Below are 68,073 nucleotides of genomic sequence, written 5' to 3'. Positions count from 1 at the left end.
AATATATAACTACTATTACTTACAAAAATACACATATAATAATTTATTTATTTATCAAACCAGATTTATACCCCATAACAGTTTTTATAACTATACGTCATGCTTAAATAAATACGTCATTCGAGCGGAGAAAACAATGAGATAAACCTTTGTAGCAGAAGATTTTTATCATCGATAAAGACAACAAAACGAACAACAAATTAATAAACAAAATTCAAATGTGAAAAACGATTACATCGATAAAAATGGAAGACTCAAGAAATTGACAAATCTGACTAGAATTGCTAAATATTCATAAATCCATCTTTGTATATGAGGCTAATTACTCTCAGTTTGGAACTACTTCTGGTTCATTTTGTTACTTAAATAATGGATATGGCAAAATAGTATATGATTTCTTTAAAATAAAAGACTGAAGCACATCTAGTTATGTAAACTATTAAGAAATGAACCTAGAAGAAAATGAAGAAAAAAACTTACTTGTAATCTGCTCGGAAATCTTCTTCTCTTCTCTCATCCTCTCTTCTATTTTTTACTTATCAACTAAAAATATGAAATGGGTTTTGAGTAGATTTATTTATAGTGAAAATATATAATATTATTTGATAAAATAAATATTTTTAAATAATAATTTATTTATTTATTTATTGAATAAGATAAGCTTATATCAAATGAGACCAAAAGATGAAAAAAATATATATAAACTAAGATTTGTTATGTATATATGAAGTAGGATTATTTGGTTTTAATCAAATAATTCTATATATATATATATATATATAAATTAATTAAAATATTTTAACTTTATTTTTATAATATTTTAATATTAAAATCTAATTGGTATAATCATAATTTTTTTATATATTTTTTTTTATTAAAATTCAAATTTTTGAAAAAAAAAAAAATATATAGCCACTTACACTTGGTTGAATGAGAGTAAAAACTGAGAACAAAAAATAAATAAATAATTTGACTAATCAAAGATTAGCTGGCATGAGACAAGCAAATAAAACTGAATAATTAAATATTTAATCATAAGATAAAGATTAAGAACAAAAATAAACCAAAAAGAACTTTTAAAAGATTTTCTAAATATATCAAAATAATTTTAAAATGAATTCTAATTTTTGTTTTATAAATTTAAACAAATAGTGGTTGTTATTGTATGTATAAATTTGATTATCTAAATATTCAATGTCCACTTACCATATATATATATGTAAGTGATAGGTAGTCATTGAATATTTAGATAATCAAATTTAAGATTATACCATTAATGTGGTAAAGGTGAATTAGGCAATAAAAAATACCATTTCACAGATTCTCTAAATATATCATTATATAAAAAAAAAATTAAATGAATTCTAAATTTGTAAAAAAAATAATAGTGGTTCTTATCATATATATATATATATATCATATACATTTGGTTGATGGACATTCAATATTTAGATAATCAAATTAAAGATTACACAATAAATGTAATCTTCTCCTTATTTATCTATTAATTAAAGTATTTTGTGTTATAATATTTTAAATTATTAAATAAATAATATTTTAATTATTTAATTTAAATAATATTTTTTTTATCAATAATACTTTTCTTAAAAAAAATATTACTTTTTTAAAAAAAAACAACTTTTTTAAAAATATATATATTTAAATAAAATAATTACAATATTAATTATTTAATATTTTAAAATATTATAACACAAAAGTACTTTAATTAATTAATAGATAGATAAGTAGAAAATTACATTTATTGTGTAATCTTAAATTTGATTGTCTAAATATTGAATGTCAATATTACCTTTTTTTTTTAAATATTAATTTTTTAAAACACTACATCATCAAGCTTTTACTTTATATATTTTTATTTTTTTAAATGAGAATTAAAATTTTAACTTATTTTTTAAAAAAATTGCAGCAACCCAATTTATAATACAAGTTTTAAGTTTGTTTTAAAATTATTGGACTGATTTAGTTAGATGTTGTTTGCCTGACCCAAAATGGTTAAAATATAAACTTATATAGTTTTTTTTTTATTACTTATTTTTTTTTTAAGGAGATTAGTACTATATTCCGGGTAAGGCAACAATCAATGCAGTTGTATAGGGTCCCATTTTTATAATGACCCATTTTTTAATATTTAATATTATTAATATTATTTTTTCTTCTTTTTTCTCCTTTAATATTAAATATATTATAAAAATAATTTTTATCTCTTTTTTAGTCTCCGTATTATAATATATTAATAATTTATATTTTATTTTATATTATTAAAATTATAAAAAATAATTACTATTTTAGGGGCTCAAAATTTAAATTTGTTTAGGGTCTCAAATTCTCGTAGCCTTATACATTACAATTTAATATAATTTAATTAGTAAAATTAATTGAAAATAAGAAAACAAGGACTGAATGATAAATTAACTATATCAAAAGTGGCGGTCCGAAAGGTTGAAAAACATCGGCATCCTTTATTCAAATATTTTTTAAGCCTTTCTAGCATTTTTTTTTATATAAAACAATGGAGATGTATAATACATTAATATTCAAATTAAATAAAATTTGATTTAGCCAAGTTGGTTCATTGTTGTTTTATGGGATTAATGCATGATATAGATTAATTGGTTCAAATCTTATCAAAACTTTAGTTTATTTAATTATTTTTTAATTGGTTCTATTATCATGCATTTGCATCACCTTAAGGTGGTTACTGTATATGAATCTATTTACTTAAATACAACTTGTATAAAACATAACATTGTTAACTAAGATTAATAATAATAAAGTTATATAATGCCACAATTCACCCTTATTTTATTTGGTGAAATCTGATTGGGGAGAAATTGGTAAGCTTTCTTGATGTTTGAATAGAAAGGTAAGAGTACTGCATGGGGATACAAATGAGGTAGTCTAATATTTAAATTTAGTTTCATATTATCAAATTAATTATATTAATTTTATGAGCTGCTTCTTTATGATAAAAATATATATATATATATTCTAAATAAATTTTTGGATATTAATAATTATAAGTAAACTACATGACAAATAATACAAATGATGGTGTTAAAAAAAATCATACGATTCTACCAAATGTAACTGATTTGTAAAGTAAAAAATAATATCGGACTTAACCGAACCGATTAACCGGTAAACCGACCGGAAATCTTATGTTTAGAATTCATGACTAAAAAGGCACAATTGCAAATTAATTTTTTATGTAATAATATAATATATTTTAAAATTTTCTATCTTAAAACTAATAGCTATCAAATTATAAATTTAAATATTTTTAAAAAATTAATTCTATACAAATTATAATTTAAAATTTAAAAATATATAAGATGGGTCTCAAAATATTGAACGGATGATTATTTTAAAATAGTTGAATTGATCCAATTGAGTCAAACTCCTTCAAAATACAACTTATATATATTATACTAAAAATATATCACAATTCACTAAGATCTTATTTAGAAAATTATTATATATGTAGCTCAAATAAATGACAAAAGAGATTATAAGAGATAAAATTTGACATGTTCGATTCTTACTAAATTGGATTACTTGTTGTTATAAGTATTATTTGTCTCTTTGTCGTTTATAATTGTTCATCCTTCTTTGTATGCATTGAATCTTTTTGAACACATTATAGATTATGGAATAAACCAATTTTGGATATTTTTATCTTAACCACAAGTTTGTTTGCATAATAAAAGTCTTTTCACTGTCAAATTTTATCTTTGATAGGTGAAGTAATTTTTATTTTGAATTATGATTTATTATTCATAATATCAAGAGTTATTTGGAAATAATCTCAAATAACCAACATTATTAGACAAGATCTTGAATTGGCTCTTGGCTATTGGGTATCTTGATATTCATTTTCACGCAGATAATGTGTTATCAGATGATTATTATTGATTTTTATTTTTATTTTGAGAAAATGAGTGAAAAAGATAATCACAACTATATAAATATTTTTTATTTAAAAATAGAATAAAATTTATAATTATAGTTTTCCGCTTTAATTGAAGGTTAAGAGTAATTGAAATTGAATTTATAATTTTTAGGTACAATTCTTACTTCACTAAGTTACTTTTTTATGTTTTTGACAATAATAATTAGTTGTTTTTAACTAAATTATTGATAATTTAATTATTTGAGTGAAAGTATATGTTTTTAAACAAGTTTAATTATCGTGATTTAACAATAAGATTATGATTAAATAAAAAATGAAACTAAAGTTAAATAAATTTTTTTAATTTATCAAACTAGCACAATCCTCGAATTTCAATTTAAAAACTTACCGATAAGAAAATAATCATATTATATTTACTTACTTTTTTTTTATTAAGAATACTAATTATTATCATTATGATTACAGATCTTTTTTTTCTGAAAACGATTCTTACTTATTTTTATTATTCTTTAATTTTATAAGATACTTTGATCAAAATTAATTTTTGAATCATCCTAAAAATCTAATGTAATGTGTTTTTAAATGACGAGGCAGAGTAAATTTTTTATTAAAATACTTAAGAAAATTACTATACATGGGTTAGTCTAATATTTAAATTAATATATAATTTTATTTTTAATTTAGGAAAAAATAATTATGAATTAGTTTAATATATTTAAGTTAATATATATATATTTTTTTAAAGATAACATATACTCATAATTTAGTGATAAAGTATAAAAATACATCATCAATTCAAGTTTTTACACCCATTTAATAACTCATTTCATATGTGAATTTTGATCTCTTAGATATTATTTTGTCACTTAAATTAATATATAATTTTATTTTATATAAAAATTCATTAAAAAAATTCCCTTAAACTACATATCTCAAAATTTCAAACTTAAAAAAAAAATCTGAGTTCACTAGATTATCCTTCATTATTCAAATTTCATGATATATAAAATATTAATTAATCTAAATATATTTATTTAATTTTTAAGATATTAATAATTGCAAGTAATTTCTAGGTAAAGCACAAATGTGGTATACATTTGATGAAGTGAATGATGAACAAAATTAGACTATAAACAAATGTACGTACAATAAAAAACATAATTAAAATAAAATGAACTCATTTCAAGACAATATTATGAACTTAATTTATATGTTAAACCAATGTTTTTGAGCATCCACAAAACTAGTATTGCAGACTCCATCAAATTTAGGTAACAAAATCATAGAACTGTCAAAAAAAAATTATTAAGGAAAAAAAGTTCTCAAAATTGTTTCCCCATTACAAATAAAAACAAAAACATTCAAATAACATAGTCCATAACATTTGATGCTCACAAAAAAAATCAAATCATTGTCTGCATTCCCTACTAAAACCATCCCACAAACAAACCTTCATGATTTCTCAATCGATCCTTGGCCAGTAATGATGTCCCCCATAGAAGAAAAATCAATATTGTCAAAAAAATCCAAGGAAAAACCTTCTTCTTCAAATAACGTCGAGTTCAAATAATCTTCAATTTCTTCAAACGGTGGTAATGTTAGCTCACCACCTCCAATGTGCCCGTTCATCTCCTCGGGCAGCCCCAGTGGAGGGTCGTTGTTTTCAAAAGGGTCCACAACATTTTGTTGTGAGATTTGTGGTATTATTGTTATGGGTAGTGGCTCAGCTTCAATGTGCTCGTTATTGTTGTTGTTGTTCTCCTCGGGCTGCCCCATGGGAGGGTCGTTGTTTTCAACAGGGTCCACAACATTTTGTTGTGAGATTGGTGGTATTATTGTTGTGGGTAGTGGCTCAGCTTGAATGTGCTCATTGTTGTTGTTCTCCTCGGGCTGCCCCAGGGGAAGGTTGTTGTTTTCAATAGGGTAAACAACATTTTGGTGTGAGTTTGGAATCATCAAATCATTTCCATTAATATCGCCTCCTATAGTATCATTATTATATACCTTCATGGCATCTTCATAATGATTACAAACGTTCATATGAAAATTTATATTCGGATTTGGCGCCATGAACATGTTGTTAGTAGTATCGATATCAGTGTTTTTGAACTCAAATAGGCGGTTACCTTTACTAACAATTCCACTCCAAGAGCGCACTATTGGCTTAAGCATTCCTGTAGGTTCTGTATATGAAATGCAATTCTAATAAATTTAGGATAATAATAACAACAATAATAACAATAAATAATATACGAAATTACATGTACCAGGAATTACACGAACCCCCCGACCCTGTAATAGCATATGCCTTCTTTGTTCATCAGTAACTTCTTTATAGAGGTTTTTGCTGCAACTCAGAGATTAATCTGAATTTAGTTATAAATACTTGTAATAATATAATGACTTGTATCTTTATCTAAAAAAATTAAATTGGTGTTTGAAATTAACTTACACAAGTGACACTTGATTCACTCCTTTTTGATTATTTGGCTGCACACAAAATTTAAAACTTCAGATATAAATTCAAAGTTTGTGACTGACATAACCTTTTTCTGTATATATTAAGGAACCAGCCATGAATATATCAACCCAAATAAATTCAGCAAAATAAAATGAATATAGCATGAAGTTCAATTATACTCTCATTTGAATTTTTGCTTCATCTATAACTTTAGTTCTTTAGTTTGTTTTAAATTTTGATCTAATCACTTAGAATTCCATTTATATATATACTTAAAAAAAATGTAAATGCATACCGGAGGCATGACGGCCATGGTTGCCGGACCAATTGACATTCTACCATCTGAAAAACACAAAGATGTTTGCGTCAAATGAATATGACAATGATAATATTTATTGAAAGATAAATATTAAGTGAAGTGTATTTTTTTTTTCCTAATACCTGTATTCATGTGGGGTGCAGTCTGGACATTACAAAGATTTGATGGCCTGCATTGAGATTTATTTGTTAAATTCAAATAAGGATCTCAAAATATGGCAATATATATATGTAATAAGAAGATGAAATGATTTACCTTGTTAATGCTTGGTATTTGGGTGGGTGACAATGAGGGTTGTTATAGTGGTTTTGGGATTGGTAGTTAGTATCAAGAAAAGGCCTTTTTTCGCTTGATCGCCTTATGTTCTCTATTGTCGTGTTTTGATGATTACTACAAGTAAGTAAATTTATGTTGTTAGTATAAGAATATGGAGAAAAAAAAATACTTCTTATAAGAGTTAATCATGCACCTATTGTACATAGAAGGATTGTCAAGAATGGGACCCGGCCTGTTTGACATGCCGTTAGAACTTCCACCATTCTCGATTTGTCTTGCGCTAGAGTTGCTTTTGTTGTTGTTGTTTTTGTTGTTGTTGTTGACGGCGTTCTGAATCTGGTGTGGGTTGAACCTTTCCCCAAATAGTTCTTGTACAGCATTGCTCCCATTCTGATGTAAGTCGATTCTTCCCCCGAATGGATAATTTAGTATATTATAGTTCCCAGTCTGTTGTGGGTTAACTCCTCCTCCCCCGTATAGATATTGTGCATCATTGTTCATAGTTTGTTGTGGGTTAGATCCTCCTTCCCCGTTTAGATATTGTGCATTATTGGTCCCAATCTGTTGAGGGTAATTGTCTCCTCCCCTGTTTTGTGCATCGTTGTTCATAATCTGTTGCGGGTAATTCGACCCTCCCATGTACTGTGCATCATTGTTCATAATCTGGTTCGGGTAATTGGCTCCTCCCATGTACTGTGCATCATTGGTCATAATCTGGTGTGGGTAATTGGCTCCTCCCCTGTTTTGTGCATCATTGGTCATAATCTGCTGTGGGTTATTGGCTCCTACCCTGTTTTGTGTATCATTGTTCATAATCTGTCGCGAGTAATTGGCTCCTCCCGTGTTCTGTGCATCATTGGTCATAATCTGCTGTGGGTAATTGGCTCCTCCCCTGTTTTGTGCATCATTGGTCATAATCTGCTGTGGGTTATTGGCTCCTACCCTGTTTTGTGTATCATTGTTCATAATCTGTCGCGAGTAATTGGCTCCTCCCGTGTTCTGTGCATCATTGGTCATAATCTGCTGTGGGTAATTGGCTCCTCCCATGTATTGTGCATCAATGTTCACAGTCTGTTGTGGGTTAGCTCCACCCCCGTATAGACATGGTACATCATTGTTCATAATCGGTTGTGAGTAACTGGCTTCGCCCCCGAATAGACATTGTACATCATTGTTCATAATCTGTTGTGGGTAATTGTCTTCGTCCCCGAATAGACATTGGTCATCATTGTTCATAATCTGCTGTGGGTAATTGGCTCCTCCCCCATATAGACATTGTACATCATTGTTGTTAACAGTCTGTTGTGGACCAGTTCCTTCTCCGAATAGACATTGTACATCATTGTTGTTCACAGTCTGTTGTAGATTGGTGGTTCCTTCTCCGAATAGACATTGTACATCATTGTTGTTCCCAGTCTGTTGTAGATTGGTGGTTCCTTCTCCGAATAGACATTGTACATCATTGTTGTTCACAGTCTGTTGTAGATTGGTGGTTCCTTCTCCGAATAGACATTGTACATCATTGTTGTTAACAGTCTGTTGTAGACTGGTTCTTTCTCCGAATAGACATTGTACATCATTGTTGTTCACAGTCTGTTGAAGATTGGTGGTTCCTTCTCCGAATAGATATTGTACATCATTGTTGTTCACAGTCTGTTGTAGATTGGTGGTTCCTTCTCCGAATAGACATTGTACATCATTGTTGTTCACAGTCTGTTGTAGATTGGTGGATCCTTCTCCGAATAGATATTGTACATCATTGTTGTTCACAGTCTGTTGAAGATTGGTGGTTCCTTCTCCAAATAGATATTGTACATCATTGTTCTCAATCTGTTGTTTGTTGACTCCTCCCACATATAGTGAATTCTTGGTTATGTTCGGTAAAATTGATGTGTGAAAAATCTCCAATTCTTCATCAGTTAAAGGGACTATAGGCAAACCATACTGAAATTGGGTTGGGCTGCCTACTAGAAACAATGAAGGTGATGCTTCATTCATGCCTTCAAAAGTAATATCATTTGAGTTATCAATCGGATACATCTCTAGTGTCCCTCTTGAAGCTTTGATAAGAGAAAAACCAAAATATGTATTTAGACAATTTTGAAAAGCAATCAGTTATTGTAATTTATTCATACAAATCCTAATCAAATGAAAAGAATAAAAAAAATGCAGGTTATTGGTATACCAATTAATCTTTCATGTTCCATATAAATGAAAACCGAATCTACTTGAAATGAGGCGACAATATACGACAAACAACACGACATAGAGAGTATGTATTGATATACCAGTTAATGTCATTTATGTTTAATGAGTACAAACCTGAAAACCGGATCTAATAAAAAGAATACGACAACATATTATACGACAAAAAAAACAAAAGCATATATAATCAAGCAAGTAGTAACCAAAATTAAGAACAAAAATGTAACAAATTGAGCATATATAAGTAACTAGCTAAATATTTATTCAACTAAACTCAAAATAGTACCTTCAATTCTACTTATTATAAATATATATATCTATAGGTCTTAATAGGTAATTTTTGTGACAACCTCCTAAGTTGTATTGTTTTAAAAATAGAGAATTATACAATTAGATGTTTGCCTGAGCCAAAATGGTTTAAAAGACAAGCTAGATAATATATGTAACATGCAAACATTACCAAATGAAGAAATAAATAAAGAAAATGAGGAGAAGAATTGTAACAATCAATCTAAAACCAATTGATTTGATTTGAATTACTCAAAATAAAAAAAGAGAAGAAATTTACAGATCTTGTATAAACTGATAATCAAATTGGTCAATCTTGTAAAGAAAATAATAATCAATATCTATAAATAAAAAGACATGAATAAAAAGAAAGACTCACTCTTAATCTGCCTGCTCTTGAAAATCTTCTTCTTTCTTTTGCTCTTCTCAGTTCTCACTCACTCTTCATTATTCAATCTTTTTTATTTGTCAACTATATAAAGTGAATTTTTAGGTAGATATAATATCATTTCATCAAATAAATATTTTTTTTATTTATTTAAGAGAAAAGGTGTTATACCAAACAAAATCAAAGCATCCAAAATATTAAACACTAATTAAGATGTGTTATATGTATTGATGTTTTTATTCATTATCAATCAAAATCATAATTCAAACAATTAATACATGTCATCTCACCTATAAAATCTTTAATAAAATATTCTTTTTCATTAAAATTAAAATATTTTAAAAAATATTTGTAAAAGAAGCTTTTAAACCAACCTATTAGATAGACTTTGAGTCAAAAGTGAAAAGAAGATTAACAAATAAATAAAAGTCAACAAATTAAGGCTTGTTTGATATGAGGTTGTAATTTTTATATTTCATTATTTCAATTATTATATAAAATACTAAATTTTATTTTTTATTTATTATAAAATATTTGAATAATTTAATCTAATTAAATAATTCATTTTCTCACCAAACAAAATTTTCTTACAACATATCCAATCAAATAAACTAGAAGAGAGATGGACTTCCATATTAATAAAAAATAATAATCAAATTATATATATATATATATATATATATATATATATATATATATATATATAAATTTAGGTTGTCTTATTTTATATACTTATTACATGTTTCATTGTCAAATAATTATCGATATAATTTTATTGATTTATGTTATTTGGTATTACACCAGTGTATTGTTTTGAATTTTCTTATTTTTATTTTTAAATATTAAAGTGAATAAACAAAAAAAAAATAACAAATAAGTTCTTTAAATCTTATAGTTAAATGTTTATACTTATATCAAACAAAGAATTGTAAAATATATAGAGGATTAAAAATACTTATTACTTATAATTAAATAGTATTTTGATTTAATTTCTTTTAATTTGCAATTATTTATGATATCTAAAAAAAAAATAGTTTTATTTTTAATTTATAAAATAATAAGCATTTTTCATTCCATTAAGTTACATGCACTTAATGTTATATATTAATTAGTATACATAAATAATTAAATATACTTTTTCAATTTTCAAAGATAAAGATGAATGAAAAAAAGTTCTTTTTATCATATATATATATAATATAAATATATATATTTAGTTGGTGGACATATTTAGAAAATCAAATTTAAGATTATACAGTAAGGTGGTGTTTGGTAGGATGTATTATACTATTAGGATAGTATACTTGTACTAACAGTGAAATTATAAAAGTGTTTGGTTTGATTAATTCTATATGTACATGAAAACCAATGGTATAACTTATACCTTGGATGAGGTATAAATTAGTAACACATTCTTTCTGTTACAAGACAATATTAAAATTTTAATTTCTTTTTATTATTATTTTTATCTATTTTTTTAATATTAAAATTTATTTAATCAATAAATAAAAATAATATTTTAATTTCAACATATATTACTTACTTTCTTTTATAAAATAAACTTATTTTATAAATTTTATTATTTAAAATTTTTAATAACTAAAAAGTTAATTTATTTTTAATAAAAAAATTAACGTTAATTTTAAAATTAGTAGTATAAAATAATAATAATATGAGTATTAATTATAATTATTTATTTTTATATAATATTACTAATTATTTATTTTTATATAATATTATTAATTTAATAATAACATAATTATATTATTATTTATTTATTTGATATAATATTTAAACTAATTAAAATAAAATATTAATATTTAAAATATCAATAAATTTAACTAGGAATAATATTAAAAAAACAATTAAAAAAAATAAAAAATAAATAAAAATAATATTTTATTCTTTTACTAAATTTTATACTATCTACCAAACACAAATTATAAACTTATACAATTTATATTATATATTATACTTCCAACCAAACAATAATAGTATATATAATTTATACCTTTTTATACCTCCTTCTAATTTATACCTATATATAATTTATACCTGATATATTATACAAGGTAATAAACGCAGCCTAAATGTAATAACGGTGTACTAGGCCTTGTTTGACGAAAGAGTCATTTGATTTTACATTTGTCTAGCTTGTTCACTATTAAATTATTAATGAACATATTATTTTAGTTATAATATTTTAAAATATTAAATACATATTTTTATTTTAATAATATATATTTTCATCAAATAAAATAAATATAATGTACTTTACAATAAAGTAGTCCTTACAATACCTGAAATCTATAATAATATAAAAAAAAAGGAGATCAAAATAAAAATCATAAAAAATATCAAAGAAATCAAAAATGGACTAAATAAATGTGTTAAGATCAAGTCTTTAACTCTCTTTTCACAAGTTTTATGGCATGTACTTACTAAATGGGTAATGATTCAATTTGATTCGGTTAATTAATATTAAAAAAAGTGCATAATTAAATTGTTGAAAATCAATTTTCTTAAGTCTCAAACAAATTTTCAATTCATTGGTTGGTTTTGCTTATATTCATTTACCAAAAAAAACTTAATAAATAGTAAAAGTAGACACTTAGCTAGAATATGGGTTTTTTTTTCTCTCAACAAAATAAAATTGAATTTTGTATTATAGAGACACTAAGAGAAGTCTTAATTTGAAATTTATTTTAAGATATTTTTGGGGGTGGATTATGTAGGTTTGTAGAGGATTTCTCTAGTCTCTACTATATTACCATGAGTTTGTGTCATAACCATTCTAATTTAGGAAGATTTTCTAGCCTTTAAGGGTGGTTTGGAAGGCCTTATTTAAATTTTAAGAAAACTTGGATTTTTATTAGATTTTACTTATATTCTTTTGTTGGTGTTACTTTCTTGAAAGAATTAGTTTCATATCAAAGTTGTGAATTAATATTACTTTCACATTGAATTGCAGCTAGCATTTGATTTATTAATAAATACATGTTATTAATTTCTCATATAAATATATATTAAGATATGTACAATAGTAGCCACTCATTTAAAGATCGATATGAATCATAAAAAGTTTATACACACGTATATATTATTAAAAAATTTGTTAATCTTTTCATATTTATCTTAATTCATTATTTTTCTGTCTCTTTAATTAGTTCATTTAATCATATTTTTTTATATAGCTATTTTTTTATCAAAATGAGTTTATAATATTTTTTATTTTTCAATATAAACAAGAGGTTTTCACTCAAAATCATTAAAATTTAAATAAATTTATATTTCAAAATATTATTTTTTCAATATTATAAAAAAAAAAAATTATACATCTCATCTAAATAAAACAAAAGAATTGTAACTCAAAATTAGTATAAAAATAAACTAAGATAATTATATATATAATAAATAAATGTTTTTTAAAATTATATAATTTTACCTATATTAATATGATATGCTTTACTAATTATTAAATTTTGTAAATTACCAATTAATAAATATACTTTAAAATTATATAAAGTGTGTGTATATATATATTAATAATAATTATAATATATATAATTTATAAATTATTTATATAATGAATAATAAGGAAAAAAAAGTTGAAAAGTTAACTAACAAAAAAATAATTAAAAAACTAACTAATATGATAATAAAATAAATTTAAATTTAATAATTAATGTATCAACTTTTTTATTTTATTTGAATTGTGATAACTTATTATTTGGATAAGAAAAATAAGTTACAATAATTAATTAAAATGTTGTATAATATAATATTAAATAAAATAATATAAAATTTAAATTGATTTAAATTCAATAATTTGTAAATATAATTAACTGTTTTTAATTAAAAGATAAGATTTTGTTAATATTAAATGAGAGAATTGAAGAAAGAATAAATATAATAAAAAAAATAACAGTAATTAGTTGAGAGACTTTTTTAATAGCTGTACGTATTTAATACCATATACGTGTAAATAAACTAATTATATAAATGAGATTTATTTCTATAAAAACACTAAGATAATTCAGATAAAAAAATTTATTTTTAAAAACCAAATGTCTCATTCTCTCTTCATTAAAAGAAATATATTAAAAAAAAATTAATCGCCTCAAATATTTAAATGAGAGCCAAAAAATAGACAAGTTTATCAAATATGACTTCTCATCTCTATTGATTTTCAAATCATTTTTGAATAAAAAAATATCTTAAAATAGAAGTATATAAACCTAACTCAACAATATATGATCAAATTAACTTAGATAAATTGAAATATCATGCATGCATGTCATGTTCAAAGGAGGATAATTATTAACCAAGTTTAAAAACCGTCTAAGAGTTGCACGTTTCTCCCAGCTTGCAAATAAAAAAAGACACATGAAAATAACAAACCATGTCCGAAACAACATCAGTACACAAACAAACAAAGTCTAAAATTATTCCACAAACAAGGCTTCGATCGTCGTCGTCGTCGGCTACATTTCAACATCTGGGAAAAGCAATTTCAGATTGTCGAAAAAATCCGAAGGAACATTTTCAATCCATTGTAACGGATCGGCATTCTTTCCATTAACCGCAATTGGTTCAAAAGTATCTTCCGATGATAGTTGAGCTTCATTGTGATGGTTCTTCACCTCGGGCAGCACCACCAGCTGGGCTGGAGGAGGAGGAGGAGGAGGGTTGTTTGGTTGAGTAAGAATCACACGATTTGGTTGCGAGTATGGAATCATCACCGGCTCCTTTCCCTTAGTATTATTGCTGCCTTCTTTAGTTGCTGGAACATCTTTATCAATAGAATCTCGATAAACATTCCAATAATAAATTCCTTGGCTTGAAACGCCCATGCATTTCCCAGCTAAGTTATTATAGTATTTATTTAGGAGTACCTCTAATATGGGAATCAAACTGGATATAGCCATTTTTTATACTCCCAGTCCAGGCTGAATTCTGAAAGTTGCCCTTAGTCGATCCTGTAAAAGGAAACCCTAATGATAAATATTGGAACGCACTAAAGAAACCCTAATATTGGAGGTTAATAATAATAATAAGTACCTTTAGCAGGCCTAGTCGACCTAGACCTAGGAGGTACACCATGTGGCACCATTATTGGTCCTTTTTGTTGGTTTGAAACTTCTTGTTTCACAATGATTCTGTTACAACTCAAAGTTTCATATAAATTGCTTAAATTTAGAGATATATATAATTTGTTGGTTAATTACCATAATTGCTTAAACAAATTATTGTTTTATCATTTAAAAAGAATAATATTATATTGAACTAATTAATTAAATTGGAGCTTTGAAATAAACTTACCCATTCAAAGTTGGTCTCATTCCTCCAAATTGATTATATTGCTGGAAAATAAAAATGTAGATTAAGTGTCTATTTGTTTGAAATTGAGTGTAAATGTTTTTTACCATGTACATGTTCGCGTTTCCAATCGATACTCCATTGTCTACAGAAACACGAAAGGATAATTTTCAGTTTATCGTTTAATAAAAAGTTGTGTTTGCTTAGGGTTATTAAAAGAGAAGGATTGGTAGACCTGTGTTTCCTCTGCAGATAGCAACATTAGTGTTCATGTAGGGTCTCACGATATTACGAGGATGTGATTGCATTGGTACTACTCTACCAGCCGGCAAAACTAGGATAATTGGAAAACATAATGATGATTTTTCTTTTAATACAAATGATATTTCTATTGAAAATTAATAAAAGAGAATTATTAACAGACCTATATTTCCATTCATACCAACATTAGCATTAATGTAGGGTTTCTCAACATATCGAGGAGGAAGCATCGCCCTACATTCACAATTTTTTTGTTAAATTCAAATAAACATTACATATTTGTTATTATATATGAGAATATGTAGTAAGAAAATGAACAAACTTATGTACCTTGCAGATGCTTGGTACTTAGGTTGGTGAAAATGAGGGTTGTTCATGATGAGGTTTGAGGGTGGGTAATATTGAGTAGTAGGAAAAGGTCTTTTGTTGCTCACTTGCATTGCACCGGCCGGCATAACTCTTGTTTCATGAGAACTACAAGTGATCGAATTTATGTTATTAGTGTAGAAAGAAATCATTTACAACACTTTTTCGAGTTCTTAAGTGTTAAGCAAGTACCTATTGAGCATAGGAGCATTGTTAGTAATGAGACTCATATTTGGTATGCCACCAGATGCACAACCAGAGTTGCCATTGTGGACATTTTTCTCAACTTGGTTCGCCCAATTCATAGAGTTAGAGTTAGAGATAGAATCAAACCCAGATCCACTTGCAATGCTTCCCTTCTCGAAGACGTAGGAAAGGGAGTAGTCATCCTGAGAAGTGAAGAAGTTGAGGGCATTCTCAGCTTGTTGTGGACCTTGTGGGTAGGCTTCTACCCCAATTTGAGAAGGTGCTTGATAAGGATATTGGGGATGATCATAGCTTTCTTGATAGGAGTTGTTGGGTAATGTGGACGAGGTAACGATTTCCGGTTCTTCGAAAGGTAAGGGGGTCATTAAAAATTCAGATATATCGAACATAGCCAATGTTTCATCCTCTTCTGAAAAGACTTGACATGGTTCATAAACGTCGGAAGGAATGTTGTTTGAGTTGTTTGTCGAATCCATCTTAAGAGCTCAATCCAAATGAAGCAACTCCTTAATTCAAACAAAAAAAAAAATAGTTAATACAATTCACTTAATTAATGGCATTATTGTCATTTAAGTAGTAATTGAAAACCAAATCTATTGAAGACACGGCGACAAAATACAATAAAAGAACATTACAAAGCAAGCATAATCAAATGAAAGAAACGACAAAACGATTAATAACAGTACGACAAAAAAACATAATAACAAAGCATTAGCAATATTGAATTTGTAGAAATGTGCATCATTTAGACATAATTTATTCAATTAAAACCAAATATTGCCATCAATGCTAATTATAACTACACACATTATAGATCTAGCTAGTTACATGATTTTTGTGACCACCCATTTATTATACAAGCTTTGTTTTTCATTCTAAGTATTGAATTGATCAAATTAGAATCATCACCATGGTAACTAATGGAGAAATCGACTATATACATATATATTACCCAATTGATAAGGAAATCAAGCATGCATGTGGATGAAGAAGATCAGAGAACCTAAATAAAACTTATTGATTGGAAAAAAATTTGATAGATCTGGTATATACCGATGACAAATTTCTTGATCTCCCACGAGATCTCCAAAACAGAACATAAAAATATTACTAGGCTATCAAAAGAAACAAGTTGTGCAACATTATAATGAATGTAGTAAGATATGAACCGATTGTCAATGCTAAGCTAGCACAAGAAGCTAAGTTATAAAATGTGATAATTAATGTAGTAAGATATGAACCGATCGATTGATAAGGAAATCAAGCATGCATGTGGATGAAGAAGATCAGAGAACCTAAATAATTAAAACTCATTGATTGGAAAAAAAATTGATAGATCTGGTATAATCCACGATGACAAATTTCTTGATCTCGCACGAGATTTTCAAAAAAGAACATAAAAATATTACTAAGCTATCACAAGAAACAAGTTATGCAACATTATAATGAATGTAGTAAGATATGAACCGATCGGTCAATGTTAAGCTACACAAGAAGCAAAGTTATAAAACATTATAAATTAATGTAGTAAGATATGATCCGATCGATTGATGTTAAGATAGCACAAAAAACATGTTATAAAACATTATAAACTATTAATGTAGTAAGATATAAACCGATTTGATCTATCAATGGACGGATCGATCGAGAAGAAAGACATGTACATGATTTTGTATGCATGCAAGTAAAACATAGATAGATTTAGAAGGACTCACTGTTGCTGTTTGAGAAGAAGGACTCCCTCACTCTCTCTAGCACCCCTTTCACTCTTTGTGTTATATTTAGAAGGATATCTAAGAAACCTTATTTATTTAGTATTTTTTTTTTTTTTTCATTTCATATGTCATTAATTAAATGAAATGTTAAACAAGATCAAAGGGGTTTTAATTATTTTTAGTTGAACTAATATATTATAACACATATAATTTGATAAATGAATGTAATCTTATAGGAAAGGAATGTAATCTTAGAGAAACAAACGTAATCTTGTTATAGTGTTAGCCAATTACATTTTGGATGAAAGAAAAAAAGTGAAAAAGGTGACTCATTGTGGCACGAAGATCATTCAACAAAAAAAAAAAAAAAAAAAAAAAGGTAAAACAGTTGACAAATTAATGGAACAGTTAGCCATTTAATGATACGTTTGGTAGCAACATATAAAGTATAACTGATAGAAATTGTAAAAATTATATTTTATTACTTATCAATTTTTTTTTTAAAAAGAAAAATTATATATTAAAGAATATAATAAGACATTTTACCAAAAAAAAAACGGATGAGAATGGAATATTATAATAAGAAAAATACATATTTTTCCTAAAATTTACCAAAGAAGTTGAAATATGTTTTATTTTTAAAATCATCATTAAGCTAAGTAAATTTGTTATCAAATTAAAGTATAGAAATGAGGTATCTCTTTCTTCCTCAAGAGAACATTCTAAATATATATATTTACACAGTTTTAAGATATAAAAAAAAAAAAAAAAAAAAAAAAAAAAAAAAAAACACAAATGATTGTTTTAAATATCTATTAATTATATACTAACAATTCAAAGCATATATAATGATTTATTCATAAAAGCATATAAGTGAAATTTTGAGAATTGTTTTTATAATTTCCCATAGTTTCTTGAAGAAGTGATGTATATATCTTAAACATGAGTAAGTGACTGTAAAATCTCAATTAATATTTAAGAGTAATATAATTGATTAAGCTTTTATAATTAGTCTTTCATATTTGGCAATAATAAAGTAACCATTTATTTTTGTTAATTTGAAATTTCGTATGTTATATATATATATATGCCAGTTCTAAGATTTATGTAATCGGTAATAATAATAATTTCATTATGATGATTCACTGAATCACCCATTTTCTTCTTTTCTAATTACTCACCCCTCTCTTTAATACACTTCACCTTTTACAGCTGTGATTTATACTTGGGCCCCAATTCAGAAGTTATTTTTCTTCATTTGAGTTTATTCTTCTTACTTTTTAATTTTTTTAAAAAAATAAATTAGGCATGTATATCTAACTCAACTCAGTTAAACGTATAAAATAATAAAAATTTATTTAGATGTATTATAAAAAAATTGGCTCATCTTAATTAGTAAACATAATTACATTTTTTTTTTAATTAATATTTATTAATAAAATATTTATATATTTTTTCTCTCCCCTTTTTTTTTATTAATTAAATACTTTTTTTTTCTTTTTTCTTTATCTATTTTATTTCTCTTACCACTTTTCATCTTCTTTCCTCTATTAGTTTTGTTCTATAATGTTTAATAAAATGTTTGTAGTCTTCTAATTTAGTGAAAAAAGATTTAATAATTTATTTGTGAATTTTATTTTATTGTAATATTATTTTAGAATTTTTTTGTATTTTTTAATATAAATTAAAATAAAATTAATAGTCATTCTATTTAATTTTTTATTCAAAATTTATAACTTTTAATAAAAATGTGAGAAATGATTGGGAGAGGAAATTTGAGAGAAGGAAAACAAAAAAAAATAACAAAATTTATCTCTCTTCTCTCTCCTCACATTTTTTTTTTTCATGATGTAGTGACACATCATTCATTCCTCCATTCCGTCCCTCAAATTCCTTCTCTCAATCACTTCTATAAAAATATATATTACAATAAAAGTTACAATACTTAAATATTAGTTTCTAAAAAGACTAAATAATTTTAAAATAATCTATATATTTTTTATCGAAAAAACAAAATTATAGAAAAAATAAAATTAAAATAATTAAAATATCAAATGCTGATATAAGATATAAGAAAAGAAAGATAAAAAAGATTAATTAATTAAAAATAATATTTGTTATAAATATAAGATTTTAAAAAATAATCATGTTTATTAACTGAAATCAATCCGTCTAATTGAGCTAATTGTACAATAATTTATTTTTTTTTCTTTTATCTTTAACCCGATTATCAATTTTAATCAATTTTTTTAAATTTGAATGCAAAATAGTAAAATGTAAGACCAGCACCCTCAATTATCATTTTTAATCAATATTTTAAATTTGAATGCAAAATAATAAAATGTAAGACCAGCACCCTCACATATTGTGTGATAGAGTATAGGGCAGCCTAATTATAGTACAAAACTAGTATTTATAAAGTCCGAATTTAGTCCATATTAAAATGGGCCAAATTAAATATTTTTTTTCTAATTTAATTATCTGCTTTATTAATTCTAATTTAATTATCTACTTTATTAATTTAATTATAAAAAATAATTTATATGTATTAAAGTGAAGAAACTTTACTACTGTGAAGTTAAAAAAATATTAGTATGAGGCAGTCCAAACCTTAGGCCCGGACCTGTGACTCCAGTGTAGAATCGACCCAAATAGTTTAACAAATTAACAATTAATACATAAATATTATTATTATTTATTAAATATTTGAACACAAAGACTTGGGTAATAATTTATTTTTTAGGAGTTATATCAGACTTATTATGTCCAACCGAAAACAAAAATTAATTTTTAGGAGTTATATCAGACTTATTATGTCCAACCGAAAACAAAAAATTATTAGCTACCAAAACTTATATGCAAATCTTCTAACAATAATAATATTTTATAGTTATCATTAATTCTGCATCGAAAATAGTTTATATATATATATTACAAAAATATGAATATTTTAAACACAACAAATAAATAAATAAATAAAAGTCACAAAACATTAAATATAAAAGAATACAAACAAACAATAATTAATTCTCGATTGAATACACGGACTTTCTAGAACAAAATCTCGTAAAGAAATATCGTAATAATAATATTAGTATAAATTATGGTAATAATAATATTAGTGTGAATGATACATATTTTTACTAAATATCCTCTTTTTATCCACTCTTCCAAAATAGAATTAACTTCATTTTGTTTATGTTTGAAAAGCCTATAAAAATAATTACCCTTCATGTGATTGATAAAAAAAACATTCCATATAAGAAAAAGTTATTATTATAATTAACAACATCATCCATTGGAATTTGGGTTCCTATACAAGATGGATCAGTTGATTAAACTTAAACATATTAAGTAAAAATATTTGCTTATCAAAATCAATCAGCCAAGATACAACAAAAATGGCACAAAGCTGAAGTTCAATTAATTCACACTGGAAGAGACTGAAGTGCCCTCACCACTTCTGCCATGGACGGGCGTTTCTCGGGCAAAACAGAGGTGCAACCAAGAGCTATGTCCAATGCCCCCAACATCTCGTTTTGTGCTGTATTCGATATCTTTCGATCAAGAACTTGCATTGCCCCATTCGATATATTAATCTTTCTTCTCACCCATTTTAGAACATCGACAGTTTCATCACCCGTTTCTACACGATCTGCCTGGCAACCCGTCACAAGTTCCAGCAATACAATCCCGAATCCATAAGTGTCCATTTGTTCTGTTGCCTTTTTACAGTATCCTGTTTCTGCATTTAAAATACTATCAGATTTTGAATTATTTGTGTAATTAAAAAAATACATTAAAGGTATAATCCTGACCTGGTGGTTTGTAACAGGTTTCATTAGCAGCTAAACATGACTGAAAAGTGGTGTCCCCAACTATCCGGTCGAGGGCAAAATCGGTGATCTTTGGTTCGAAATCGACGTCTAGGAGAATATTCCTTGCCTTAACATTTCTATGAAGTATGTGAGGAACATAATCCTTGTGAAGATATGCAAGCCCTTGAGCAATTCCGATAGCGATCCTCAGTCGGGTTTTCCATGGCAATTGGAAGTCTGATTTGGACATCAAATCGCCAAGGCTCCCCTTCTCAACGTATTCGTATATCAAAAAGATTGAATCTTCAGAATGACAAAATCCAAGAATCTTGATAATGTTCTTGTGTCTGATCTTTGCTAATGTCTTGACCTCAGCTTTTAAAGATGAGCTTCTTCCAAAGTTAAGTATCCTTTTTACAGCAACAAGTTCACCACTTGGTAAGGTTACAATGTGAACTCTTCCAAAAGATCCACCTCCTCCACAACTACTTTTTTCGTCCATGGCCATTGCCAAATCCTGTTCAGTGATCCTAAGAGGGTAGAAGAAGACGGAATGCCAATTACCCGTTTGAAATTTGTCTTTAGAGTATCTAGTCGCAAAGAAGCCTCCTGCAAGAGCAAGAATTGCTAATGCTAAGGCTATAAAAATGAGGACGGATGACAGTTTAGATAACCCGAACAGTTTATGATGTTGGTCATCATCGGAACATGAATTGGGCAATCCAGGCCCGCATAAATTGAGATTTCCTTGTAAGAATGAAGCTGGGAGGCCAGAGATGAGGGATGAAGGGACTCTGCCTGAGAGGCGATTGTAGGAGACGTTGAAAAGGGCAAGTTTCAGATTTTGAAGCTCAAGTGGGATGGGGCCAGTGAGGGTGTTTTCAGAAAGATCAAGGTAAGTTAAAACAGGTAAATCTGCAAGAGATCTTGGTATTTCGCCTTCAAGATTGTTATCAGCCAAAGAAAGTGAAACTAGTCTTCTGCATTTCTTCAGCTCGGGGATGTGGCCGAAAAGTGAGTTGTGGGAGAGGTTTATGATGCTCATGACGGGCGAATCACAGAAATTAGGTGGGATTTCTCCATGAAAGCTGTTTAAAGAGGCAGAGAATCTATAAAGGCTCCTCACCATTCCAAAACCATTGGGGATTTTTCCGGTAAAGCTATTGTTATCTATCTGAACTTGCTCGAGCTGAGTAGCCATGGATATTGAATCTGGTACTTCGCCGGTAAACCGATTGTTTTCTGCTCGGATGAGCGTAATCTTAGGGAACGACCATAACCCATTTGGGAAATCCCCGGAGAAGAAGTTGTTTTGGATCTCAAACCTCTGAAGGTTCAGGCAATCGCTAATGGAACCGTTGGATATTGAACCATTTAAGGAATTTTCGAAAAGAATGAGGTTTATGAGGCCTTTAGCCTTACAGATTCCACTTGGGAATGACCCAGAAAGCCTATTCTGTGAAATATCAAAAGAAACCAAATTTGTAAGAGATGGGCCAAGAGTTTGAGGAATCCCACCAGTTAAGTTGTTCTGAGAGAGGTCTAAGAGCTTTAAACCAGACAAACCCACAAAAGATTCAGGAATTGAGCCATAAAAACCAGAGCTTTGTAGAAATAGGTTTTCAAGAGTTGCAAGGTGTCCAATATCAGTAGGAATCTCACTGGCCAATAAAGGATTTTGGGACAAATCTAGCCATTTAAGCATAGTAAGATTGGCAAAAATACTAGGAAGACTACCTGAAATCAAGTTTCCGCCCAAGTTAAGAACTTGAATGTTCTTCAAAGAGCCGATGGATTCAGGGATATTTCCCTCGATATGGTTTGTACCCAAATCAAGAACCTTGAGGTTGCCAAACTGAGAAATCTGATCTGGGATTGTTCCCCAGATGAGATTGTTGCTGAGATTGAGAGTCTCTAAAGAAGTGCATTGAGAGAGGTGGAGAGGAATAGGCTGGTTGAAGAGATTGTTGGAAAGATCGAGATGGGTGAGAGAAGGAAGTTGGCATATGGAAGATGAGATTTCACCGGAAAGATTGAAGTTTTGAAGTTTGAGATCATATACAGAAGCAGGGGATGAATTTGTGCAGGTAACCCCAGTCCAGTTGCAGTAATGGGTAGCATTAATCTTGGACCAACTAGAGAGAGGATCAGGATTCAGTTTAATGGACGCCTTGAAGCTGAGAAGAATATCTGCTTCAGATGAAGAAGAGGAAGTAACAATGGAGACTGGGAGAAAGAAGAAGATGATGATGAAGAAGAAGAAGAGAACATTGCATTTGCAAGAGGTAGCCATTACATGAGAGAAGAGAAGAGACTCAAATAGCTTCCATGGGATGTTTGCTTGTTATATCTATGGCGTTTGGAGTGTGTGTGAGAGAGTGAGAGTGTACTACTTACTAGTCATTAAGAAGCACAGCTTTCTTTGTCTAATGCATTTTAACAATTTATTTTATTTAAAACTTTAACAAAAATTACTACAATTGAAAGTCAAATGAGAAAAAAAAGAAGATAATATCCGATTTCGGATCTGGATTTTAACCAAAAATAAATAATTTTATTACAAATTTTATATTTTTTTAAATATCTCATCTTTCTCATTGAAACTAACTTATTTACACTCAAAATTCAGGGGATTCCAAACAGCATAGTCAATAATTGATTTTGTTCGGTTTCTCTGTATTTGTTAATAAAACTAAACTAAAACTAATTAATTATAAACCCTTATAATCTTTTGATAAAATATTTAGTTGTAAGTAAAAAACACAAACAAAACTCTAATAAGAATCTGTCAAATTTTGGATTTGAATCCTCACTTCTAATCTAGAACTAAAAGGAGGTGGATACCTTAGGTCCTCAACCTCTCTGAGGTCTTGGGTTTGAGCCCGTCAGATAGTAAATTTCGCTCGTCTAGTTAAATTGGTTAAGTATATTTGCGAATTATATATTTAATCCGCGGAAATTAGTTAAATTTTGAATAAAAAATAATATATATATATATATATATATATATAAATAAAATGAAATTTTAGACTTGAATTTCAAAATCAAGAAGATAAATAGACACTAGATTTCAAAAGTATAAATAGACAACCCATGAAGACTATGTTCTTAGGACTCTATCAAGTGACTACTTAGACATTCCTCGTTAGATTTTCAAAGAGTTGAGTCATCGATTTCTTTTTTTTTTTAATATGATTCTCTCTCGATAGCTTTCATAATAACGGGATTCTTAATTTCTTAATGATTTCCTAATGAAAATAAAATCTCCTAAATTTAATATAAGGAATTTAATTTAGTTGATTAAATATTATAATAGTTTTTATGAGGTCTTAAGTTTGTGTAAGATAAATTTTTAGACCATAAAAGAGAGGACTATAAACAGTTGCATAGTTTGTAGTCCTACCCTAGTGTTGCTCTAGGCATAGTCTCCTACATTTTAAATTATTAAAATTATTTTCTTACAAAAATACATATCATTGTTTCAAAATAACTGAAGATTAGGGATGGCAATGGGGCGGTTCGGGGCGGGGAATGTATTTACCGTCCCCGCACCGTTTTAATTTCGGGGAATTTTTTAATACCATCCCCGCCCCGTTCGGTTTTTTTCGGTTTCGGGGAATCCCGCGGGGCACCGTTAATAATTATTTTTATTTAAAATAAAATAAAAATTATACAATAAAATTATATAAACAAGTTTTTTAATATAATATATATTATAATATATTAAAATTTATATTATTATAAAGAAATAACATTACTACTCTTATAAAATATAGTGAATAAATAAATATATTGATAATTTAATATATTTAATTATGTTTATGGTATTCGGGGCAGATTCGGGGTAAATTCGGGGTGAAATCGGGGCGGGTCGGGGCGGGGGACACAAATACCGTCCCCGCCCCATTCCCATTCGGTTTCGGGGAAAAACCATCCCAAACGGGGCAATTCGGTTCGGTTTTCGCGGGTCGGTTTCAAATTGCCATCCCTACTGAAGATCAATTAAGCCAATTATAAAATTTGGGATTTGATTGATAATGGCAAGACAAAGTTGAATTATTTGGGATAATATCTACATTGACCTTAATTTCCCTTCATCACTAGTCACTACTACCAACCTTTTTTCAATGGGGAAAGCATGCACGCCTTCTCTACAATTATCTTCATTACATCTGGTAGGTATCAATTATAATTTATTAAAAAATAGTTTATTTTGATAAATAAAATTTTAAGTAATTTAGAAAGAAAAAAAAAGTGCATTGTCTCCTTTCTATTCTTTTTTAAATTTAATTCACTATTTATTTATTTTTCCAAAATTTCTCATTTATTTTCTTCAAGCCTACTATAAATAATTTTCAAGCTCACCCAAATTCTAATTATTAAATTCGTCTTTCTAATCAAAGTTACTGCATAGATATGTTATAAAAAAAAAGTTACAATAGAACATAAATGATACAATATTAAAATTAAATTACTTGAAACCCTATGTAAAAAGGTAAAAAAACAAATAAAGAAAACACAGCATAACAATGAAAATGCAGGCTGGAAAGATAAAAGGGTTTGCCCCCGTGACTTGAATGGAATATATGACAAAAAGGATCAGGCTAAAATCCATATATTTTCTGGCTCTTTCTGCACTTAAAAAAAGTCATCATCCTTATTTTAATTAAATATAAAAATACATTAAAATAATTTATTTAAAAACTATTTTCATACAACCAAATTATTAAAATCCATCTATTATGTATCATGTATCATGTTACTTGTTTGAAATCATTACACACCATATTTACCCCCCTTGTCCCCACCCAATAGTTTTCTTTACACTTCATTGATGATGACTGCAATCTTTTAATTGCATGAACTAATTCCAATTTAAAATATTTTATCTATGTTTAACTTGTCACATGTAATGTTTTATGTATCAATTTTATTGTTTAATAATAATATATATATATATATTTAATGTATAAAAACAAACTAAATTAAATTAAGGTTTGACCTTTGCATAGTGCCGAAAAAGACCCCCTTTTACCGCTGACATGCCCTGGTATATCACATAGATAAGATGACTATGCCAGAGTATTTTACATATTAAAATATCTATAATATATATATATATATGGGTTGTAATAAACATGGATCATCTATTGAATATAAACAACTTTTAACTATTGAACATTTTCTTGCATCCTTTAATTGATAAATGATGATTTTACACTACAAATTAACATGAGAGGTTTATAATTAGTTACTGTAAAAACACAAGCATAGGATTCCCATTTGTCAGATTCACCTGCCAATCAAATTTCAAATCAGTTATTGGGAGAGATCTTAAAAAAGAAAAAAGAGTCAACTTCTAAAATTGCTTTACTATATACTTATTTTGGTTAATTGTTTCAACTTATAAAAAAAACATTAATCATTCTATTTTATTAATCTTATTTGTAGTCTTTATTATTGCCTTCACAGTTGGGCTGCCTAAGAAAAATAAAATTTAAACATGTATCCCATATGAGTTTAGTATAATGACCAGGATCCACATAAGAATTTGAGTCATAATTTAAATTTAAATTTTGTGGTCTTAAAATAGTAAAAAAAAATAATTTTAATAATATAAAATAGATATAAATAGTTAATATATTATTATGGAAATAAAAAATTAAAAAAATAATAAAAAATATATATATATTTAATATTAAATAAAAATAATATAAAAATAAAATAATATAATACTATTAAATATAAAAAAAAAAAGAAAACCTGCAACTACATAGGTTATAGGTTAGTTGCCTTACATCAAAGCCTCGACTCCCTAATGACTTAAATATATATAAATAATAATTTTACTTTCTTTTTTTTTTAATAAAAAGAAATGGGCTTCCCTTTCGGTCTTGATTTCAACTGGTCAAACTAACTCTACTTTTAATTGTTTTTATTATTGATATCTAAAATTTAATTTTTTATATTTTATATCATTTTAAAATAATATTATTATAATATTTTTTATTTATTATTAAGTTAGGCCTTTTGGTATTTAAAAAAAATAATAAAAAATAATAATTAATAATAATTTTAAGAAAAGTATAAATATTTTTAAATAAAAAACTTAAAAAGTATTAATATAGAATAATAAAATAATAATAATTTAAAATAAAAAATATTTTAAATTTTAATTAATAAATTAAGTGATGTCACGCAAAAGAGAATGAAATTATTATTTTTATTTAAATTATTAAAATAATTCTAACCGAACCTTATTATGTTATAATTATTAAAATATTTTAAATTAGTTATCTATTAAAATAATATTTATAAATTTATGGTGACGATAACATTTACTATATTATAATATATATTATATTATATTATATAAAAATAATTACTTAAAAATATAATGTATTTAATAATAAGATATAATATTAATAAAATTATTAAATTATAATAATTTAGTTTGAATAGTAAATTAAATTATTTTGAGAAAGATTGAACAAAACAATTTAATTTATGAAATTAAACTCCAAACAACTCTTAAAACCACTCTTCTAATAGTGCATCTGAAATATCGAGATGTTTATTTTATTTATAAACAGTCATTTATCATTAAAACTTATAATCAAATCAAACGGGACATTTCTCACTCAATATTATATTACTGTTTTGTGTTGACATCATAACAAAAATAATAATAAAAATAATAATAATATAATATTTCTTATAAAGGTACAAAATTTTGGGCTATTAAATAAGTTGGGGGTTGGCATGTCCTTTTCACCCAATATCAATGTTGTCAAAATCAAGAGCCATGAAAATGCATATCAAGGATTGCCCTGCTCCCAAAGCATCAAACCCCAATAAATAAAATAAAATTATTATAAAGACTACTTGGTTTATTTATTTTATATTAATTAATGAATTAGAATTAAAACTTGAATATAAGAAAATTTTCATTCAAATTATTATAAACTGTAATGAAATTAAAAATATATTAACATGACTTCATTAGAATAATTATAGTGGATGTTGGTGGTCTCGGTTTGTAATATTCCCCATGTAAAAAAATAGGAGTTTTAAGTCCCAATGGCCAAATGAAAAGATGGCTTCAATTTGAAGCCAATCTACTCATTGTTATCAAGAAAGCTTAGACACAGAAATAATAATCATGCCACTTGTGAATAAATTGTCACTTATCATCATCTTTGATTTCAAAGCTAAAGCAAAAGAAAATTATTGAAGACTTAAAAGTCAAAAACTTCATGATAAAAAAAAGAAAATACCCTTATCTGGGTTGAGACTAAAAGAGCAAGTGATTAGGATCTTGGATCTTTTGCACTATTCCAACATTTTTCTTTTATTGAACAAACCCGAGCAAAAATGACAAAGCAAATACATAAGACCGCAATCTAAGCCAAGACAAGGGTGAGTGACTTGAAATGCGTCGCTTCGCCACCAAGTATAGTGGTCAGAGTAGAAGATTCACAGCTAATACTTCATAACAAATAGGATTTGAACCTCATAGTTTCTTACAATATTTGAAACTCAAACACAATCTAAGTTCATAGAATGGGCAGCATCAGTTTTGATTAACTACATATCAAAGTGTATAAATTAAGGAGTAAAGTAAGTTCATTCATACAAACAGATCACTTGACAACAAAATGAATAGAGTCTAAACAAAGGAGCAAGTCCATGAAGCATCCATCATGCCTTTCTGAGATTGGAAGTTGTCAAATCCTCATAACATTTAAGGGTTAAGTAAGAACAATTAACAGATTTATGCGCATGAGGGGTTGTTCCAAAAATAGAAGATAACATGGAATACAACAGAAATGGCAAAGCACACTAAAATCGACAATCTAACCCCTTCAAATTATAAGCCTCGAATGGTTATTTTCAATTGACGTTGTTTCATATAGATTATTGAAAATTATGTTATTTGAGTAAAGAAAAAACACAGGTAAAAGACAAGTTTATTTATTGATGAGTAAGATTGTTAATCCCAAATAATCTGCATCAAACAATGCCTAAGATCTACATGTTCATCTGTTCTTCACCTAAAGGAAACGAAATATCATCAAAATAAATAAAAGCTTTATAGAGCATAATCAAGAGCAATTAGCTAAGAAATCTTTAGAAATGTGGACAAATAACACAAAAGCATTTGCATACATTGCCAAACTGCGCAGGACGATATTATTGACATACACTACAAGAGAATTACTGAACCACCCGATGGCAAGATTATGAAATATGAAATATTAAAAGTTGTCATCAAGGCAGTACAGATAGAGAGACCAACATTGGAGCCAGAAACATAATAATCATTTTCCAAACCCAACCGTTCATGAGAGTTCACAGGCCAGCAAAGATGTCCTCCTGGTTCTATTTCAACAAACCATTAATATTTTACTAACCGGAGGGAGGAGACCTAGCAAAGATATGAGGCCAACTTATGGCGAACACACACACCAAGACAAATGAAAAACTATTATATTTCAATGCATGAACCAAACCTGCTTCAAACAACCCCACCCCCCCTTTTTATATCTTATCAAGCTTCGCAGCCTTCACAACAGGGTTAGCCTTGGCTATAGCATCCCGACCAGCAGTCTGGTAATCATAGTGGCAATCGTGCTTGTCAGAGTGGCGATGATCAGAGCAAAACAGGTTTCCGCACTTGCAACTGAAACCTGTTAGCCCAACACGCTTTCGGCAAGAGCTGCATCGACTGGGACCCTCTTTTGCTTTCACTTCTAAACTAATGCTAGGGGAGGCTACAATCTTCATGTCCACCACCAGTTCAGCTTGCACGTCTACAGGGCCGCCGGTGATAACAGGTTCTTTTCCATTGCTACATGATCCTCCTCCTCCATTAACAATGTTATCAATAGAAGAAGCTGCTTGTTTGGCCTGCTCCTGTTTCAAAATCATGTCTTTGTGACATTTTGAACACATGTTCATAGTGGCTGCACTTCCAAAGAAACCGCAGTTGTTAAGGCAAAGGATTGGTCCTTCTGCAGCTCTGCATCCTATCTCTTTAGAAGACTCCATTAGTTCAACAACCCTGTCAATAAAATTAAATTAAATCTTACTTCAAATTTTAAACCTTTCATTATTAACATCTTAAATTGAAGTCAAAAGTGTCACCGATCACAATACAAAGGGATCTTCAGAAGAAACATCTTAAATTGAAGATGCAAACTTTGGATAGAAAAAACACCAGGGAAGTACAGTTCTTTAACGGGAAGACTAAATCTCAGTTATATGAAAAACATGGAAAAGTCAAATATACATATAACTCTGAGAATGCAAACAGTCGGATGGAATCTACAAATAGAGGCGTTCGATTCATATACATCGATAAAATTACCGATGGGTTTTTGAAGAAGTATTATTAACGGAGGATTCAGAAATGAGAAACCCTAATCTGAAGGGAGAAGAAATTGAAGGAAATCCTTCCTAACCTGATCCAAGACAATAGCTTTCGCTAATCTTCGACGTGCAAAACCGAACCAGAGGATCCCTGAATCAGAAGAATGTTAGAAAACGAAAGGAAACCCGGAAGGGAAGCAAAACTAGAATTGAAGAAGAAGAAAAACGAAAAAAGATTACGCTAATCTGAGGCTCACCGAGCGATGATCGGTGATGTGGTTCGCGACGTAAAGTAGAGAGAAATATTAACAACGTTTTTAGAGAGAGAGAAGGAGGAGGAGAGGATTAGAATCGCCATTGATCCATTTTAAGACTGCTTTTTCTCAGGCAAACAGACGCTTTCACATGAGCCGGTGAGGCCAAATTACCTGCCGTCACCAAACCAAATTACAATAATCTATATTCTAGAACATTCTATGGGCTGGCCCAATGGAGGAGAGCTTGTCTTATATCTTTACGATCTCAGCCCAAATTTTAATAATCTGAATAAGAGCCCAGTAATTTATGGACATAATTCTCAACTTTTTTTTTAATGTAAATATATTATTATTTATAAAAAATAAAATGGAGGAAAATTTTGAATGTTGGAATATTTGGAAGTGAAGGACGGAATTGAGGTTTGGAGAAATAAGGTTTTTTAGTGGTCCCTTTAAAATGTTTGCAGCATTTCTCAATGGGCGTTTGTTCTTGTTATTGTTCTTAATTGTAAATCTATTTCGATGAGATATTCATGGAATTATTTTCAAAACTGTGTTATATATTAATGTATTTTTAGTCCTAAACTGTTCTTCAATTTGAATGTTGATGGCAGTGTTGCAAATCTAGCAAAAATTGATAACCTTAATCATAGTTGGATTTGTAACTATGTTGATTCACTTTTCAATTAAATATAATTGTTGTTAATATATATATATTCTCATGAGGTCATGCCTCATAAATTGAAAAATAATAAATGGGTTGCTAACATACAAGAAAGTGAAGGGAATGTTTATCTACCAAACCCCAATAAATAAATAAATGTATTGGTTGGAAGAAAAAGTATATATTTATAATAGTTTTGAAGCATCATCGACCTATCTCTAACTTATTAAAAAACAATCCACGGCCATGGGCATAGACAAATTTTACTAGTTCATTTAATAATGATTTTTTTACATGCATGATTAGTTTTGTTCGGGTTACTATATTTTCTGACTTATCATTATGATACTCAAACAAATTTGTGATCGTGTTTGAAGTCATCATAAAAATTTCAAAATCGTTGAATTTTTTATTATTTAAATGTTATTTTGTATTATTTATAAGTTAATATTCATATTTAACTCCTTATTTGAATTAATAAGAATTATTTTTGTATAAAAAAATATTTTAAAAAAAATAGTTTTATGAAAAATAAAATGTTGTTAAAACACAACAACAAAAACATGACAATAAAAATGATAAAAAAATGATAAAAAAAATAAAAAATTGAAAAACTTAAAAAAAATACAAAATCATCAACTATGAAGATTTTTTTAACAAGATCATCTGTCATAGTGTGAATGTACCTGTTAGAATGGAACGCGTGAGAATGACGTAAATAATAAAAAGGACAGATTTAACGTGGTTCATCAAGATAGAAATTGACTACGTCCACCCATAAGAGAGAGATTATTATTGAGAAGATTGTTTATAAAGATGATATGACAAACTAGAGTTATAACACGAGTTTATATAATACTTGGTCCCCTGAAACCTTAATACAGAAACTCTAACAATTAGAGAATTGGGCTAGCCCATTAAAAAAGCTCAACTATTCAAATCTATTCAACAAATCTCTACCTTGACTTGAATTCTCTCAAATGTCCCAGGTGCATTAGTCAATGCATAGATCTCCCAAATACATTCGTCAATGTTAGATGGCCCAGATGCACTCGCCGGTGCCGAATGACCCAAATGCACTCACCAGTGTCGAATGGCCCAAATGCACTCACCGGTGTCGGATGGCCCAGATGCACTCGCCGGTGCCAAATGGCCCAGATGTATTAGTCAATACTATATGACCCAGATGCATTCGTCAATACCAGATGGCCTAGATGCATTAGTCAATGCCCAGATGACCCAGATGTATTAGTCAATGCCAAGATGACCCAGATGCATTAGTCAATGCCTAGATGGCCCAAATGCATTAGTCAATGCTCATATGTTCAATCTTTTCTATCTTTCTCTTCTAAAGTTGCCCATAGGGCAACTAACAGTTTCTGACGTTAAGCAAGTCCAAACAATGTTGGAACTTGCTATGAGGAAATGGCTTGATGAACATATCAACAGGATTGTCAGCAGTTCCTACCTTTTTCACCTTTATCCTCTTCTCAGTCTTTAGGAAATAATATCGCATATCAATATGCTTAGTCCGTTCATGATGAACTTGATCTTTGGCTAAGCATATAACATTCAGACTGTCACAGAAGACAATTGCTTGATCCTGATGTAGGCCCAGATCACTAATTAATTCTTTCAGCCATATTCCCTCTTTAGCAGCTTTTGTTAATGCCATGTACTCTGCTTCTGTTGTAGACGGAGTCATAGTAGGTTGCAGAGTCGCTTTCCAACTAACAACTGAGCCCCAAAAGTAAATACATAACTAGTCATAGATCTCCTACTATTAACGTCTCCAGCATAATCAGAATCTGAATACCCAGTAATCAGACATTGTGTATCACCTCCATATATGAGACCAACATCAAAAGTTCCCCGTAGATACCTGCATATCCTCTTCAAAACTTTCCAATGATCCTTCCCTAGTTGTACCATAAATCTGCTCACAACACTCACTGTTTGGGTCAGATCTGGTCTTGTACAAACCATAGTATACATCAAACTCCCTACTGCACTAGAATAAGGAACTCGAGTCATATACTTTTTCTCTTCATTTGTCTGAGGAGCAAACAATGTAGTAAGATGAATATTAGCAGCATAAGGTGTATCTATAGGTTTAACTGATGACATCCCAAACCTTGACAACACATTCTCAATGTAACCTTTTTGTGATAAGAAAATTTTCTCCTGGCCTCTATCTTTAAGAATCTTCATTCCTAGAATTTTCCGAGCTACTCCTAGATCTTTCATGTCAAAATCAGCATTTAGAAGATCTTTTAGCTTCTGGACATCTGTTTTGCTCTTTGTTGCTACCAACATGTCATCTACATACAAGACTAGGTAGATGAATGAGTCATCCTTCAACTTGTTGTAGTACACACAACAGTCATATGCACTCCTCTTGTAGTTAAGAGACATCATAAAGTTGTCAAACCTCTTATATCTCTGCCTTGGAGACTGTTTAAGTCCGTATAAAGACTTCTTCAACTTGCAAACATATTTTTCATTTCCTGAAACTTGGAAACCTTCTGGATGAGTCATGTATATTTCTTCCTCTAACTCTCCATATATAAATGGTGTTTTCACATCAAGTTGTTCGAGCTCCAAATCCTGATGTGTCACTATTGCTAGTAACACCCTGATAGAAGTATGTTTGACTATTGGTGAGAAAATTTCGTTATAGTCTACTCCCTCCTTCTAATTGAACCCTCTTGTAACAATTCGAGCCTTAAACTTGACTCCTTCAACAACTGTTATACCTTCATTTTTTTTAAAACTCATTTGCAGGTAATAACATTTTTCCCTGTAACTGTGAACCACTACGCAACTTCAAACCCGGATACAACTTCTTTGTAAGTGGATGGTACAGACGTATTCACTTCCTCATAAGCAACTTGTAGTGCATAACCAACCATATCATAACTGTATCTTTGAGGTGGTCTAACTCCATTCCTCCTTAACCGACCTTCAGCTACACTCTCATGAATAACTTCAAATAGTTGAGAATCTAATTGTTCAAACTCTAGCAGCTGATCCTCAACGTGGGGTTCTTTTTCCTTTTGTAAAATAGTTTCTAACTCCACCTGTTTGTTAGCACTACTGCTTTCTACTACAGATTTCTCAATAGAGTTAAGTATAGAGTTCTCATCAAATATGACATTTCTACTCAGAATAACTCTTTTTTTCAGATGAAGACCATATTTTGTATCCTTTTACACCATCTCCATAGCCCACAAATACTCTTTTCTTCGCTCTTGTCTCTAATTTACCATCACTGACATGATAATAAACTGTGCAACCAAATACTTTTAGACCCGAGTAATCAACAAATTTTCCAGACCATATCTCGTAAGATGTTTTGTAGTTAATCCCGGTGTGAGGCCCACGATTTATCAAATAAAATGATGTAGTCATCGCCGCTGCCCAAAAACTTTTATCAAGCTTTGCATTAGAGAGCATGCACCTTACTCTTTCCAATAATGTCTTATTCATTCTTTCAGCTATATCATTCTGCTGTGGCGTATGTCTTACCGTGTGATGTCGAGCAATCCCTGCATCCTTGCAGAACTAATTGAAATCAAATGAACAAAACTCCAGACCATTCTCAGTTTGCAACCTTTTGATTTTCTTTCTAGTTTGATTTTCCACCAACGTTTTCCATCCTTTGAAGTATCTAAATCCTTCTCCTTTATTTCTCATGACAAACAACCAAGTCATCCTTGAGAAATCATCAATCACTGTCAAGAAGTATCTCTGACCTCCAATAGATTCAACGCTAGCTGGACCCCAACAATCTGAATGGATATAATCAAGTGTGTCTTTTGTCGTGTGAATAGCCTTTAGAAACTTGTTGCGATGTAGTTTCTCAAAAACACAATGCTCACAAAAGTCAAGACTCGTGATGTTGTGACCTTCAAAAAGATCCTCCTTTGCTAGAATCTGCATTCCCCTTTCACTCATATGACTAAGCCTCATATGTCAACGTTTAGTCATATCATCCTTGTGAATCTCTGAGGATGCAACAGAAACAGAACCTGAGACGATAGAACCTTGCAAAAAATATAAAGTGCCATTCTTGACACCTTTCAGAATAACATCAGAACACTTGCACACATTCAGAACTCCATTTTCACCGTTGAATCAAAATCCTTTAATATCTAACATACTTAGAGATATCAAGTTCTTAGTGATAAGTGGAACATGTCTAACTTTATTTAGTGTACATAATCTACCATCGTGTGTCCTGATCTTGATTGAACCAATCCCAACTGTCTTACAAACAGAACTATTAGTCATAAAAACACTGCCACCATCTACCTGTTTGTAGGATTCAAACCACTCTTTTCGAGGGCAAATATGATACGAAGCTCCAGAATCAACAACTCATGCATCAGTTTGATGGGTATGACCATCTACCATTAGAATAATGTCATCGTCAGATAATATATTATCTTCTGCAACAGCTGCAGAACCAAAATCAAATTTTTGTGGATTTTTCTTCAAAGGGCATTCATTCTTCCAATGTCCTTTCTCTTTGCAGTAATTGCAGATATTAATCGGCTTAGGACCCCTTGAAGTAAACGACTTGTCGCGTTTCTTCTCTTTCCCTCGCCCATTATTTCCGCTGGTAAACAACCCTGAAGCTTGACTATCTGTAATTGTACCAGACGCCATATGACGTAGATCCCTTGAATGAAGGGCAGACCTGACATCTTCCAGACTATTTGTAATTGTATCAACATAGAAAGACTGGACAAAATTTTCATATGATGGAGGCAAAGATACTAACAAGATTAATGCAGCATCTTCATCATCAACTTTAACATTAATATTTTCTTAATTCTAACATAATAGAATTTAATTGATCTAGGTGTTCTCTAATTTGCATACCTTCCTGCATTCGTAGAGTGAACAAACGTTGATTCAGAAGCAACTTATTGGTGAGTGACTTCGTCAACCCAGTGGTCTTATCCTCCTCTGAGACCTCGATGATAACATCGTCTGTAAGACACACCATTATTGTTGAATGCGTCTTCTCCTTCAGAATGGCCATCTCAGTGGTTATATCTGCTCCTAATGACACTTTCAGTGCCCCCCATAGGCCCTCTTGTTTTAACAAAGTCCGCATCTTGATCTGTCATATGCTAAAATTGTTTATCCCCGTGAACTTGCCGATTTTAATGTTCACTGCTGCCATCTCAGTTGAAGAACAAACAATTGAATAGCCTGAAACTTTGATACCAGTTTATTAGAACGGAACGCGTGATAATGACGTAAACAATAAAAAGAACAGAGATTTAACGTGGTTCACCAAGATAGAACTTGACTACATCCACCCAGAAGAGAGATATTATTATTAAGAAGATTGTTTACAGAAATGATATGACAAACTAGGGTTATAACACGAGTTTATATAACACTCGGTCCTCTGAAACCCTAATACAGAAGAATTGGGTCGGCCATTAAGAAGCCCAACTATTCAAAGCTATTCAACTGTACTAATATGTGAATTAAACACAACTAACTTAAAAAAGTTGAGAACTATAGATAAAATTGTCAATCACCAATCAAATCTTATTAACATATTTCACTTCATTCCCACATCAAACAAAGTGTAGAACTGGAGATTATTGAAGATGTAATGAAACTAGAACATAGTCCACCATTGGTACAGAGGTCCAAACTTCATTAAATCAAAAGAACTGACAACCAGTTCAATAAAGATTCCATACATCATCAAACCAACTATACAAACCCTAGCTGGATAATGTATAAGAAGAGAAAAATAAATATGGGTTTGCCTCTTTCACTGTTCCTGTTTCTGGCATTATTTTATATGTATTATTATTATTATTATTCATAGCTACTATTTTTGTCACATTTGGATATATAGGTGAGATATGAACAAATTAGCATTGCAGACGGCACAAATAGGAATAGAAGTGTAGATAGATAGGTAGGTAAGCTAGCTAGGCCCCTAATTTGTATTGAGAAAAAGATAGCAGCAGCAGCAGTTGTTGAATAGATGTATCAAGAACCTGGGACCACTTTCTTCCTGAGGTAGGCTAGGTTGTGTAGCCACCGACCGATTGGCTGGCTGGCTGGCTGGCCAAGTATTTTAGGGTTTTCTATTTTTATTTGGGCTTATTGTGAAATTATAATTAATTAATTTTTTTAAATTCTTTGTGCAATGAGTGATGATCGATGTTGTTCTTCCTGTCAATCATTAATGGCGTCTCTCTGTAAAGACTGATTTTTTTAAGTGTATGGTTGGTTTCATTGCTCCAGAAAATAAGTTAGAAAGCAGGATAAATAAATAAATAACAATGACTACAAAAACCCTATTAAGGAAGCTACTTGGCATTTTAGTGCTCTTAAGCATCTAAATTAGGTTAGATAGCAACTTTTTGGTTGGACGGATTGACTTCACACCTTATTATTACCCTGTTTTTTATATGGAAAATATTTGCTTTAAGAGAAGAAAATTAAACTTTTTAAGTAAATTTCATCGTCATTTTCTTTTAACCCCTGATAATTTCGAAAAGACGGGTTTAACGGAGTAATGAAACTCTACAGAGAACAAATCCGACCTCAAGAAAAAGTGATAAAACTCATTCCAAATTTGAACTCTCTAATGGGTCATGATTGTTATGAAAAATGAAAACATTCAAGTTTTAAAATATGATTGTTATAAAATACAAAAGGGGCATCTCAATCAATTAGTAACAAGGGCAACCCCACTAATCACTTTTTGATGAACACTAATTAAAAGGGTCATATATTGATTCCCACTGAACTTGATTGATTTTTGTGTTAATTGAAATATAGAATATCCTAATTAAGATAAGAAAAGCAAAGCAGATAAGAGAAGAGAAAAGAAGCAAGTATGAATCTGAAAATGTAAGCAAAGTAGTTCTCTTTGGCTTCATTACAGTATGCCCCACCCATTTCTAAATGGTAAATCATCATTTTGTATGCTAAATTCTTTCCTTCCTTCTTTCTTTGAACTGTTCTTGAGCTTGTGCTTGACTTGTTTATTTGAGTTGATTCTTGGGTAGCTGGCCTTATCATCTAAAACCCACTTTTGGTATTAATACTTAAATCAAGTTGCTTTCTTTTGTGTACCTTTGCACGACCCACACACAAGAAATTTGTTGTTGGTGCCATAATTGTTTGGACTGTAGCTTTACTCAGAGTCGTTTTTACCCCCCTTCTCTTACCTACCATCCAAACCCACATAAGAACAATTAATTGCCAGAATCATTTATCCCGACTTTCATTCGCCAAATTGCGGGCATCGCAGGGCAAGACAGTTCTTCGTCGTCTTTGGTATTCTCCTCGTCTCTTTCATTCATTCTTTCCTACTTTTTGACGATTACGCTCTTTTAATTGCTGACCCAACTCATCTTTTGATTCTTCGAAGGACCAAACCAACAATCTCACTCTCGGAGATACTATTACTATGATGGAGACAGACAACGCTGATAAATGTTCTAAGATGGACGATTATGAGCTTATTGAGCAAATTGGAAGAGGTTCTTTTGGCGCCGCCTTCCTTGTTCTCCACAAAGATGAGAAAAAGAAGTATTTTTTTCTCCTTCTTCTTATTCTTTCATTTTGCTGTCTAGGTCGTCATAGTCGCGATTTAGTCGTTCTGATTGTAAACAGGTACGTGTTAAAGAAGATCCGTTTGGCTAAGCAGACAGACAAGTTCAAGAAGACAGCACTTCAGGAGGTCGGTCGGTTCTTGATTTCATTCATTTATTAAGCTTCCTTATTTAGGGTTTTCATGGTATAAAAAACATTCCTTTTTTTAGATGGAGTTGATAGCAAAGCTAAGTCATCCATACATTGTGCAATATAAAGATTCTTGGGTAGACAAGGTAAAATTAAAACTCAAATTTGCATCAAATACATGGTAGATTGGTTTCTAAACTTAAAACTGTTCTTGTTTTGCTGCTGCTGCTGCTGCTGCTGCAGGGATCATCCTGTGTATGCATAGTGACTAGCTACTGTGAAGGAGGAGACATGTAGAATTTATACCCAGTTTCTTATGTCCTCTTAAATTGTGTGGGCATTGAAGTTAACTGACTGTTTTCTTTTTCATCAACCAGGGCTGCGATTTTGAAGAAGGCTAAAGGGTCGTATTTCCCAGAGGAGGTAATCAAAAGAATAATATTTCACATGTGTTTGATGATGTAGGTTCTTTTGTGCCTATCGTTTTTCCTGTTTTGGCTATAGAAATTGTGCAAATGGCTTACTCAGCTCTTGTTAGCTGTGGAATATCTACATACGAACCGCGTTCTTCACAGGGATCTTAAGGTATGATAAATCATCATCATGTTTTTTCTTGTTCTCGCAGTCACAGTTTCTTAAATTTTATGCTTGTTATGTTGTCAGTGTTCCAACATATTCGTCACAAAAGACAATGATATTCGCCTTGGTAAGATTAAAAAGTCAAATACGAATATTTATTCATCCATTTGCTGTTTCTTATCAATTTCTTAACACGGGTGAATGTGAGCTTTGTAGGTGATTTTGGGCTAGCTAAATTTCTCAACTCAGATGGCCTTGCTTCCTCGGTATATATATATATTTATTTTAAGCTTAAAACTCGCTTTGGTGTATAAGAAGTCTGCAAATTTTAAACCATCTCTTGTTTTAGGTGGTTGGCACTCCCAACTATATGTGCCCTGAGCTTCTGGCAGATATTCCCTACGGTTACAAATCAGATATATGGTCACTCGGTAAGAAAATGAAACTAAAACTAAACATAGCTGATTGAATATTCATCGCGTTGGTCTAAAACTCAAACGAGATATTTCTGTTTCTGAGATGTCTAGGTTGTTGCATGTTTGAGATGGCTGCTCACCAACCTGCATTTAGAGCTCCTGTAAGTCACAAAAAATATATCTTTGAGATCCCATTGTGATTTTAACATGTATGATGTATCCTTTTAATTAGTTTTTATTTTTAACTACAGGATATGGCTGGACTTATCAACAAAATCAATAGATCCATCTTTTCTCCATTACCAATCATGTATTCGGCCACATTGAAACAGATTATTAAAAGCATGTTGAGGAAGAACCCAGAGCATAGACCAATTGTGAGACTCTTTTCCTTTACATATATAAGAAAAGGCGAGAAAAATTAAACCTGACTTGAACTTACATCTTTCAGGCTGCAGAGTTGTTGAGGAATCCCCATTTACAACCTTACTTACTTAAGTGTCAGACTGCATCCTTTGTCTTTCTTCCAGTAAAATCCAACAGCCCAAAATCTAAAACTACAGTTCAAATTCAGTCACCAGGAAGATTCAGTAACAAAGAAAGAGTTGGTGTAGATTTGTTGAAGAAAAATGGTCGTAGGAAGTCAGTTTCTCTTCCCATAAAAGAAGACAATCTTGACGACGCTAGGAAATCGTGCTCTGAAGGAAGTCTTATCCATAGCAACGATTCACACAATCTCTCGAATGGAGAAAAGTTGGAGAATTCGGATCTTTCTTCACGATTCGAAAGTGTGGATGCTCAAAATGCCAGAAGCAGCATATCCAGTAGTTTATTCGAGGAAAGTCAAGATTCTCAACCAGAACCTTATTCGGATGAGCAATGTAATGGACATAATAATAAAATGGAGAAAGATTCTGTTGTATCACCATTGAACATTGCCGAAACCAGCGATTCAACTCAGCCGAAGGCGTATCCATCCATTGATGAAGAAATAGAAAATTCTGACGATACCCATTTGGATTCAGAGAAACACATGATAGCTGCTGATTCATACAAAGAGGTAGAGGAAATGGGTATAAAGGTGGTAGAAGGAGAGAAAGGAGATGTTGATGACGAGTCGAGTGGAATTTCATTGCTTAGAGCCATGGCTAATGCAGCAGCAAATGGAGAGAGTGGTGATGGAAGGTTCAAATGGGAGAATATGAGTCAGCAAAGGGCAGATGCTCTAGAATCTCTACTTGAGTTATGTGCGAAACTGATGAAACAAGATAAGCATGAAGAGCTGGCTGGTATTCTGAAGCCATTCGGGCAAGAGACTGTCTCATCCAGGGAAACTGCAATCTGGCTGACTAAAAGCCTCATGGCACATAAATTTGCTGGGGGAAACCAATGATTGACTGTAGGTACCATTTAATTATTGTGGGTACCATTTTTCTCAGGATTGTTTATCAAGAGTGTGTCTGTGTGACTTTGTGAAATGGGTTTGTATAGTTTGCTTCTTCTTTTTTCATTAACAACTTTGTGCAAAAAGAAATGAGGGAGAAATGCATGTTCTCAATAGTGCATATGGAATTATTTATGAATCCCTCAATTTGTGGCCCATCTATCTCTCATACCAACAAACTGTTAGTATTGAAAATGATATGTAGAATTGACTCTTTTTTAAAGAGTAGAGTATTGATTGTGAGCAAGTCTTGAATAATACTGATTATATGTTTCTGTTAGTGTTTTTTTTAAGTTTTGTTCAAGCTTTTATTTGAATTGTTGTTAAATTCACTCATCTAGCCTAACAGCAACAAGATGGGTATATTCTCAGCCTCTCTAAGGTCCTGGGTACTGCAATGGTTAAATGTGTTTGCGGGTTATTTAATTCGTTGTCTATTTTTTTTTTTTTGAATCGTAGTTAAATTTTCTTTAGTTTTTGTTGGGTTGGAGTTCAAGTGATAAAGATTTTATCAGGTTCATTTTTTTATGATTATGGAGTTACATGTCATTATGAGAATAAACTTGAGTTATAAAAAATAAATATTAGGCTAATTTGTTAACAAATTTTTATACGAATCTCATGTTATTGTAATAAGATTTGTTATATATATATTTTTTTAAATGCTAAGTTCCGTTTCTCTTTCGAAGGGTAATTAGTACTGCGAGTTAAACATATAATTTATCGCGAGTTAAATACATAATCAGCCTTTGCAAACACACTTAGAATCCCAAAAAGATGGAATAATAAGATTTATTATTATTGACTATGGAATGTGAAAGTAAATAGAACAAAATGGTAGGTTTGATAGAAAATCAAATATAAGATAATGATTATTGGTTTGACATGAAGATTTCATAACGTGTGTGCTTGAAAAAAAAGGAATGATAGTAATTAATTATAAATTTCAAGTGATTATGCTCTTAATCACCACCACCACCTAATTTAAAATGATGATTTTATTAAGATGGGGGGACTTGTCTCATTGCTATATATAATTATAATCATTCTTTTCCACCTAGCACAAATCAGACTGCACGATGACAGCTAAAAACCACCAATTAGATAGGATAGGATAGTTTTATTCAGTTCATTAGGTTCAACTTATTTGTTAATTAATTGATGCTTTAACCTTAATTCTCAACCTATTTAGTATTTTTTTTTTTTCAAAATAACAATGATGTCCTATTTAGTTGTTGGGCTAATAATATAAATCAAAACAGAAACACAAACATTGCATGGCGCCGTCGTCCACCGACAGACAACTTGTACCAATGATGACCACACAAACCAATGCAGACCATCATTATCCTTACACCAAAGAGCATCAGATTCCACTCTCTTACTATATATATGGGCATTTGAATACTCTTACTATCCTGTATACAATATACAGTCCAAGGAAACAAATTAATGGCTCAATTCAGCATTATCTTCCACCTGCTAACCTCGGTCGTCTTGGCCTCAACGGTCTTAATGTGGGCAGTCTCGGCGCAGGAAACCCGGGGGCTGGCTCCTTCTCCGTTGCCTGACGCCGGCGCAGCCTTCGCTCTACCGGTTTCAGGCGCTCTCGTGGCTTCCTCTATTGTGGTGTCCCTTTACGGTCTCCTCAAGCCCTGAGAGATCTAGATCGAGGTTTCAATTAATTTGAATGATTTTGTGATGATGATATTATTAATTTGTTATGTTGTTGTTCTTCTTCTTGTGTATTCATTCAAGAGGTTTGCAGAGTTCTATAAAAAGAAAGTCACTAGAGAGTGATTGAGCTTCCTACAATTGTTTAAGGAAAAACACATTTCCCCTGTCTTTTTAGGGTCATATTGGCAGTCCTACAATTCTACTAAAAGATTGCATTTCCCAATAAGTTTTGGTACTACAAAATAAAAACGTGTCTAATCTAAGTTTAGCTTGTGGAGATCTAGATTTTGCACATGGAAGAAGAAGAAGAAGAGAAAATAGGGGGAAATATGTTGAAAGTAATAAATTTAATTTAACATAACAAGTGCAAAACAAATGCATAGAACCTCATGTCTCTCCAAGTCCAACAACTATTTTCCACTACATTATTCAGCAGAACATTGCAGCAACATTTTGCATGCAACTGCAAAACATAGCCATATTCTAAAATAACAAGGTTATCAATCCCAAATGCTATATATAGCCCATATAGCCAGATTTTGTAAACACATATGTCATAAGAAAGATCTAAAATAAGACTATTGATGGATCATCATCATACAAAAAGATGGAGCATCTTCAGACACCTAATTGCTAGAAGCTGCAACTAATGCCATATGCTCTATAAGGTCCAAAACCCGATTGCTGCAAGAATAACAACACAAAATAAAACTAATGAGTAAAAGAAAAAAAAAATCATAGGTATGTTTTGGTATCAGATAAGAATTGATTTTCTTCAAACCATTGGCACATCAAGCATAATAATATTCAAACAGGTGAAGGATGAATAGCCGAGAAAAGAACTGAATCACATAGACTAAAAAGGTAGAATCTATACCTGTATCCCCACTCATTGTCATACCAAGCAACAAGCTTCATAAAATCAGCACTCAGACCCATTCCCGCCTTGGCATCAAATATGCTTGATCTGAGGCGAAATTAAATATGATATTATAGATGACTCAGCATGATTACCCAATAAGTGAAAGCTAAAATGATTTGTCCTTATGAAACAACTTTAAACCTTATCTCGACCTAATAGACATATATATAATTTCTCTTTCTTTATTTATTTTTTTAATTTAAACTTGTTAAATATTGCAGGAAGTATAACATACCTAGAATCACCAACAAAATCATTTGATACTACGTCCTCGTCAGTGTACCCAAGGATTCCATTGAGTGGGCCCTCCGATGCATACCTGAATTGAAATATGCCAACCATCAAATTACTAACATCATGAAGGATAATGAAGAGATTGAGGGGAATGGATAAGACATACTTGATGGCAGCTTTGACCTCTTCATACGAGGTCTTCTTCACGAGTTTGCAAGTTAAGTCTACAACAGAGACATTTGGTGTTGGGACACGGAAAGCCATTCCAGTGAGTTTGCCATTTAGTTCTGGAAGAACTTTACCAACAGCCTACAATTAACAAGAGGTCAAAACAATGCGAAATACAGGAGCAATAAGTTCAGTTAAATTTGACAGTGAACTCTGAATAACCTTGGCAGCACCAGTTGAACTAGGGATGATGTTTTGCCCAGCACCCCGTCCGCCACGCCAGTCCTTCATTGATGGACCATCCACAGCCTTCTGGGTTGCTGAATTCCAATCAGAAGAGGATCAAACAATGTCTTAAAAATTTAAAATACAGTTTTAAAGCATAATAGTATATCTTTGGGATAGGGAAGAACCTGTAGTTGCATGGACTGTAGTCATTAAACCTTCTGCTATGCCAAACTCCTCGTGCACCACCTACAAAATATATGTAAGAGACTATCAAAAACTAAGAATAGATTGATCTATCACTGATGCATTAAGATTCAGGACAACATGATAATTGTGAACAGTAAATTGAAAAAGATAACCCATGTAAGCATTCTAATTAAAGCTTTGTTTGATTAATCACATCATTCAAATCATCAACCGAAATATTAAAATACACTATTTTTAAAAATATATTAATAATTATACCACTGACATCTTTTTACCCAAATAAACCTAAATAACCTGATTTTCTATAACCTACATCAAACAAGATTATTTGGAAATAACCTCTTGGTTTTATTTAGATAGGCCCAGATCAAATAAGCCCTAACTATGCTTAGATGAAACATAACATATTCTGTAATAGTCAAATACAGGAAGGAGGAAAAACCTTGGCTAGAGGAGCAAGACAGTTTGTAGTGCAGCTAGCATTAGAAACAATATCCATGCTGGGTTTATAAGTAGTCTCATTTACGCCAACCACAAACATGGGTGCATCTGCTGATGGAGCAGAAATTACCACCTTCTTGGCACCACCCTGTATATGAAAATCATTTAATAATACAGTATATAGGATGCCTCTATAGGAAAACTATATATGTGAAGAGATCTGTTGAACTAAGGGACAAATGAAATACGTAAATATGTTAGTTAACCTTTTTGTGAACAGAGGCCTTCTCAATAGTCGTGAAAACACCTGAAGATTCAACCACATAGTCTGCGCCATAATCTCCCCATGGAATCTCTGCAGGGTCCCTGCACATTTATACCATATATGGAACCATTAATAGAGCAGAAGGTTGAATTTATGCAACATTTGTTTCTTGCCTAGGTCTAAGCAGCTAATTAATCTTTTAGCTTGTCACATAGGTCAACTCAAAATACCTTTTGCTGGCAACCTTGATTTGTTTCCCATTGATCTCCAATGTGGTTGGGTCCAACACATTGATGGTTCCCTTGAAGACTCCATGAGTAGAATCATACTTAAACATATATGCCTAGAAGAAAAAAATGCTTTGAGAAATTAATATTTACAATTGGCAACATGTTAAAAAAAACAATGGTATAATAATAACAAACAAAGTCAAAGTTGTAGATACATAGATGAGTTTTTTAAGCAAACATGAGAATTAGTTACAATTAAAATTGGGTCTTCAAACAATTTTATAGCTGTACCAAAATAACAAGATTAAGTGTCTACAACAATATATATGTATTGAATTTACATCAATGTAGAGGATGGTCAAATACAGAGTCCAAAAATAATAATTATCTAAGAGCATTTTTGTTTCTATATTAATAAGCTGCAACTTGAGCATAACACCTATATACACATTTACCACATAACCTAGAAACATTATTCTTATATCTTAATGCCATACATTAGTCACTCGTTCAAATCTAAGACTTTTATGTGAAAACCAACACTTTATCAGCTTATCGTGATTGATGAAATAATTTGATAGTCTTAAAACAAATTTAACGCATGTATTTGCATTGACTTGTTCCATAGAATGCACAACATCATAATTTCATTATATATCGCAACCTCCTAATGAAAAAAGAAGAAAGCTGAAAGACAACATTACAGAATATTACACCAACAAAATTGTTACAAGTTAATCATCCTTACCATGTACTTGGCATCAATGAATGGATCATTTACAGCTACAACCTCAATATCATCCCTTGAAGTAGCTATCCTCAAAACCAATCTTCCAATTCTACCAAAACCTAAAAGATTTGCATATCCCAAAAAGTTATGATACTATAAAACACCAATTTCAAACCATTAAAACAAAAAATAACAAATCGAGAAAGGGTCAAATATATTTTTTTAATTGCTTTTGTGTGATTTCTTCCCCCAATAAAACAAAAAATAACCAATGTTCACAGATGTAGATCCAACAGTAAAATATTTACCATTGATCCCAATTCTGGTCTTCCCGGCGCTCCTTGACACTGAAATTTAAGGTAAAACAGGTTATCAAATAACAAGTAGCTATATTATTTCCCAACAAATCAAAATGGCCTCATACCTTGAAACGCAGGAGGAATCTCAGTTGCAGTTGCTTTAATTGGTCTAATATTTCTGGTGCTAATTTTTCTGCAGAAATTGAGCATTTTTTTTAAAAATATATACATGCAGATCGAATAAAAAAAAATCGGGAGAATAATAAACTCACTTGGTTGAAACAGAGCTGCTTTGAACAACTTTAGCACAAATGTTGGACTCTAAAGAACTTAAACTGCGACTGAAACCAACGTGCGATGCCTAAAGGTGGAAATGAAAACGCAATTCAGATATGAAAAGAAAATACATTTGCTATGTAAATCAAACAGAGATCAATATATGGTCATTCACCTTGGACTGATGAGCTGAAATGAAAGAGGTGGCCGAGGACGAAAGATCTGCACGCAAAGCCTCGCGAATAGGAGCAGCAGATCTGATTAGAGAAGACGCCATTACAGATGCACCTTCAAAGAAGACTGTCTTTCAAGTGTATGTATATATATAAATTAAGAGAGAGAGAGAGAAAGGAAGCAAAACCCTAGAGGGAGCAAAAGGGCGGCTTCTCAGAGAGAAGAAAGAAGAGGCAATGCAAATATATATATATTATAAAGAAAGAGAGAAACCAAACAATGATCTATTGCTTGTTTGTTTCAGGTTTTATTTTTTTCATTTACGGTTTTTTTTTTTAGAAATAGTTTAAAATTGAAAGAAAGTATTTTTTTTAGTTTGATTCATCACATTTATTTTAGATCATATTACATATTACAGATGATTGTGTACATTATTTATCACTTTTATTTGTTGTGTTTAAATTATACTTACATTTATAATATTTATAGAAAAAAAACATTTTTTAATCTTGATTCAGATAATAAAAACAACGTAAAGAAACAAATTAATTTATTTTAACATGAAATTTGAATTATTATAATATTATCAACTACATGATATTGTTATTTAAATATAAATTTATTTATTTTATTAAAATAATAAAATATTATTATTTTATTTTTATTAAATTTAAAATATAAAAATAATTTATCTTACATAAATCCCAAATTATTCATTTTTTTATTAAATAATAATTTTTTATAAAAAAAATAAAACTCATAAAAATCGAATATCAAACAAGCCCCAAACAGAGTCATTGTCGATATGTCATTTTCATGTGTATCTCGATGTGGTTAGGTGGATTTGTCACAACGTGGACAAGTTAGCTGATATTGACCCTAAACCGGAAAATTAAAAAAAATAAATTAAAAATCTGGACCCGCCTACCCTCTTATACCTTTCATTCGTCCTAAACAGGACGCTTTATTAATATTATTATTTTCAAAATTATATACATATAAAAAAATAAATAAGAATCCTCAAATTATAAGGCATAAGTCGTTAAAATGCTATGGGTCCCACCCAGTTGGCAACAGCCCTGCAGACGGTTTAATCTAGGGTCTAGGTTGGGCGGAATTCTCAAGAGAAATTGTTTTTTTCACAATAATCTTGAATTTGAGATTCCTTTAATATTTACCATCTTAATAAATTTTATTTTTATTTTAATATTTCATAAATATTGAAGTAATAAAGAATCTGAAAACAAACAAGCTCTTTTCATATAAATAATTTAATTAGACGTTGGCAGCAAAAGCTTAAAAAAAACGCTGAGGGTCAACCGTCACATAGTAGAGAGTTTAGGGACAAATGTTTTATTTAAATAATTAAGGGTTCGTTTATTAAATTTATTTGTTAGATGCTTATATATAGATGGAATAATATTCCAATCTATTTTATTTGCTAAACACTAAACTATGTATGTATGATATAATCTATATTGAGTTTGTTTAATATATCTATATATTTTAAATTTTTATAAATTAGATTTATCATTCTTATTTGTTACATATTATTTAATTTATTTTTTAAAGATTTAAATATATTATATGATTCTGGGTTATTAGTGTTTGTTAACTGGATCAATTATAGAAACAATTTACATGTTTCAATCTGGGTTTAGGAAAACAAAAATAAATAAATAAATTTATTGGGATATTAATTTAGATAATATAATATTTTATATATATTGATAATTTTAATATTTATTTTATTTTATTTTTTCAAACCCCCTGAATGTTTCCAAAAAGCCCAATATAAATTATCAATATTTGATTTTCAAATAATAATCATAGTTCATTGCTTTAAAGTTTAAAGAATATAAAAAGTAGTGTGCTGGGTCCATATGGTTATGAATAGGCATAGTTGTCCAATCTTTGTTATGAAGGAATAACATCTACATTTAATTTAATTTCATTTAAAATTTTATAAATGATATAATCTGTCTATGCCTAAGTATTTGTTTAAAATTTATATAAAGTGGTTATCAGACAAGATCATTCCATGCCTAATAAGTATTAACAATATATAGTTGTAAATTAAAGCGTTTAATCAAAATTAAAAATATTATGGGTTTAATTTGAAAATATTAAATGTACTATAATCCAGTATGATCCAATTACACAACACATATAAGCCAACCATTATTTGGGCCAAACTATTTTTATTACTCAATTCCCAGATCCAAAATTCCAATATTCTTTTGTCTTTTATATATAAAGGAGATCAAATCCAGTTAAAAAACAATTAATCATATCTTTTTATTTTTATACACGTAAAGACATCCAAAATCAAAATCGATATTTTATATAAAATCTGATGAATTTACATAAAGTTTTATTATTATATTGTTTTATATATCTATATTGAATAAATCCATCAGAATCGAATATTTACATCATATTATTTTGTTGTAAACTTATAAAAATTCAGAGCTTCAATAAAATCATACAAAATTATTTAAAATCGTATTTACTAATAATAAAAGTTATTTATTTTTAAAAAATAAAATAGAATCAATGATTATAAGTTAAAAAAAAACACATTAGTAAGTAGTAACTAATCAAAATATTCAAGAAAGTCGTCTTCATCATCTATTACAAGTCAAACAAACATATTAGTATTATGTGTATCAAATTAATCGGGTAAAAACTTATTTAAAAAATATTAATTATTAAATTACATGAGTTAACTTTATTTTATAAATCCAACTAATTTGTAGAACTTATAAATTCTTACATTTAACGATAGAATTTGAACTAATTTAAAATTTATATAAATTTGACTAGTTAACATTTTACAATCAGAATTTTTTTTTTTTTTTAATTAGCTCAAGATTTTAAAATTTCTACCATTTAAATTTAGTTTTTAGTCTCAACCAACATAAAAACAAATGAAGTAGCAATCAAACTCGAAATTGTGTTTATTAATTAGTATTTTGGACAGAATCGATACGAGGCTATACGGGAAATACAAATATCATCTCGGCCTTATTCCCGATCAACTACTGATCAAATCGATAAAAAATGCTCAAATAAAATAATTCGGATTGAAAGCAGTAGGGTACGGTAAAATATAATTGTCATTTTTTTTAACTTTAGTGAGTTAGTAAAAATAGTAGTTAGTTGAAAACAAATGATAATTTAAAATATGTTCCTTGTATTTATTTGTCTAAACAAAAATTACAAGGATAAATTTAATATAAGTCCCTTGTATTTACCTAAAAATAATATATGTTCACGAACTTTAATTTGCTTGAACTTCCTATTAAGCCTTTTTAATTTTTGAAGTAATCATCAATGTCAACTTTTAAATTAAATATACAGTACGTCAATTTATTATATGGACTTTTATACCATAAATAAATGGGAGCATTAAAGAGGACTAGTACCAGTTCTAAATATTAATATATTATTATAATCGGTGTAGACCCAAACTGTCGGTGTTTTTATTATTATCGTTTTTTCAATGTTTGACAAACATATCACTTTAATTTTGTTCTTATTTTTTTTTTATTTAAATTCAAACAACTTGAATAAAAACAAAAACTAAAGTTATATTGGTCCTAACCTAATCATCCAAATATAATATCCCAAATGCAAAACAAATTAAGATGACCATTAAAAATTCATAATGTGAAGGAGATTCTATGAACTTAAATAAATAATAATAAAATTTTGAATAAAATGAATGTGAATATAATTTTTTTTTTTTTGTAATAATTAGATAAATAAAATAGTGAATTGTATTAAATTTTTTTTATTTTAAATAAAAATTAATATTACATTTTTACCGTAAAATATATATATATATATATTATTTTTTTCCACATACATCTGTTTATGCCGATGTCAATGGTGACTTAAATTCAGCTTTATCCTGATAATGCTAACAAAAATATATATATCTTTGCATATCATAATACATAGAGACATAAAATTAATAATTTCAATCTTCAATTAATATTCTTGCCAACCATAACTTGAAGATAAGGCAAATAATAATTCATATATTTGACTAGATAAAATAATATAAAAAATAGTGGTCAAAGTAATTATGTGGATCCCAAAGGATGTTAAATATCTTGCTTGATTTACAAGTTAATTAGATGCATCTTTCCGTGTGCATTAATCTTCACTAGCATATGATGCCGAATGGTAGTTAGGGTTTACACATTAATTTAATCATTTTATCTTATTCTTATATTTAAAATGTGAAAATTAAACTTTATTTAATCAAACTAATAAATTTATTAGCCATTTGTGTAATTCAATTCATCACAAACACAAATTGTTAATATGGTTTAAATTCAATTCTAACCTTCATTGAAAAATATAATTACTTGAGGCTCATTTTAATAATTAGTCCTATAATTATTTCATCATGGGTGTTATTAATTAATTAATATATTATAATTATTTAAATATAATAATTGTTTTTTAATTAAGGAGAACTAACGTGACAACTCACCATTATTTGACTATTTGTTTTTGGTGAGAATTAAATTCAGGACTATGACCATTTATTTCTGGTGAGAATCAAATTCATGACTATGATATTTTGTTTTTTTTGAAATTCAAACCTTGATATTTCATAATTATAATTATATATTAGAATTTCACATAATATAATTAAGATCGAAGAAACACATAGATAATATAATCTAGTATAGTTTGACAACTCAAAGAGTTAGAAATTGTCCATTATGTGATTTATTTGTTTATTTTATTATGAATTTTTAATTTGATCTCACCTTCACTTAAATTGAAAGTGTTTTTAATGAGCCATAATTTTAATTTGATTTTTTAAACAAAATTATTTTTACACTCATAAGCCATCTTATTAGGTCATTTTTTTATTATTATGCATATTAAAATAAAGATATTAAGAATAAAAATAAATATTTAATTTATTATACTATTAATATTATAAATTAGTGTTAAAGATATAAGTTTTTCTAAATTCGATACATTATTCTTCTGAATCAATTCGAATTAGAATAGGAAAAAATGATAAGTTAGAAAAAATGATAAGTTTAATTATCGGCATGATTAGTTCCATTGTCATCCTTAATTACAATTATTTTAACGAGATTGCTTTAAATATTTTGTAAATAAAAAAAAACATTTAGGTGTTTTATTAATGATGACAAAAGAGACGTTCAAAATGATACTTGAACTAGAGAAATAAAGGATTGAAGAAAAACATGAGATTCATGTTTTTTTGCCTTTCATTGTTAAAGTAGCTTTCATCATTAGAATATTTTTTAAATAATGGTAGAGGTCCCTTTTATCATTTCTTTTCTTAATTATTTATTTTGGACACTAGTTGGTACATTTATGTCCATTATTATTTAGATAATTAAAAAAATCATTTTATCACTATTATTATAACTTTTAAGAATTGATTGAGTAATTAAATAAAACATTTTTAGATAAAAAAATTAATTTTTAGATATTTTTTTTAACAAATAAGATCGTTAATATATACAATTTAGTTAAAATTAAACAAAATAGGAGATCTCACATTTTATTTGATTGACTTTAACATACTGTACCAGTCTTTATCTTGAATTATTGATGGAATTAAAGTTTTTATTTTTGCTCCATATTATGTAATGTAAGATGTTTTTTAAATTTATTTATTTAAAGAGAAATAATATATAGCCTTTTGGTAGAGTATTTTATTTTTATTTTTTTCGCATAATATTTCTCTTCTTGTAAACAATTAAAATACCGACATTTGGGTTGACCTGTGTTATTCAAAAGTTTTTCCGGTAAAATAAATAGAGAGTTAGCAAGAAAAAACTTAAAAAAAATAGATAGTTAGCAATATAATAATTTAATAATGAATATTTTATAATATTAAAATTCTATTGATTAATTTTAAAATCTGTCTCTTCTCCAAGCAAAATAAATTGTAAAGCGAAGGAAGGGGCGAAGGAAGGAGATGATTATGTGAGTGAGTCACGAGTGGAGAAGAGCGAGAGAGGGTTGAAGTCTTCGTTTTTATTTCTGGGTCTTCATTGCCAAAGTATGAAGCGTGCAGAAATTATATGTTAAAGACCCATCAAGCGAGACTCGAGAGAGGTAGATAGAACCAATTAACTTCACTGGTTACTCAGCTGCAAGACAATGGCGGACTTACTAAGGAGACTTGTGTTGCCCTTCTTCTCAACCTAAACCATATGCCCACTTCCTCAGGTACAAAACCCACACCGTAACTTCTCTATATGATCGATTTGATTAGCGTTCTGATTTCCTCACTAGGGTTCAAGATCTGCCGGCTTCAACCGAGTTTTGGGTTTTTTATTTCTTTAATTACTCTGTAGACAGATTTCTCTAATATATGCTTGCTAGTTTTATATGCTATCAAAATTCCTGATTTTCTTTATCGAATAATTGAAGTGTCATCAAGATATATTAATGATTTAACAAGAACCCATTGCATTTGTTACATAAAATATCAATATATCATTCGGTTCTCTTGTAAGAACCTTATTCGGCCTATAAGTTTATATAATCCAAGGGATTGTTAAATATCTTGATTCCTTTCCAGAATAGAAGCTCACTCATGCACATTTTCCTTTCTAGAACCTTAGGTGTGTTGTGTGCTAATGTTCTTTCTCAATTGAATAGAAGCTTATTTTGTTTTTGGACTTTTTCTCCTCTGTTCTTATTATGTACTTTATCTTTTATGTGCCAGATTGAAGGAAAATAAAATACTCAGTCGGTATACTGATGAATGTGGAACTCTTCAGTTAGACAACAAATATTGTCAGCATATTCAACTACTAGAAAGGTTTCTACTTTGCACTACAGAAAATGAGTGGATATGTTAGTCTCTCTCTGTGAAAATTTCCTGAATTGAAGTGACATAGAACGGGAAGTAAATCTGATAGCTACATCATGGAGCAGCCTAATGCTCATGGCCTGCTTCAGTATGAATTAGCCAAGCCTGGGCAAGAGAACAACGATGCTTCATCAAGGGGTTTCATGATAAGCCATTCAAATTCTACAGATTCTAATAAGAAACCTCCGGAGCTGAATTTCACTGATGTTAAACCAGTACTAAATTATTCAATCCAGACAGGTGAGGAATTTGCACTTGAGTTTATGATGGACCGGGTGAATCCTAGGAAACCGTTTGTTCCAAATACACCTGCTGATCCCAGTGTTCCCATCCATACCACGAGCTACATGGAACTTAAAGGCATCCTTGGTATCAGTCATACTGGGTCTGAAAGTGGATCAGATGTTTCAATGCTCAGTATTGTAGAAAGAGGACAAAAGGAGTTTGAGCGAAAGAATTCATCTTTAGCTGAAGACAGAAGTGCACATGGATCTGCCCAACCTTCACTGCGCACATCATCAGACTACAATAGCAATAGTTTGACCTTTCACGTGTATCCTTCATCGGGAACATCTGATAGTTCATCAACAAGGATTAAGGTTCTGTGCAGTTTTGGTGGTCGAATCCTTCCTCGTCCAAGTGACTGTAAACTTAGGTATGTAGGAGGTGAAACCCGTATTCTCTCTATTAACAAGGACATAAGCTGGCAGGAGCTTTGGCAGAAAATTATAGTTATTTATAACCAAACCCATGCAATTAAATATCAGCTTCCTGGGGAGGATCTTGATGCATTGGTATCTGTCTCCTGTGATGAGGATCTTCAGAATATGATTGAGGAATGTCACATCTTAGGCTATGGAGAAGGGTCAAAGAAACTAAGAATGTTTTTACTGTCTGTAACTGATCTAGAAGATGCTCATTTTAGTTTGGGAAGTAGTGATGCTGATTCTGAGATTCAATATGTTGTTGCCGTCAATTGCTTGGATACAGGATCAAGGAAGAGCTCGAATTTGCACGGAATGGCCAGCACTTCAGGCAATAACTTAAGCATGTTAGACATCAACCCAAGTGTTGAGAGGGAAACAAATAGAGCTAGAAATGACTTGGTATTTGGAAATCAAGCTTTAAGCACAGGCATAGTCTCATTGTCAACAATTCAACCACCTCAACCAATTGTAGCAACTGCCTCTGTACCTTACGAGCCTTCACAGTTTCATAATAGTCACATTTTGCATCATGTAGAAGCAAAGCCGTATCCTGGTCACTATGCTCATGAACTTCATGATAATTACATTCCTTTCAGTATGGGCCCTGTTCCTCTCCCCCCTCATGGAATCTCAGTTCATCCAGGAGAATTAATTATGTCCAGAGTGAAGAGTGATGGTTCAATCCAGCAGGAGTTTGGGAATGATTTTACACAACCTTCCATAAATAACTATGTTGGGCAGGCAGAGGCTTTTGTTGGAAAATTCACAGATCCTTTTCCTGGTAAAGAACCATTGCCTCATTTCTCAGAACTAGAAGGTAAATTTTTATTGTCATCAAAGAACGATGAAATACACCATGTTCCTGTATCTTCAACATCTGTCAATGTTAATGAACCCCAGGTCCTTAAATCTCATGACAATTCATGTCAGGCTACTTCTGAATGTGCCAACTCTGAGTCTGACCCACTAGATTTGAGTTACCTTGCCCCCCCCACTGTACCTTCTCAAAGGACATTTTTCTCTGAAAGAGCCCCCCGTGAGCAAGCAGAGTTACTAAGCAGGCTATCAAAGTCGGATGATTCACTTGGTTCTCAATTGCTCTCTGGCCATCCACATTCTGGTGCAACAACAAAAGATTTTATTTCTGATACACTTCAAAAGTTACAGAATGAAAATATGGTCCTTCACACCGAGCAGCTTATCTTGCCTCAAAATCCAACTTTGGTAGATCCGCATGCTTTTACTGATGGAATGTCGCAGCTTCATCCATTAAAACAAGTGTTTTCAGATGCAGATATTAAAGGTCCTATAGACGAGGATATAATACATAAACCACAAAATGAAACCACAGTAGATAAAGAGATGGAAAAGGACCTCTTGGTTAATGGAAAAACTGAAATTGGCGATGGGGGATTCTCTTCTGTAAACCAAGTGATCGATATAAAGCACCATGAAGATGCCTTGCATGGTCTTCCTGACAAGACTGAGAACAATGCAATTGCTGATAATACTGAAGGAGCTGCTCAGACATCTTCTTGGATGGAAAACACAACTAAGGATGCCTATCAAGAGGATCCCATTGTTGAGGTTTCCAAACCAGAAGGTGGAGATATCCTTATTGATATCAATGATAGATTCCCACGGGATTTCCTTTCAGATATATTCTCTAAGGCACTTCTTTCAGACAACTCCCCTGGTATCAATCAATTGCAGAATGATGGAGCCGGTTTGAGCTTGAATATAGAAAATCAGGATCCTAAACGTTGGTCATTTTTTAAGAAAATAGCTGGAGAGGAATTTACCCGGAGGGACGTTTCTCTTATTGACCAAGATCAATATGCTTATCCACCGGGACTGTCAAAAGTTGAAGAAGAAGCTCCCCTTAGTTATGATTTTTCACAATTTACGGCAGATGTTTCTACAATAAGCCATGTGGATGCCAAAATCAATTATGGTGGAGGAGATCACAAAGAAGTAGATGCTACATTGATCTCAGAGAATGCTGGTTTGATTTCAGATTATAATCCTTCCCTGGTAAATGGATGTTCTTGCTATTTTTGTGTCAAATCTAGTCCATGTTGATGAGTTATCATAAGTACGTCTATTTGTTATAGTCATAACTAATTATCACTTGTATTATCCAGGATGGGATCACGAGTTTTGGCCTATCTCCCTTGGATCCTTCTTTGGGAGATATTGATATCAGTACCTTGCAGGTATACTAGACATTGATGCACTCCAACTGTTATGTTGTACGCATTTAAGCGTTATCATTAAAAAGGTTCCAGCTTAGCAGATGCAGGCTCTCTTTTCCAATTTTTTGAAGTAGTTACTTATTTTTTTACACTCTGCTATTTCCTTGTTCGTTGTTCAGATGTCTAAAGCTTAAAGTACAATAGTGTGCTCACTTCATTAGTTATTGATTGGATTTGAAGAACCCTTAAACTTGGATTTTGACCAAGTGATGTTGTCCTGATAATATTTGACTAACTGTACTTAATAAATCAGATCCAGCTTTGTCTATGTGCCCAGTCAGTCCAGGACTATTATTGATTCCTTAGTCCATTAAAATGCATGGCTTCATGATCACTTTCCATTTGCTGGAAAAATTTGTTTGACCAGTTAAAACCAACTGGTATATTAATGTTTGAACTCGAGTTCCAGTAAGCATTTCTGAAAGAAACTTCAACTACCAGACCTACCTCATCCTTATTATGAATGGTTCTCTTTGCATATTACTGGAGGTTCTATGTATGTTTTTAAGCATGTCAATACTTGTAGGTTAAATATTAACTCATACCTATTTCTTTCTTACATTTTTTAGATAATAAAGAATGAAGATCTTGAAGAACTAAGAGAACTTGGCTCTGGTACATTTGGTACTGTATATCATGGGAAATGGAGAGGAACAGATGTTGCCATTAAGAGAATAAAGAAGAGTTGCTTTACTGCTCGATCGTCAGAGCAAGAGCGACTGGTAATATATCCCCTTCAGTCTTCACTATCAATTCTAATCAAATCACATGACATATCAGATGCACATTATTTGTAGAGATAGATTTGTTGAATGATGTGATTTTTTTTGTGTGGCTTGTTTATTCAACATATTTTATGCTTTTGTTTACAATTTTTTTGCAATGTTAATTTTGCTAAAGCTAGTTGGGTTGGTTTTAATAAATAATCATTTTTTTTGTTTCTTATGGATGATTGATTGTAGTATCTGCGTGTAAAAACGTATGTTAGTTGAATCTTGAAATCTAATTATGTTTACAAAATCCTTAGACTGTAGAGTTCTGGAGGGAGGCTGATATTCTGTCAAAGCTTCACCATCCCAATGTCATGGCATTTTATGGTGTAGTGCAAGATGGACCAGGGGGAACACTTGCTACCGTGACAGAATATATGGTTGATGGTTCTTTGAGGCATGTCTTGCTTCGTAAGGACAGGTAATATCTAAGCATAAGTTTTTTTTTTTTTGGGAAAACAATTTGCCTCATTTTATAAATAAATCCCAAAGGGAGAAAAAATGGTAGAAAACAAAACAGGCTTCGCTTCTAAAATTTAAATTTTATGTTTCAGAATAACTGAGATATCACAGACATTTGGCAAAGCTTTGGAGTATATTTGTTCTTCCTTGTAATTTTGATGACATTAATTCTTCAGGCATCTTGATCGGCGTAGAAAGCTCATAATTGCCATGGATGCAGCATTTGGTATGGAGTATTTGCATTCAAAAAACATTGTGCACTTTGATCTGAAGTGTGAAAACTTGCTTGTCAATTTGAAAGATCCTTCACGTCCCATTTGCAAGGTTGCCTTAGAATCCATTCTGACATTTTGGCCATTTAGTTCATATTATTGCCATAGTTGTTCATTCTGTAGTTGATGTATTCCTTAGGTAGGTGATTTTGGCCTGTCAAAGATTAAAAGAAATACTTTGGTTTCTGGTGGAGTTAGAGGAACCCTTCCATGGATGGCTCCAGAGCTATTGAATGGTAGCAGTAATAAGGTTTCTGAAAAGGTAATTATCACTGCTATATTAATTAAAAGGATCAGCCTTCCATAATTAGAATCATCATTAGAACATGACTTGATTAGTGGAATAATATCCCCAATGGAACTAGTCTTTTTCGATTCATTGCATACTACGAGTCTTTTTCAAATAAATTCTAGATCAATTATTCGTGCCGATTGTAGAATTGAACTGCTGTTTTCTGGTAAATACTAGAAGAAATGAGATGAGATGATAAAAAAATAACGACGACTGAAACAGTTTTCTCAACTCTTTACCCTTCTTAAAACAGTTTTGAGATGGTTTGGTTGATGTGCAAGCAGGTTGACGTCTTCTCATTTGGTATTGTCTTATGGGAAATTCTAACTGGGGAGGAGCCTTATGCCAATATGCATTATGGTGCAATAATTGGTAAAAGTTCTCTTCTCTTCTCCTTAGATGGTTCTCTATTGGCATTTTTGGAAAAAAATGAAGAAAAGTCTTTAGCAATGTAATATAAATATTATTGCAGGAGGCATAGTAAACAACACATTGAGGCCAACTATTCCAGGCTACTGCGACTCTGAATGGGGACGGCTGATGGAGCAGTGCTGGGCCCCAAGCCCAGAAGCTAGACCCTCATTCACGGAAGTTACTGGACGTTTGCGTGTGTTGTCTGCTGCCTGCCATTCCAAAGGACAGGTTCACAAGGCATCGAGTTAATGAGGAAATTCATTTTGTTTTGTTTATCCAATATACAGGGTGTTGCAATATGTTGTTTATTCATTTAATTGAACCTGTAATGACAATGCCAAAGTAACCGCCTCTTCTATAAAAGTATACGTGTCCCCTGGGATTGTACTGGAGATATTATAGTTACTAAAATTTTCTATTCTGGTAGGCACTAGAAATACCATCTGGGAAACTTATCAAATTTTCAATCATATAATTATTATCTAATGCATTCCATTCTTTCTGCAATTTTCTGGTGGTTATTTCTTTATACAAAATAAATTTCTTTAGTCACATTTTATAGATTTAATCCAGAAATTGAATAATAAATAGATAACAATATATTTTTTCTTTTATTTGATTCAATTATGTTCTGCATACAAGTATTTCCTTGTATATTTAAATCATTTTAAATAGATTGAGATTTTGTTTTTAATATGATAAGAGTTCAATTTTCTTTATCAATTAATTAGCTTATTTCAAATGTCATATACACTTTTTTGTTTTTTCTGATAAGAAGTTAATTCTAATTTAATTTAATAAATAAAATTTATAAAATTAAAATAAATAATGGATAATTTAGATGTTAATATACAATTTACAAAATTAAATTCTAAACGATATACTAATTCATTTGTGTTCTAAACCATGATAGTTGAAGTAAAAGAAACGTGAATAAATTAATGAAATTGTGTCGAAAATATTTTTATTCAATGGAAATTAACCCCGAAGGTTGGTAAGTAATATCGAAATAAGTCCGGTCAAAGGAATATTATTTGTTTCTTCTATATATTAAGATACTTATCATTAAATAACCGAACTTAAATAATCAACCTCGAATTGAAAGAATCCTGATAAAAAAAAATAGTATTTTATAATAAGATCATTAAAGAAAATATAATATATAAGTTTAATCATACAATGTTAATGTTAGGTTATATTAATCTAGTTTATAGTAATTTTTTAAATTTATTTGAAAAACATAATTAATAATAATTTTTACTTTTTGATGTATTTTTTCTTACCAAAAAATATAATATGTAAGTTTGTAAATTAAATAAAATAAATAAAGGTAGAATCAATGTTAGAGTTTTGTCCATAAACTTAGACTAGTTATTATTTATTGATCTTATACTTAAAAGATTTAAAATTATTGTGCATGAACTTTCAATAGTTACTCCAAACAGGGTGAAGAACAAACGACAAGTGAAAGTTAAGGGGTATAAATGTGCTTTATTGTACAAGTTGGTCCCTCCCTCCTTTACCGGTATCTCTTTTATAGTTTATAATAATAATAATAATAATAATCTCATCAGTACTCTTTCTTTTAGGGTTTGTGAGATCGAAGAAATCGGGCTTTCGCTATCAATTTTTTGATAACAGGTAACCCCAACAACTTCATTACACGCTTCTTTTCGCATTCTCTGTGTGATTTTTTGTATTTTTTTTAGAACAGATCGATTCTTGAACCACTTCCCTCGTATTGATTTGCTGTAACCTATACGAATTCTGTCTTCTTTTAAACATATGAACGCTCAAAATGGAACTGCTTGGGGGGTTTTTGGTCAAATAAGAGAGTAGTAGCTTTTTGATAGTTGCACTCATGGGTTTTACTTAGTCTTTGAATTAAGATTCTGAAATTGAATAATATTTGATACATTTCATCTCGGGATCAACCGTCCTAGGACCATTCATCCATCAGTTCTAATGTTGAATCAACTGTGCTATAATGTTATCTAATATCCATTATGCATGCAGATAGTCATTTCTGTTTATATGGACTACTTGGAAACTTCATATTTCCCAATTTAATTGTTGGCCTATTCTTCAATGTCTTTGACTTGAATCCTTTAGCACATGAGAAAACCCTAAATCTAATCAGCCTGTTGGCAGAAGCTGTTTTTAATATATATTTTGTGTCAGAAGCTTGTTTTTAATCAGTTCTTTTAGTACAAAAAGATGCATTTTAACAATCTTGTCTAAAACTGTTTTTGTTTAAAACCATTGAATGGTAACAATTTTGTTCTATCTTATGTCCTATGAGACAAGTGCGCACTAAATGAGCGTTAAAACAAGTAAAATGGATACATATTTTCCGGGTAAATTAAATACAATTGTAAATCTAGTTTACCCTACCAGAGAATATCTGATCAAATTGAATTGATTATGGTTAATCATGTACATCAATCTGGCTCTGGCTCTGCATAAGATAGAATTATAGTTAAAACTTCATCTCAAATTACGGATCTCAATTTCCCATTGAAAAGTTGACCCTAATGTGTGTACATGGTGACCGTTACCAGTTCAAGCGTCCGGTATTGACGGGAGACTAGGTTTCCGAAGAGCAATCACGGGAAGGCATGTAGCCGGTGAATATTAGGGTTATTATATTTTAATTAGTTATTAAGATGGTATTTATCTTTCCAATTAATTATCGCAGTTGTTACCTTTCCAAATTAGTAGGATAGTAGTTACCTTTCTAGTTAGGGTTCGACTCGTTTAATAAAATAATATTCAATGAATGAAATTATAAATGGTTTTATACTTGTAATCTTGATTTCTCTTGTCTTCTCACCCCTCTTCCTTTGGAATGTTTAAACCCTATGGTTTGAACTCTATCAGCTTCTTCCTTTTATTTTCTCCATATTGTTCTCTCTTTGCTAATGTAATTGGTTGCCACAAAAGCCATACTGAAGATTCCAACTACATGAATTGTCAACTCGCAATAATATGATGTTGATTTCTTGGATTTTCCCTTGGAACATTATTATGAGCCTATTTAGAAACTAATATTCTGCTCAAAATCGCCAAAATGAAATTGAAAGTCATTTTTGTAGATTTTGTCAATGATTCCATTGCACCGTGGCTTTCTCTTTTTTCGTTTTATGCAACTCTTATTCAACATTCCTTCCATCTTAGTATTTTACAGAAAAGTTGTTTAAGAGAGACCAGAAGTTCTGAATACATCATCTAGGTATGACTCAACCGGGCCAGAATCCGCCGCAACAGCACCCAGTGGTGGATAGCACTGGTCAAATGATTTATAGTTCCCCTCCTAACACTGGTCCTCCTCAACAGCACCCAGTGGTGGGTAACACAGGTCAAATTGCTTATAATTCCCCTCCTTACACCGGTCCTCCGCAACAGCACCCAGTGGTGGGTAACACAGGTCATATGGCTTATAGTTCTCCTTCTTACACCGGTCCTCCACAACAGCACCCAGTGGTGGGTAACACAGGTCAAATGACTTATAGTTCCCCTCCGCAACAACACCCAGTGATGGGTAACACAGGTCAAATGACTTATAGTTCCCTTCCTTACACCGGTCCTCCGCAACAGCACCCAGTGGTGGCAAACACAGGTCAAATGGCTTATCCTTCTTACACCAATCCTTCTCATTCTAGTACTCTAACCAGTTCAGTAATCCCATCTCAGCCTCAAGTTCAAGCTCTGCCGCCACCATTCACTTCAGCTTCAACCCAACACCATCTCGCCTACCAACAAGAACAAGAAATTTTCCAATCACAGCAACAACTACAACATCAGGAAGAGCTTCAAGTCTTCTGGGAAAAACAAATGCAGGATATTAAGCAGACAACCGATTTCAAGAACCACAGCCTCCCTCTGGCTCGTATTAAGAAAATCATGAAAGCTGATGAGGATGTCAGAATGATATCAGCCGAGGCACCTGTAGTATTCGCAAAGGCGTGCGAGTTGTTCATCTTCGAGCTTACTATGCGGTCCTGGTTACACACGGAAGAGAACAAGAGGAGGACCCTTCAAAAGAGCGACATTGGCGCTTCGATTTTGAAGACGGAAATATTTGATTTCTTGTTGGATGTTATTCCCACGGAAGAGTTGAAAGAGGAAGAAGGGCTTGGTGGTGGTGCTAGTAGTAGTAGTGGTGTTATTCCAATGGAGAATCATCATTTTCCTCATCCTATCAATCCTTACTATTATCATCAGATGGGGTCCTCCTCGGGTATGACGATGGGTCAACCCGTTGACCAATCAGCAATGTATATGATGGGTGGTCATCAACAGCCAATTATTAATAATAATAATCCTGTTCTTCCTCCTCCCGAGCCTTTTATGCCTTGGCCGCATGATCAGCAACAAGAGCTGCATGAACAAAGTGATAGTTGATGAACAAGTAAGTAGTACTGAATAATAAGGTTAGTAGTAGTAGTCTCTGTATTGGTTGGTTAAAGCTCTATAAGTCAGTCAGTTTGTTTTTCACTTGTGTTGATGAAACTAAAGCTCTCTCTACTTTTAGTACAAGGAAAACAAATTTTTTACTGTACAACTGAGTCATTATCTGATTCAACTTTGAAGATCACTTTGTCACATGTTTATGCTTTTCGGTTTATTGAAATGTTTGTTGCTTGAGGATTTAACTCTTCAAAGATGGAATTTCATTGAAGAAATCTCAAGATAATTAATTGCCAAGATTAGAAAAAGATAAGAACAATCGATTGCCAACTCTTTTAATGGATTGTATGCTCTAATCTCTACTTAAAATTATAAATTGGAAAGATGAAATGTTATTTCCATGGCATTATGAATAAATTCTGATGTCTCTTGTTTCAAAACTAACAGAAATTGTTATGTCTTTTATTTTAAAACCAATAACTTGTTGAGTTGAGTTCAGTTTAAAAAAAATATATAACCATAATCAGATATCATTTCAGTCTTTATTCTTTTTAATATATATTTATATTATTAAAATTCATTAATTAAAATATTATTATATATTAATATATATTTTTTTACAATATATAATTGACCACCATCAAATTTGGCTCAACTATTGCTTATAGACAGTCCTAGTGTAATCTAAGGATGACATTTGATTCAAATTATTTTTTAAATTATATAAATAATTTTTTTAAATATAATTATTTTAAATAGCTAAGAAAAATATTTTGTTTTACCTTTTTCAAAGAAGCCCATGGAGATGAAAAGTTGTAGAAATAGAGAGATAAATATTCCCAAATATTTGTGTAAATATTTTTAGTTAAAAGTTAGCTTGATTTATAACTAGACTATATAGAGAAATCATTATATTTTTCTATATTAATGATGATTTCAATCGGTTAATAAACTAAATTAAAATTTGATTAGCTTAGGTTATGCTTTTTTTTTTAGTTATAATACAAATATATTTATTTATATAATTATATTATTGTAATTTTATGTATTCGGTGTGATGATCGAACGTTATAAAAAGTTATCAGGCTGATCTTCGGTGAAAATGGGAAACATCGGTTATCACCGTTACTGTTTTTTATCAGGCTGATCTTCGGTGAAAATGGGAAACATCGGTTATCACCGTTACTGTTTTTAATTGACATTATCCAACTCAAACATGCCCAATGAGATCATTTCTAAATAGCCTTGGGTATTAATCACATAATTTAAATTTCAATGAATAGAAGATAAGATTTTAGTAAAAAAGAATGATCAAGAAAAGTTAGAATATAAGGAAAACAAACAATAAAGTTCATTATATTATTATCATTTATTTCATTAATTAATCAAATTATTTAAAATATTAATATAATATTTTTATAAAATATTAAATACTAATAATATTTTCATGTTTTAATTCAAAAAACCAAATAATTCAAATCTAATAAATCATGCCTTTTTTAAAAATAGTATTGGATGTCAATCACTTTAAAAATTATCAAAATAAAAAGTAAAAAAAAAAAAGATGAAAAGTAAATTAAATTAAAAATTTTAGATATGTATTAAAGAATCATTGAATTAAAATATATTTTTTTTAATGAAAAGTAGATAAAAAAAATTAATCAGTTTTTAGAATATATTCCAAATATTTTGTAACTTTTTGACAAAGTTAAAAATCATACTCCAAAAAATAGTTTTTTATTTTTTAAAAGAAAATTACATAGAACAAGCTCTTGGTAGAATTAGCAGTAAATCAAATATAAATAAATTATTAAATAAAAATATTAATTACTCAACATTTAAGTTACATATTCAATTAAAATATAATTATTTGACTCATTGATATTTTTGAGCCGGCAACACTTGAAGTATGGAAAGAACGCACATCACGTGAAGCAAACAAACACTTATTTGAGATTAATTTATTTAAATATATTTGTAATATATATTTAATACTGTAATATAATTATACTTTTATTTCAAATCATAGATTTTAAATAATTTTATGTAAAATTAATTCAAATAATCTGTAGATCAAACAAGGCCTTAATATCATTGACGAATGAGAGTTGAGAGTTCAGACTGATGAGTGCTATAAAAGAGATGCTTTCTCATTGTGGTGGAAAAATCAAAGCTTTAGTTTTTTGGGTATCGGCGACGGCGAGGGAATCAAACTGCGATTGCGATTTGAGAAGGAAACGGGGAAATGGAATCGCCTTACAAACCAGACATACTGAAAGGGAAGGTTGCTCTGTTGACCGGAGGTGGTTCTGGAATTGGGTTTGAGATCTCCAAACAATTCGGATTGCATGGAGCTTCCATCGCCATTATGGGTCGCCGTCAACACGTCGTCGACTCCGCCGTCTCCGTTCTTCACTCTCTTGGAATTCCGGTGGGTATTCCTTCCTTTTCCTTTTTTCTTTTGCGGTTTCGTTTGATTCGTCTTTCACCTTGAGATCCATCTTCTGTTTATCCTGTATTCATTGGAATTTCTTATTCAATTTGATTATAGATCGCTTTCCAACATATTTACCCTGCTAGAATTTCTCGATCGATTGTAAAGATCCATTCTTTTTTTCAATCTCAGGCAGTTGGGTTTACAGGGGACGTTCGCAATCAAGAAGATGCAAAGAGAATCGTTGAATCAACAGTTCAACGATTCGGCAGACTAGACATCCTCGTGAATTCCGCCGCAGGAAATTTCCTGGTGCCATCTGATGATCTATCTCCAAAAGGGTTCAAAACAGTTATGGATATAGATTCAGTGGGCACATTCACTATGTGTCACGAATCATTAGGTTACCTTAAGAAAGGTGGAGAAGGAAAGAGTTCATCTGATAGGGGTGGAATAATATTGAACATAAGTGCTACTTTGCACTACACAGCTTCTTGGTATCAAATCCATGTCTCTGCAGCCAAAGCTGCAATTGATGCCATGACTAGAAACTTGGCCCTTGAATGGGGAACTGATTATGATATAAGAGTGAATGGAATCGCGCCTGGCCCGATAAGTGATACAGCAGGGCTGAGTAAACTTGCACCAAAGGAGATCAATGGAGGCAAAGATGATATTGAGGCTAACAAAATTGGGGAGAAATGGGACATTGCCATGGCTGCAGTTTATCTTGTTTCAGATGCAGGGAAATATGTGAATGGAACAACTCATGTGGTTGATGGTGGACATTGGTTTAGCAAACCTCGTTATCTTCCAAAAGATGCAGTGAAGCAGTTATCGCGTGTCGTGGAGAAGAGATCGAGACAAGAGCCTTCCGGACTACCACCGAAGAGCAAACTCTGATTTTTAGTTCTGTAATTTCAAAGGGTTTCTATTTATTTCAGATGTGTAATGAAACTAGAACAGATGTTGTTACTATTTCTGAAAAATGCTGAATAAAGGTAATTGGATTTTTATCATCTATCTAAAAGAATAGAAAGTGGAAAATTATCTAAATAGGTGTGTATATGGATTCTTCATTCTTCAAGTTAGTTGAGAATAAAAATTCAGGCAAAATCAATTTATAAATTGAAGAAATTTGGTTAACAACTACAAAGATTTGTTTCACACATAAAATTGTACTATACAATTTTCAAATCAAGAATTTGGTTCATAAAAGGAATGGCTGAAGTTGACCCTCAAAATATGTGAAACCTGGATGCTTTTATGTTAGATTAATGATTCCCCAAACCTAAAT

The 68,073-nt window shown here is 30.5% G+C and overlaps 8 protein-coding genes across 10 annotated transcripts; 4 read left to right on the top strand and 4 right to left on the bottom strand.

Moving 5' to 3' along the window:
• Positions 1–5,383: 5,383 nt before the first annotated feature.
• Positions 5,384–9,027, bottom strand: LOC124929670 (putative uncharacterized protein DDB_G0286901). Its single transcript, XM_047470070.1, has 7 exons — positions 7,181–9,027; positions 6,967–7,101; positions 6,834–6,880; positions 6,688–6,734; positions 6,384–6,421; positions 6,199–6,278; positions 5,384–6,114 (listed from the first exon to the last, which is right to left on the bottom strand). The coding sequence occupies exons 1-7, from the start codon at positions 9,025–9,027 to the stop codon at positions 5,384–5,386; spliced, it is 2,925 nt and encodes a 974-aa protein (XP_047326026.1).
• An 11,970-nt stretch (positions 9,028–20,997) lies between these two features.
• Positions 20,998–23,955, bottom strand: LOC124929340 (probably inactive leucine-rich repeat receptor-like protein kinase At5g06940). The gene is made up of 2 exons (XM_047469675.1): positions 21,555–23,955; positions 20,998–21,481 (listed from the first exon to the last, which is right to left on the bottom strand). The coding sequence occupies exons 1-2, from the start codon at positions 23,845–23,847 to the stop codon at positions 21,165–21,167; spliced, it is 2,610 nt and encodes an 869-aa protein (XP_047325631.1). The 5' UTR covers positions 23,848–23,955; the 3' UTR covers positions 20,998–21,164.
• A 5,750-nt stretch (positions 23,956–29,705) lies between these two features.
• On the bottom strand, positions 29,706–31,320 carry LOC124931351 (zinc finger A20 and AN1 domain-containing stress-associated protein 8-like). Of its 2 annotated transcripts, none has more exons than XM_047471796.1 (3): positions 31,167–31,320; positions 31,019–31,077; positions 29,706–30,618 (listed from the first exon to the last, which is right to left on the bottom strand). In XM_047471796.1, the coding sequence occupies exon 3, from the start codon at positions 30,603–30,605 to the stop codon at positions 30,096–30,098; it is 510 nt and encodes a 169-aa protein (XP_047327752.1). In that variant the 5' UTR covers positions 30,606–30,618; positions 31,019–31,077; positions 31,167–31,320; the 3' UTR covers positions 29,706–30,095. The 2 variants fall into 2 exon arrangements, with proteins under 2 accessions (XP_047327752.1, XP_047327753.1); XM_047471797.1 differs by having other exon boundaries at positions 31,184–31,306.
• Positions 31,321–38,916: 7,596 nt separating this feature from the next.
• LOC124929233 (serine/threonine-protein kinase Nek6-like) lies at positions 38,917–42,300 on the top strand. The gene is made up of 13 exons (XM_047469533.1): positions 38,917–39,173; positions 39,268–39,428; positions 39,513–39,579; positions 39,662–39,727; positions 39,825–39,874; positions 39,959–40,004; positions 40,086–40,166; positions 40,245–40,287; positions 40,377–40,426; positions 40,510–40,591; positions 40,688–40,737; positions 40,828–40,953; positions 41,028–42,300. The coding sequence occupies exons 2-13, from the start codon at positions 39,307–39,309 to the stop codon at positions 41,967–41,969; spliced, it is 1,725 nt and encodes a 574-aa protein (XP_047325489.1). The 5' UTR covers positions 38,917–39,173; positions 39,268–39,306; the 3' UTR covers positions 41,970–42,300.
• A 1,755-nt stretch (positions 42,301–44,055) lies between these two features.
• Positions 44,056–48,088, bottom strand: LOC124931890 (glyceraldehyde-3-phosphate dehydrogenase GAPCP2, chloroplastic-like). Its single transcript, XM_047472468.1, has 14 exons — positions 47,873–48,088; positions 47,694–47,782; positions 47,547–47,614; positions 47,431–47,469; positions 47,141–47,241; positions 46,393–46,505; positions 46,164–46,263; positions 45,899–46,045; positions 45,435–45,495; positions 45,244–45,341; positions 45,020–45,162; positions 44,855–44,938; positions 44,575–44,664; positions 44,056–44,381 (listed from the first exon to the last, which is right to left on the bottom strand). The coding sequence occupies exons 1-14, from the start codon at positions 47,972–47,974 to the stop codon at positions 44,324–44,326; spliced, it is 1,293 nt and encodes a 430-aa protein (XP_047328424.1). The 5' UTR covers positions 47,975–48,088; the 3' UTR covers positions 44,056–44,323.
• A 5,758-nt stretch (positions 48,089–53,846) lies between these two features.
• Positions 53,847–60,414, top strand: LOC124930959. Its single transcript, XM_047471338.1, has 9 exons — positions 53,847–54,111; positions 54,614–57,501; positions 57,612–57,683; positions 58,292–58,444; positions 58,750–58,913; positions 59,131–59,278; positions 59,366–59,488; positions 59,803–59,890; positions 59,991–60,414. Exons 2-9 carry the CDS (start codon positions 54,817–54,819, stop codon positions 60,179–60,181), a joined length of 3,624 nt encoding a protein of 1,207 aa, XP_047327294.1. The 5' UTR covers positions 53,847–54,111; positions 54,614–54,816; the 3' UTR covers positions 60,182–60,414.
• Positions 60,415–61,500: 1,086 nt separating this feature from the next.
• Positions 61,501–64,526, top strand: LOC124929307 (nuclear transcription factor Y subunit C-4-like). Of its 2 annotated transcripts, none has more exons than XM_047469635.1 (2): positions 61,501–61,573; positions 63,110–64,526. In XM_047469635.1, exon 2 carries the CDS (start codon positions 63,167–63,169, stop codon positions 64,334–64,336), a length of 1,170 nt encoding a protein of 389 aa, XP_047325591.1. In that variant the 5' UTR covers positions 61,501–61,573; positions 63,110–63,166; the 3' UTR covers positions 64,337–64,526. The 2 variants fall into 2 exon arrangements, with proteins under 2 accessions (XP_047325591.1, XP_047325593.1); XM_047469637.1 differs by having other exon boundaries at positions 61,509–61,573; positions 63,120–64,526.
• Positions 64,527–66,498: 1,972 nt separating this feature from the next.
• On the top strand, positions 66,499–67,799 carry LOC124929308 (peroxisomal 2,4-dienoyl-CoA reductase [(3E)-enoyl-CoA-producing]-like). Its single transcript, XM_047469638.1, has 2 exons — positions 66,499–66,773; positions 66,969–67,799. Exons 1-2 carry the CDS (start codon positions 66,588–66,590, stop codon positions 67,677–67,679), a joined length of 897 nt encoding a protein of 298 aa, XP_047325594.1. The 5' UTR covers positions 66,499–66,587; the 3' UTR covers positions 67,680–67,799.
• The last annotated feature ends 274 nt before the right edge of the window (positions 67,800–68,073 follow it).

This window comes from Impatiens glandulifera, chromosome 3 (genome assembly GCF_907164915.1).
Source record: "Impatiens glandulifera chromosome 3, dImpGla2.1, whole genome shotgun sequence".
NCBI classification, from domain to species: Eukaryota; Viridiplantae; Streptophyta; class Magnoliopsida; order Ericales; family Balsaminaceae; genus Impatiens; species Impatiens glandulifera.
The sequence above is the reverse complement of the archived record's forward strand: the minus strand, read 5'-3'. Positions and strand labels throughout refer to the sequence as shown.

Coding starts and splice junctions, on each gene's coding strand:
- LOC124929340 (XM_047469675.1), bottom strand. CDS start 23,847: ATGGCTACCTCTTGCAAATGCAATGTTCTCTTCTTCTTCTTCATCATC. Junction 21,482..21,554: donor AACCTGTTACAAACCACCAG/GTCAGGATTATA, acceptor TTTTAAATGCAG/AAACAGGATACTGTAAAAAG.
- LOC124929233 (XM_047469533.1), top strand. CDS start 39,307: ATGATGGAGACAGACAACGCTGATAAATGTTCTAAGATGGACGATTAT. Junction 39,580..39,661: donor AGAAGACAGCACTTCAGGAG/GTCGGTCGGTTC, acceptor TCCTTTTTTTAG/ATGGAGTTGATAGCAAAGCT. Junction 39,875..39,958: donor TACTGTGAAGGAGGAGACAT/GTAGAATTTATA, acceptor TTCATCAACCAG/GGCTGCGATTTTGAAGAAGG.
- LOC124931890 (XM_047472468.1), bottom strand. CDS start 47,974: ATGGCGTCTTCTCTAATCAGATCTGCTGCTCCTATTCGCGAGGCTTTG. Junction 46,506..47,140: donor TCATTGATGCCAAGTACATG/GTAAGGATGATT, acceptor TTTTTCTTCTAG/GCATATATGTTTAAGTATGA. Junction 45,342..45,434: donor TACAGTCCATGCAACTACAG/GTTCTTCCCTAT, acceptor ATTGGAATTCAG/CAACCCAGAAGGCTGTGGAT.
- LOC124929307 (XM_047469635.1), top strand. CDS start 63,167: ATGACTCAACCGGGCCAGAATCCGCCGCAACAGCACCCAGTGGTGGAT.
- LOC124931351 (XM_047471796.1), bottom strand. CDS start 30,605: ATGGAGTCTTCTAAAGAGATAGGATGCAGAGCTGCAGAAGGACCAATC.
- LOC124930959 (XM_047471338.1), top strand. CDS start 54,817: ATGGAGCAGCCTAATGCTCATGGCCTGCTTCAGTATGAATTAGCCAAG. Junction 58,445..58,749: donor CGTCAGAGCAAGAGCGACTG/GTAATATATCCC, acceptor CAAAATCCTTAG/ACTGTAGAGTTCTGGAGGGA. Junction 59,891..59,990: donor GCATTATGGTGCAATAATTG/GTAAAAGTTCTC, acceptor ATATTATTGCAG/GAGGCATAGTAAACAACACA.
- LOC124929670 (XM_047470070.1), bottom strand. CDS start 9,027: ATGTATCCGATTGATAACTCAAATGATATTACTTTTGAAGGCATGAAT. Junction 6,881..6,966: donor AAATACCAAGCATTAACAAG/GTAAATCATTTC, acceptor ATCTCAATGCAG/GCCATCAAATCTTTGTAATG. Junction 6,115..6,198: donor GGGGGTTCGTGTAATTCCTG/GTACATGTAATT, acceptor TTTCATATACAG/AACCTACAGGAATGCTTAAG.
- LOC124929308 (XM_047469638.1), top strand. CDS start 66,588: ATGGAATCGCCTTACAAACCAGACATACTGAAAGGGAAGGTTGCTCTG. Junction 66,774..66,968: donor TTCACTCTCTTGGAATTCCG/GTGGGTATTCCT, acceptor TTTCAATCTCAG/GCAGTTGGGTTTACAGGGGA.